Source organism: Pholis gunnellus, assembly GCF_910591455.1.
Source record: "Pholis gunnellus genome assembly, chromosome: 14".
Taxonomy (NCBI): domain Eukaryota; kingdom Metazoa; phylum Chordata; class Actinopteri; order Perciformes; family Pholidae; genus Pholis; species Pholis gunnellus.
The window spans coordinates 11,422,518-11,492,155 of record NC_136541.1 but is presented as its reverse complement, the minus strand read 5'-3'; the positions used below and the strand labels follow the sequence as shown (position 1 = coordinate 11,492,155).

The 69,638-nt window shown below is 42.3% G+C and overlaps 9 protein-coding genes across 12 annotated transcripts; 7 read left to right on the top strand and 2 right to left on the bottom strand.

Moving 5' to 3' along the window:
• The first annotated feature begins 6,146 nt into the window (after positions 1–6,146).
• rgs5b (regulator of G protein signaling 5b) lies at positions 6,147–7,606 on the top strand. Its single transcript, XM_079172645.1, has 5 exons — positions 6,147–6,276; positions 6,398–6,487; positions 6,588–6,649; positions 6,759–6,922; positions 7,040–7,606. The coding sequence occupies exons 1-5, from the start codon at positions 6,233–6,235 to the stop codon at positions 7,214–7,216; spliced, it is 537 nt and encodes a 178-aa protein (XP_079028771.1). The 5' UTR covers positions 6,147–6,232; the 3' UTR covers positions 7,217–7,606.
• A 6,992-nt stretch (positions 7,607–14,598) lies between these two features.
• LOC306705672 (carboxyl-terminal PDZ ligand of neuronal nitric oxide synthase protein-like) lies at positions 14,599–27,909 on the top strand (the record flags this gene model as incomplete). The annotated part of the gene is made up of 10 exons (XM_079172489.1): positions 14,599–14,703; positions 15,482–15,553; positions 17,907–17,999; positions 18,098–18,156; positions 18,245–18,353; positions 20,745–20,874; positions 21,359–21,486; positions 25,663–25,824; positions 26,802–26,970; positions 27,398–27,909. The coding sequence occupies 10 exons, from the start codon at positions 14,599–14,601 to the stop codon at positions 27,907–27,909; spliced, it is 1,539 nt and encodes a 512-aa protein (XP_079028615.1).
• A 6,921-nt stretch (positions 27,910–34,830) lies between these two features.
• On the top strand, positions 34,831–41,634 carry LOC306706268 (discoidin domain-containing receptor 2-like; the record flags this gene model as incomplete). The annotated part of the gene is made up of 14 exons (XM_079173268.1): positions 34,831–35,019; positions 35,790–35,937; positions 36,127–36,229; positions 36,468–36,651; positions 37,105–37,345; positions 37,508–37,573; positions 38,120–38,256; positions 39,017–39,227; positions 39,319–39,542; positions 39,746–39,873; positions 39,958–40,176; positions 40,392–40,626; positions 40,762–40,911; positions 41,105–41,634. The coding sequence occupies 14 exons, from the start codon at positions 34,831–34,833 to the stop codon at positions 41,240–41,242; spliced, it is 2,373 nt and encodes a 790-aa protein (XP_079029394.1). The 3' UTR covers positions 41,243–41,634.
• Positions 41,635–42,555: 921 nt separating this feature from the next.
• On the top strand, positions 42,556–45,811 carry LOC306705743 (3-keto-steroid reductase/17-beta-hydroxysteroid dehydrogenase 7-like). 2 transcript variants are annotated; one of them, XM_079172576.1, is made up of 9 exons: positions 42,556–42,684; positions 43,254–43,457; positions 43,572–43,664; positions 43,795–43,909; positions 44,261–44,455; positions 44,545–44,649; positions 44,747–44,803; positions 44,909–44,982; positions 45,220–45,811. In XM_079172576.1, exons 1-8 carry the CDS (start codon positions 42,650–42,652, stop codon positions 44,942–44,944), a joined length of 840 nt encoding a protein of 279 aa, XP_079028702.1. In that variant the 5' UTR covers positions 42,556–42,649; the 3' UTR covers positions 44,945–44,982; positions 45,220–45,811. The 2 variants fall into 2 exon arrangements, with proteins under 2 accessions (XP_079028702.1, XP_079028701.1); XM_079172575.1 differs by having other exon boundaries at positions 44,884–44,982.
• A 1,567-nt stretch (positions 45,812–47,378) lies between these two features.
• On the top strand, positions 47,379–54,067 carry serbp1b (SERPINE1 mRNA binding protein 1b). Of its 2 annotated transcripts, none has more exons than XM_079173718.1 (9): positions 47,379–47,725; positions 48,606–48,786; positions 49,057–49,197; positions 49,603–49,671; positions 50,098–50,172; positions 51,009–51,186; positions 51,492–51,557; positions 51,830–52,063; positions 52,548–54,067. In XM_079173718.1, exons 1-9 carry the CDS (start codon positions 47,470–47,472, stop codon positions 52,605–52,607), a joined length of 1,260 nt encoding a protein of 419 aa, XP_079029844.1. In that variant the 5' UTR covers positions 47,379–47,469; the 3' UTR covers positions 52,608–54,067. The 2 variants fall into 2 exon arrangements, with proteins under 2 accessions (XP_079029844.1, XP_079029843.1); XM_079173717.1 differs by having other exon boundaries at positions 49,600–49,671.
• Positions 54,068–54,771: 704 nt separating this feature from the next.
• LOC306706060 (nucleotide sugar transporter SLC35D1-like) lies at positions 54,772–58,513 on the top strand (the record flags this gene model as incomplete). The annotated part of the gene is made up of 13 exons (XM_079172971.1): positions 54,772–54,965; positions 56,062–56,095; positions 56,187–56,273; positions 56,379–56,446; positions 56,542–56,613; positions 56,700–56,768; positions 56,868–56,970; positions 57,086–57,178; positions 57,281–57,348; positions 57,435–57,513; positions 57,597–57,676; positions 57,763–57,815; positions 57,919–58,513. 13 exons carry the CDS (start codon positions 54,772–54,774, stop codon positions 57,927–57,929), a joined length of 1,011 nt encoding a protein of 336 aa, XP_079029097.1. The 3' UTR covers positions 57,930–58,513.
• Positions 58,514–58,537: 24 nt separating this feature from the next.
• On the bottom strand, positions 58,538–65,507 carry mier1b (mesoderm induction early response 1b, transcriptional regulator). Of its 2 annotated transcripts, none has more exons than XM_079172664.1 (12): positions 65,486–65,507; positions 64,567–64,715; positions 64,185–64,367; positions 63,929–64,058; positions 63,753–63,820; positions 63,274–63,346; positions 62,994–63,145; positions 62,358–62,439; positions 62,137–62,231; positions 61,682–61,809; positions 60,910–61,037; positions 58,538–60,447 (listed from the first exon to the last, which is right to left on the bottom strand). In XM_079172664.1, exons 2-12 carry the CDS (start codon positions 64,666–64,668, stop codon positions 60,119–60,121), a joined length of 1,470 nt encoding a protein of 489 aa, XP_079028790.1. In that variant the 5' UTR covers positions 64,669–64,715; positions 65,486–65,507; the 3' UTR covers positions 58,538–60,118. The 2 variants fall into 2 exon arrangements, with proteins under 2 accessions (XP_079028790.1, XP_079028791.1); XM_079172665.1 differs by having other exon boundaries at positions 61,682–61,728.
• Positions 65,508–67,581: 2,074 nt separating this feature from the next.
• On the top strand, positions 67,582–68,022 carry LOC306705682 (relaxin-like; the record flags this gene model as incomplete). Its single annotated transcript, XM_079172499.1, has 2 exons — positions 67,582–67,762; positions 67,858–68,022. The coding sequence occupies 2 exons, from the start codon at positions 67,582–67,584 to the stop codon at positions 67,989–67,991; spliced, it is 315 nt and encodes a 104-aa protein (XP_079028625.1). The 3' UTR covers positions 67,992–68,022.
• A 237-nt stretch (positions 68,023–68,259) lies between these two features.
• On the bottom strand, positions 68,260–69,173 carry dynlt5 (dynein light chain Tctex-type family member 5; the record flags this gene model as incomplete). Its single annotated transcript, XM_079172970.1, has 3 exons — positions 68,260–68,463; positions 68,548–68,672; positions 69,071–69,173. 3 exons carry the CDS (start codon positions 69,171–69,173, stop codon positions 68,260–68,262), a joined length of 432 nt encoding a protein of 143 aa, XP_079029096.1.
• Positions 69,174–69,638: the final 465 nt, after the last annotated feature.

Here is a 69,638-nt window from a genome sequence, read left to right as displayed (position 1 = left end):
CAGTGCCCTCATCACACCAATGTCACATGTCTGTCTTGTTTACTGGCACCTCATTAACCTTCTGTTCCCACTCACCCTTTTGTCTCCCAGGGCAGCCATATTACAGAATAAGTGAAGGCACATGAGTGGAGTATAGTTTCCCTGATTATTTCCTATATAACAGCTTTTTTTTCTTGCCTACTGCTGGATTGCTGGCAATGTACCCAATTATCCGCGTGTCCTGCGGAGGCATTGCTTGCCTTGCTGCCGGCGTATTTGTTTCAGTGCTAGCGAGTGCAAACTAATTAGCATCCTGCAGAGTATTCTTTGGAAAAATTATAACGCTTTTTTTTATCTGGCTGCCCTCTGTAATTATTCTAAGAAAGAGAAGCTCTAAATGTCTTACCAAACATGTTCACGGTGTGATAAAAGATACCCTGTGTGATCATGGAGGAGGATGCGGTTATAATTGAGCTAAAAGTAGCAGATTTAAGTGGGACTCTGTCAACATGCTATGCAGCTTTATAGCAGATGTTTGAAAAACAACTCGTGCATGTATTTATAAAAGCCAGTGTGTCTGAATAAAAAATACATTCGGCAATAGTAGCTGGCAGGTAGAGAAAGCTACTGAGACAGATGGTTGTATGCCAAAGCTTTTTTTTTCATGTCATTGATATTCCACTGAAACATTGATTTATCATCCTTGCTGCTGCATCTCCAGATGTTCTATGGCCAGTTGGCATTTGATATCACAGTACCCAGATGGGATCATGTGCACCACTGGTGGCCACTGGCAGGACTTCTTAGTTGGGATGCATTAGCTAAGCCTCCACCTGCTCCGTCAGATAGGTGAGTGAATATGCTGATCATGGCTTCTCTGTCTGTTGGCAGATGGTGCCACTCGAACTGTATCTGCAGCCTGAATACATCCAATATAAAGCTAGTATCTAATAATACAAAGCTAGGCTCGATCCGATAAATGCCCAGTTGTTTATGCTGTTCTGTTTTATGGCTTTGAATTACGCTGCATGCAGGCTGAAAAACTCAAATCTAAACATGTGAGCTTTGGTCGGGGTGGGGGAGGGAGGAGAAGTGGTGAAAAAAAAGGAGGAAACAGTATTGTTTTTGGAAGTCTTCCAGATAGAAGCTGGGGTCACGTCGGCTGGGAAATGGACAGACTAACTGGGAATTCCAGGCTGCTAGCTTCCGCATATGAAAGACCTTTCCTGAAAGCGAGCTCTGACTTCGGATGAAAATCATCAGCCTGAGAAGGCAGGAAGTGGTGACAGTCCCCACTGCGTCAATATAACGACTTTGACACAGTTTTGATTTTCGGTGGAATTAGAATGCTGCATTAATCAACTTTTAAGTTAAGTTTGTGTTGATCGTCATCAAAACAGTCATCAGTGAATATCAGGATTTATCACGGTTTTGTAGTTCTTTAACTGACTGAATGAAAATAGAGTTGACATCTTTAGGCTGGATCAAGTTGGTGCCTATACTCCTAAATGATGGAGCCACATTTGCCCTCTGGAAGCTCTCAGCTGATGTTTCCCTGCACAGCATTCAGTAAACATAGTCCTCTTTGCGCAGAAGCTTCAAACTGCATCTCTACAAAAACAGCTTGCCTCATTCTGTGTTTGTGCAGCATATATGGGCAAAAGCAACAACTACTAAATGACTCTCTGGATCTGCCATGTTCAACAAAGTGCCTTGAGTAAGATTTAACTTTTACTATGAATTAAAAAAGAAATACATTTAACTTTAGGTGTCAAATATGTATGTGTTGCTACACACTTGTTGGGAATTAATTCACCTTAATTCTGCAAATAAAACATGATTCCATGAGTCCAATCAGAACACGTACGTGTGTCCACACTTGACACTTCAATGCGACCTGCGTGATCGGATCGTGATTGGACACATTTTGTGGTCAAAGGAATGGCTGGATAAACACATTTCATTTCCTATTAATTCGTCACAACAAAACTCCAGCAGAAACCAGCTCTAAAAACAATACAATACATCTCATAGAGTTGATGTAGCTAACCTTATTCAACTTCCTTATTTACACATCCAGCAGATACAGCGCAACATTGCCGTTCATTTGTAGTCATGTTTGTGTCCACCTGATGAATCTAAGTACAATATTCAATCTCCTGTTAGCTCTGTTTTGGTCTCAACCAAATATCTGGATCCTGTTTTACCCATCTTGACTTGACTAAAATATCCTGCATTATTCTGTTTGTCAGAGACAGCAAAGCCATGATAAATGTGCCAAATTATATTTTATTAGACACTTATTCAGAAAAAAATAGACATTTCTGGGTTAAAGTTATAAGAGATGAATAGTGAGGAGCAAGACTGGACCAGAAAATAAATGTCAGCTTCATGTTGTTTGACCAGTTTTTGGACACCAGTTTATTTATGACCTAAATGTTAATAATGTCAACAGCGTTATCACACTGTGAGGCTGTTAGGAATTCTTTGTGCCATCTTCTATGAGCCTCAGAATATTTTCATGTTGTATCTGAAAAACGGAAGCCTTGTATCTCGTTTACTCATGCCTTTGTTGACTAACCCAGTTTTCATCCGCATAAATTATGACAACGCACATACAAAGGACGCACACTACAAGGCGACCAGTGTATCTGTATTAATGAGCACAATTACGTGGGAGTTCTCATCACTACCTATTCTGTTGTTGGATAACACAGAATTTCTGGTGAAATAATCTTAATTATATAATTACCTGTGTCATTGAAGGAGAATCACCCAAAAGCTAAGAGTGTAGTTAGTGTTTTAAAAATGTGTGTCAGCAACAAACATTAACAATTGAATGAGATAAAAGACAATATCTTTTTTAAATGCAAATGTCCTCATATTGCATTGTGGAAAAATATATATGTATTAATAAGGGGCTGAATATTAAATCTCACAACATGATCCAATCTCAAACGCTGCATCTGTAAATGGGAAGAACATGACTGCGATATGAAAGAGAATGTTTTGGTTGGCAGAAATCATGTTTTGTCCCGTATTGAAACTCGTAATGAGCAACTGCTAATGAAAACATGTCTGTCAAGTGTCTTCAAAAAGAAAGACTCCACTGGCTGAGGAAAGGAACATGTTCGAGCCACGGTATCCAAAAACACAGACAAGAGTGAAAACAGATCATCCGCTCTTCAGGGCTCTGAACCTCACCCTACTCACGGTGCAGAGACTCGTGAGTTTGTCTGACGAGTCATTAAACTGTGATTCAGTTTAATTATCTGCAATTTTCACATGACCTTCAGCTTTGATAAGACTCATTTGGGGATGTGGGGGAAAAACAAACGTTGCATACTTCACTCTCCTTTTTTACTTAAACCATATGATGTAAAATATGTTTTTACTGAAACACAACGTTGATAATTTGAGAACCAATATAAAAATAAAGACATAAAAAAAGAAAAACTAAATGTATTAATAATAACAATAACATTAATAATAACAACAATGATAATAATAATAATGGCTAAATTACATATTTTTCTATTTCAAAATCATTTAATTAAATTTATTGTCAAAAGGCCTTACAGTAAAATTACTCATTAAAAGAAAATAAATGTCATTGACGTCTTTACGGTGTAATCCGGTACACACCACACACATGTATGTTGTAACACGTATGTTCCTGTTACATACGATGCACCATCCAGGATTGTAGATAATAAATCCTGCAAGGGCTTTAAATATCTAATATACATTATATAATGATGTTTGGTGTTGACAGAAAGTGAACTGGTGCAGTGGAGTGTAGTCATAATGGTCATTTGTGTGGGTGTAGGTGCATGAAGGTTTTACTGTAATATAAAGTTAGACTGTAGACAAAGTAATACATTATGATATATTGAAATACTGACTCCTGCATTATTGCACATTTTTGACAGCATTATTAAAAAACAATCTTTTTTTAAATACAACAAGGATTAAAATTCAGAGAGGAAGATATGCTGTGCTAATGCTACGGTAAGTCACTGTGTGACGTATTACTGTACCGTATTTAATATAGATGTTGTGTATTCTGTGTGCATAGACTGAAGTGGACGTAGTCACTGCGGCATCACCCTTTGGTTTGTCGACAGCTGTTTTGAAGTCTCAAGTTCGGCATTTTCGACGTCACCATCTTGGCTTTTGGCCGTTTCCATTTTGTTTTTTTTGCAACCTGAAGTGACACCAAAGGGTGGAGCTAAGTACAACCAAGTATTGAACAAGACAATGTTACTTTCATGACCTGAAAACACTATGAAAGGGTTAAAGTCTTAAAGACAAAAACACGAATAACTCCCAGACCGGACAACGCCGTGGTATCGAGCTGTCAATCAGAAGGTAGTTACGCACTAAAGGAAACACTACTTTATCGTCTATTGTACTCTAAATTGGACCATCATTTACTGAACGAATATATTGAAGAAGACTTGAAGCTGGAAATTGAGACCATAAAGTCATGTTCACTGAGTTAATAAATCAAGTGAGAAGTAGGCTCATTTTCTCATAGAATTCTATACAATCAGACTTCTTTTAACAAACACAGGAGTCGCCTCCCTGCTGGCTTTTAGAAAGAATGCAAGTTTAAGGCACGTCAGCATTAGCTTCACTTTTGAGAACCAGAGGTTGCCTCCAGCCGCCTCTCTGTTGCTCTGAATAATCCTATTTTGTACTTAAAAAAGGTACTTAATTGTTGTGTTCTTGTAGTACTGGAAATATAGTTGCTTTCCCCATAATTGCAGTGTTAGGTTAAATAATATTGCATTAAATCAACACACTATACTGTGAGGAGAACTCTAAAAACTTAAATTATTTTTATCATTCCACTTGAAGTAATTACACTTCCCTAATACAAAACCACAGGATGACTCTCTCTTTTTTTTGCCCTCTTGTAATCCAGACTGCTTTTTTTTAACATTTTCCTTCTTGGAAGTTCCTTTCTCCATGTTCAGCCGTGTTTCAATAGAAGAAGCAGGTGGGCAGCTCATTATTTTGAAGTGACCGGCTGTTGACACGAAGAACTGTGTGTCGGACAAAGCAGCCAGTTAGAGGGGAAGTATTGTTCGGGGCAGCCGGCAGAGGAAGCTGGCTCAGACACTTTCAATCAGCACTCCACTGTCTCACCCAGCTATCGGATTTTCCCTTTCCTGAGCACTTCCCTCTGAACTTACTGAGAAATAACCCATCAGCAGAGTTCATTGTTAGCAGTCCTCTGTCCAGTATTAAAATAGATTTTCTTAGACAATAGTTTTCTCAACCCCAAGGCTATAAAAAGGCACAACTACCTTTGCTTGGTCACGCCTTGAAAGAGAAAGACAGGCAAGAATGAAAGCTCTTATAACACATATAATACAAACACACTTCTTTTATTACTGTACCCGTGAGGACCTTAATTCCTCCATAATTGAAAACATTTGAAGATAATGAGGTAAATAAAGAAATTAGGCCCTCAGAAAAATTGTTCGGCAATAAAAGTAAGTATTAAATTGTTTAAGCTGTTTGGAGAAATCTAATGAATAGTTTATGTTTTTTTGTCTTGTAATGAACACAAATATATACAAACAGATACATAGATAATTGTTATTACCATTATTATTTAGTTTATAGTTTTCGCGGTTTATTTTTGTATTTCACAATGTGGTATCGCTAATTTTACTAGTAAAGGACCTGATCGGCCAAATCATTCATTCAGGTCATTTGGGAATTTACCGACAGATATGGGGGCTTGTTGAACCAAGTCTAAACTTATTTTCTATTAAAAGGCAAGGTGTCCTCACTTATAGGGGATTATTCTGTCTGTGTGAGAACGTCTGGTTCTCTTCACAACTATTGAAAAAGAACACACACAAACACTCCCCAAAACCACACACACACTCACTCCTTCACACACCCTGATTGAGCACAAAGACATTTAAGATTTGTGAAGTTACTCAGTTGCTGTAACGATCACACATGTCGTTCAGTCAGAGAGGAAGTAGTCTGGAGGAAAATCAGTGTCGAGAAGTCTCCCCATCCTCCCACATGTCTTGTTTCATTGGCTGAGAGGCGTGATGTCACAGAGTGGACTACCCTATAAAAAGTCACTCTCCCACACAGACGGCAGACCAGCTGAGCGCTCACTCACTTACAGCAAGGAAGACAACTCTGTAACACATTACGTACTTTACAAGCAACTGTCAAACCCTTTGGGAATATCCACCGGCGAGCTGCAAAATATCTCATCATGTGCAGAGGACTTGAATCGCTGCCTACCACATGCCTGGAGAGGTGAGATCCATTTTCCTTTTCTTGGAGGAAAATGTATTATTTCTGTACTTCTAGGCTATGACAGCTGGATTTAAATATTCATACCAAGTCCTGTTGTAACAATCCTTCTTTATCTTTGCAGGGCAAAGGAGCTGAAAGCGTTGTTTGCAAGTTTACTCCAAAAGTCAGATCACAGCATCACTAGCCAGTCAAAGAAAAATGACAAACTGAGGTAAGACAAACATTCAAATTCCCTCTTTAAGCATGTCCGTTAAATCAAAGTGGACCTCTGTAATTTCTAGAAGTTAGCTAATGTTTTTCTGTTGCTGCAGGTTAAACGTGGACGAGCCTTTAAAATGGAAGGAGTCGTTTGACGTCTTGTTGTCCAGTCAAAGTAAGAGCAATTCTCAACCTCACACTTGATGCAAACGTTTCACTCATTCACGATGTTTCTGAGATGTTAACCTACCACTCTCTCCTCTCTCTCTCTCTCCTGTTTCTAGATGGACTTTGCCTCTTCAGAGCGTTCCTGCACTCACAGTTCAGTGAGGAAAACATTGCATTCTACTTGGCTTGTGAGGACTACCGGGAAACGAAACCTTCAAAACTGGCCGCCAAAGCCAAGAAAATTTACGACGAGTTCATCGGCTCTGATGCATCACGAGAGGTAAATATAAAAACAGCCTATAGAGACTATTTAGGATGCTCTGTTAATCTGCTGGCTTCCCTTGTCTTGCTGTGAGGATCTGATGATCACATCTCTACCTCCTCTGCTCCCCTACAGGTAAATCTTGACCATGTGACCAAAGCCATCACAAAGGAGAACATGGAGCATCCCAACCTGTCCTGTTTCAATCTGGCCCAAGCCAAAATCTACACCCTGATGGAGAAAGACTGCTACCCTCGCTTTTTAAAGTCCTCCACGTACCTGGAGCTCAGCAGAAAGGCCAAGACAGGCTAACTAACTGTACATGAAAAACTCTCCTGCGAGCAGCAGACAGAAAGGGACATAAGCGTACTGACGCACAGCAGAGTCTGGAAAAGTTCACACGGAACAAATACCTCAGTCCAAGGAGATTCACGCCAGGTTGTGGAGTTATTTTGGGGACCGGAGGTTGCATACAAATCTGCGTACAAGCTGGAAGCTGAAGGACACGTGAAGCTTTGAGGACAAGACTGACTCAGACTGTGCTGCAGACGATGTCTGACACCTGTACTGAACCATACAGGGCTGCATGAATTACAAAATGCAGCTAGACAGAAATGAGTTGCTTTCACACGACAAATCTACCACTGGGAGAGACTCAATGGCATTAGTGTTTATTTATTTATTATTTATATATTTATTATTATGTGGTGAAAATTGATCAGAATTTCCTTTGTTTTTTGTATCTGAAGTACTGTATGTAAAAATAAGTGCAATGAATAAAAGATGTCCAATTTCCAGAGACAAGAGAGTACCGTTTTGTACCATGGAAAATTCCCTACACATACACAGAAGGGGGATGTGGTTAGTGGGGTCAGAACAATGTAGGACAAAGGAAGAAGAAGAGTTGCTCATGTGTGCCGTTATAGCTGCTAACTAATCTGTGGCCTCAGCGGTTCCACTTCACATGTGGGTGTCTGGATGACTCTTTTTCTCTACAGTTACAGTGAATGGAAGACATGGAGGGACTGTGTGTCAGTTCTTGTGCTTTTATCAACAAAAGAATGTTCACGATGGCCCGTGGTGAGAAGGAAAGAGTCGGTCATATTGGCCGGTGTTCAATTAGGAGGTATTGAATTTAGAAAGAAGGACAGCTTCTGTGACAAATAGATTACTTTATTATTCAGCAGAGGGGAAACTAGTTTGGTAACCAATGCACAGTAATATATATATATACACATACATACATACATATATATATATATATATATATATATATATATATACATACATACATACATACACTAGAAAAGTAGAGATGTTCCCGATACATGAACTTGGATACCGGCCAATAGCAAGCATATTTGCCGGTATGTATATACGATAAATATGGTGCTACAGCTAGCAGCTGGCTAGCTTAGCACAAACACTGGAAACAGGGAGAAACAGCTAGCCTTAGATGTGCTGGTAGGTGGGTTTATCCGGGCTAGCTGTTTCCAGTTGTTGTGCTAAGCTAAGCTAAGCTAACCAACTGATTGCTGTTGCTAATTGTAGCTACACATTTACACACAAACAAGAGAGTGGTATAAATCGTTTTAAGATGATTAATTTGGGCTTTTTTTGCCTATATTTGAAAGTGCATCTGTAAAGGGGATGAGAGATGATGCCATGCAGCAAAGGGCCACGGGTTGGACTCGAACCTGGGCTGCTGCGGTTAGGACTTAGCCATAGTTAAGTTAGGGCAGAAGTGCAAGGCAATGAAATTCTATTTACGCGCATATCCAAAATACAAGATCATATTGCTGGGAAGCATCGGAGTGTGATGGCCGGTTTCCATGAAGACAGCAACCACCTGCACAGGCAGGTTTGTTTAGTACCATAGCCACAGCTCACAGCCTGTGAGTCACAGCAGCCTCCCCTCCTTTTTGTAAATCAGCCCCTTCCCTCCATTCTCCTGCCGTCTATTATGGCCACCTCCACGCCGCTCTCCCCCTCTTACGCTCTCCAGCCGACTTCTGTTCAAACACTCAGGCAAGGAGACCTTGTTCAGGCAAGGATGAAGTCATTAACACCGCTCATTACACTCTTGGATAATGACAGAGGTTATCTTTCCACTCCATCCGTCTTTCTCTCTGTCACTTTCGACCAGTAGTGATGTGTAATGAGGCCTTTACTGGACATACACTAATTGAAATTCATTGAAGAAACACTGATTTGTTTTTTTCGCTCAGCAGATGGACTTGACTTATAATCGTCACTTATACTCTTTGCTGTACCAGCTGAAGTTACACACATATTGTAGATACAAGTTTGCCTTTCACTTTGACTCCAGCAGTCTCTTTGGGCAGATGTTCATGATTCATGTCTAATTTAATCTCCCAAACATCAGAATATACTTTGGAAAAGAAAAGAGGCATGTGGAGACCTGATCAGGTGTGGCTGCAGGTGGGGGGCCAGGGCTTGTTTGGACCGTTTTTTTTCATGTAACTTTATATTGCATTATCATGAAGGCGTGTAGTCTAGACGTTTTTGAGATGAATGAAAAGACAAATAACATAAAAATCAGAGAGCGACAATTTGCTTAAAGTCAGAGGTATAATCTCCATTTTCAAGTTTTAAATAGTTATTCCAAATAGCCGTAATGTGTTTTACACTACAAAAAAAAAAAAAGATCTTTTGTAAACATTCAGGATCATCAGGTTTTACAGACCATAGTGTAAACACAGACACGTCTCACACCTGGATGAGCTGGCATGTTTTTCATACATGAGAGCTTCTGAAGCACGGATCGGTTACAGTGGACAGCTTTGAATGTCAGGAAGGTGGAAACTCTGTTGAGCGGTGGATCTGGGCACCTACTTCACTGGCAGAAATGAGTCAGCGTTCCTGATTTAAATACATATTTGTGGCGCGAGTGGTGATTAATAGTGTTGCCAACGGTGCTTGAACTTGGGAGAGCGGCGTAAAAACAAAGTGCTGCAGTCATGGTTACCGGGTTACCAAGGGAACAAACCCAGCACAGCTGAGTGGTCCCATCCACTCTATAAAAAAAAACTCAATTGTCAACAAGAGCTTGGACTCATTTTCATTTACTTTGGATGGTACATTTAAAAATAAAATAGGCTGTTACCACAAATACGCTCTTTTGTGTCCACTTGCTGAAAATAGCATCTTGTCAGGTCTCGAAAACACTTCAAAACACTGGAATGAGATATGAGAATAGAGCAACACCTGGTCTGCATTAACTCATGATGCCATATGAAGACAGCATGGAGTCGAGCCATGCACAGCAAATAATGATGACTCACCTCTGTGAGGTAAAGTCACATATGTTTGCTCTTAGTTTAAATGTCCAGGAAAAAATTATGAGGAGCCTGAGGAGACGTAGTTTGACTTTGCTCAGTCGACATCCTCTATTGGCGTTCTCTGGTTTCTACTACAGTTCAAAGACATGCGCATCAGATGGAACGAAACGGACTGCCAACTTAACCAAAGGTATGTAGGAGGATTGTTGTCTTTCCAGGGTGTTTCCCCCTCTTGAAGTACACTCATTGGCTGATTTAAAAGGTTATAAAGGCAGTTTTATACAAAAAACAAACAAAGCAAAGAAAGAAAGTGCACTAAGGATGAGTTGAAGCAGTGGCGGCTCGCCAATAGAGGGCCATGGGGCCTGGCCCCACCTTGAGCCACACAGAAATAAAAAACAGTAAAAAACAATTGTCAATATTTGTGTTTTTGAACTATGGAATGGACCCAGTAATATGTGTCAAATATGATATCTGCACACTAAACAATACACCTGCTAAATATCAGCATGTTAGCGTTGTCATTTTGAGCAAGTCTGATGCTGATGTTAGTCTTTAGCTCAAAGCACAAATAACACAGCCCTCATTCATTTGAATAGGGCCAGTCTGGCAGTGCAGCAGTGGTGCCAACGCAGAGGGCTCAATGTGATGCCCAATCAAATACATGCAAGCACACACTCCCTTCGGTAGATTACTTTGTAGCATAAACGCTGTATTTGCTGTTCAACTCTGTCGCCACGATAATAAACTTTTTTATTATGATGCCCGATAAGGCTCCAAACAACTAGGTCTGTTACTTACACTGGACTTTCTGAACCTTGTTCATAGACCATATATAAGAACTTGATCCATCCATTGGTTTGTAGACTGCCATTTTGAAGCCTCAAGTTCAGCATTTTGGTCGTCGCCATCGTGGTCTTTTGCAACCAGAAGTGACACGAGAGGGCGGAGCTAAGTACAACTGAACGCTTAATAACATATTTTTAGGGCCCAAGAATATTTCAATTAACTTTCATGAAGTGAAAACACAGTGTGAAAGGGATAAAGTTGTAAGACAAAAACACAGACAACTCCCAGACTGAACATCCTGAGGTATCGACCTGTAAATCACACGGCCCCTAAAGCATACCCTGCTTTATCATCTATTTTACTGTAATTGTTACCATAATTTACTAAATGAACATCACGCTGTTTTGAAGAAGACTAGCGATTGAGACCATAAAACATATGTTTACAATATTTACTGAGGTAATAAATCAAGTGAGGTGTAGGGTCATTTTCTCATAGACTTCCATACAATCAGGAGTCTCCCCCTGCTGGCTATTAGAACGAATGCAAATTTATGGCACTTAAGCATTGGCTTTGATTTTCAGACCCAAAGGTTGCTGCCTGATGTTATTTCATGTCTCACTGCTACATGAAGCCACTAAACTACAGCCTTACAGAGCCATAGTGTCTGTAGACTATTAGCCTTTTTAAAATAAAATCAACTCTTCAGATTTTAACAGAGGTTAATGTGACAAAAGACAATATTGTGAAGCACCAAAAATGTGATTTGTTCACTTTAGAATCAAATTTAATATGGAGTTCGGGACAGGAAAGGGCGTGTTGCAACATGACTGGGCTTGTATTGATGCTGTATTCCTGCATCCCACACATGGCGAGTGGGATGCTGAGAGAGAGACAAGAAGATGCACTGAGGCCCCACTTGACCTTCATTGGGCACTCACAACCAAATCAACAGCAGGTGAGTGATTTAAAACTCACTTGGACATAAGAAGCTACCACTCTTCTCCATAGAAGTGCTGCATCACAAATGAAACCAAATTAAGTGTCAACAAGTGATAGCCGAGTCACCAGCGATTGTAGCGGCATCGTAGATCGTACATCACTCAAGCTGCAGGAACTGGATGCAGCAAGAGAGACGTCAGTTACTTGAAAGGAGCCAAACACAGTGTTTCTGTTCTGTCAATGTGTGAATTCGGAGTACATTTTGTCCCAAGAAAAAAAGAAAGAGGCCATATGCTTTGTATCCCAAAATATACAAAGTGATGGAGGTGATTTTCTGAAGTGACAGAGCACTCTGTTCATTTGGACCTTAATGGAGTCTCTCTGGGCTCTACACTGAGGTGGAGAGTGCAACAATAACACTGAGCGGTGTCCTGAGACAGGACAACGAAAGAAAAGCAGCACAAAACAATAAAGAAGGACATGGAGAATGAAAAGGAGCACGCCGAGTACATACAAGTGTGTGTTTGACTTTGTCTCCTCTTGTTGGTATTTTGCTGTTGTCCTGTAAAATTCAAACAGCTCTGGTGCCACCTGCTGGAGAGATGATTGAAGCTTCAAAACAGGAAAAAAATGTGAGAGCAACAGGTGAGAGGAAAACAAAGGCGAAGGTTTCCTGAACTAAACTTATTTTCTACAGTCTGTGGGTGAAACACTCCTGTACCTCAACACAGAAAATGAAACGTACATGCCAAGTGTATACAGCTATAGTGATTATTAAAGAAGACACTGGTCAATGTGAAAGACTTTGTTAGACGTCTATAATCAAAATCATTTTCAAACCAACAACACTGGATCAAAGGACGTGAAAACCGTCACTTATTGTGACAATCCCGCAGATAAAAATCACCAGTTCTCCTCAGATCTACAGGGCTTTTTTAGCATCTTTCAATTCACCGTTTTGGTTTTAAGGTCCACAGCTTTACTGTTCTGCTTTTAACAGCCTCTTATCTAGCAGGCAGCTGTTTTAACCAATAAGACCTCAACACCTCACCTACGCTAACACCTAACAGCAGACAAATACTGTTAGGAACTAGCGGTTGAACATAGTGGAGCATTTAGCATCTACAGAGCCAGATATTTCCCTCAGGAGTTGACAGAGAGCTGCGAGGGGAGTAAATATTAGACTTAAATTCATCAGTGGAAGTAAACACAACTTCAAATTAATGCCAATGTTGCTCCATATCTGCTGGATTTGGGAACAGGCAACTCTTTGCTAATACGTTCACCATAATATCTTAAATATGCAATAGCTATTTTCTTTTCTGTCTATTTGGCCATTAGGGGGCAGCAGAAATCCCAGAGGGAAGTATCTGGCTCTTTAGCTGCTACATGCTCCACTATGTTCACCAGCTCCAACTGTGTCCGGCTGCTGTTTGGTGCTGAGCGGGTTTGGTGTATATTTGGGTTTATTTTCGGCTTTCCCTACTGCAAACAGCTGTCTGCTGTGCCTGAAAACAACACTTTGAAAGCAGGGAGGAGGAACCAAAGGCGTACATGTAGGTTGCGGGCCCGACAGCTAAACAATGAGCTGAAACTCACAAAAATGCACTGTACAGTTGAGGGAAGCTGCAGATCCTTGTGATAATTCTCATTGTCATGTGATACGTTTATTATTAGTAAAATGATGGTAAGGCCTATAGATGCTTTAAAATGTGATAACATGTCTTAAAATTCAACCTTCCCCTAAATCTATGCCCATTCTGCACATTAAATCTTATTTTTATCTGGGGTACTACCTGTAAGAAGTTGCTGCATTGTTTCACCCCTTATAATGGATCTGTGTGTGGCAACCAGAAGATTGATAAAGGCCAAAACTGCTGGTGTGTCAGCACTCTGAGAAGAATCCACTGACAGACTGTGCCTTCATATGGTGGAGCTTCACCAGGTCAACATCATGAGTTCCACTCTGTCAATTACAGCAGCATTCATGCTTCTTACATTATTTTGTCTGAAAAACATTTTCAGACTTCTGCCGAGTTTCTGTTAAACAAACGGCTACATTAAACCTCGTATTGCAGGAGAGAACCAGGAGCCCTTCAATGACCCCGGGGGGCTCCGGGAATCCACTGGGAGCGAGTGATTTGGGGAATTGTTTGTTCCCTGTGATGCCACTAGATGTCCTAAAACCAAACACCAGCTGTAGCTGCTGATAGAGTATTTGCAAGCAGAGTCCGTCTCCATCTGTTAGATCTCACACCCAGTTTAATGGATAACAAGAGCCTACCGCTTCTGAATATTGATGGTTCACTCTGATGAATTAGCGCTTATTGATGCCGCGGTGCTTCAAGGAAAAAACAATCATGTGTTGAGATCTGTGCGTCATCGGGACCCCCGGCGGCGGCGGCGTGTACAGCTTCTCCGTCGAGTCTCAGACCAGGAGGGAGCGGGTCAGTCTGCACCTAACGGTAAACGATCAGCGCGTTAATTGAACCCGTCGACCGACCCATCCGTGGCGACCCGGAGCGCCTCAACCCGGATGACCTCCGGTGTGACGGAGGGAGAGTGCAGAGGGAGCAGCGCCGGAGGAGATGCGCATATCTGCAGGTACTCTAGCGCGGTCGTAAAACGGGAGTCCGGAGCAAGTCAGCCAACATTAAAGCGATGCCAGGGGTAACCAAGTACAATTTAGTGGATGACGCGCACGATTTGAGGATCCCCATGCACAACGACGAGGTGTTTAAGCATGGGGTCTGCTTCGAGGCAAAGGTAAGGACCCTCTGCAACAGATACTTACTGGGTGGCAGTAAGGGAGCGGTGGGTTATTACTGTATGTGTCAAACGTTCAGATGAGGGCTGTTCATGTCACCGCTACTGTAACAACAACCACTATACATTGTATTCCATATAGGTTTATGTTGAGGGTGTGTATTGACCTTACAATACTTTTACATTTTTGTCCACTTTGCATGACTTTGAAATGTTTGAGATTAAATCATTTTACCTCACCTGCATAGAGAAGTGTTGCTTTAACTGATATCTTGATGAATGCTGATTAATTTGTTTCCGTTATATCGTTTTTGACAAACTTTTGATGAGTGTGGAAGAATCCTACATGTCATTTGGCTTCTGGCACCCAGCAGAATGTAATGTTATAGAGCTGCAACATTTTCTCAATTGATAATCGAGTAATTGTCTACAAAACATCAGAAAACTGTGGAAAATGCCCATCACATTAAGCCCAAGGTGATGGTATCAAAAACCAACAATTTTCAATTTTGAGAGGCTGACACCATCAAATATTTGATACTCTTCATGGAAAATTTATAAAAAAAAGTAAATTTTCTGTGGATTGGCTGATCGACTAATCGTTGCAGCTCTGGCGTGTATTGATTTCCTCATGGAGGAATATTTCCCAAAATGTCTGAAAAAGCCGTCAAAACTACAATAGCAATCAACACTCTGCCAGCCCAGCACTCCCCAAGTAATCCGTGGTATTCATTCCCTCAAACTGTCAATCTGTAAACCGTTCTCTTACATTTCGCAGTACATTGGCAGTTCGGAGGTTGGTCGCCCCAGCAGCCGAATGGAGATAGTCGCTGCAATGAGGAGAATCAGAGTAAGAAACTTTAAATGTGTGACCTCCCTGAACCAGACAGCTGAACTTGACTCTAGTGGCAACAGCAGTCTAAACACATTAACTGTCAGTCATTGATGCAGGTGCATGAACATTTCCTCTTCCTCTCCTGTGTGTCATGTCTCACCTTGTGCACGGTGCTCAGAGGGTCCTCACTCCCCTCAACATCCTTTATACACACAAATCACTAGTCTGCGTAACTACACACTCGACAGATTCAGTGGCTTGTCAGTAGCGGTTTAAATCACGGCAACGAGGACAGCTCAGATTTTATGGCTGAGGAGAGATACAACGTGCAGGTTTATATGTATGATACCATCTGAAAAACCGTCAGTTCTGGAGGCCGTCTTTAGACCAGACAAGGCCACAGGAAACACTGCGATGCCTTGTCATTTACACATCACTGCAGTGTTACAGTGAAGCATAGGGAGGAGAGGATTTAGCTGCTTGTCAGCTGTTGGATCTAATCTAAGGACCAAGTCACTGAGTCCGTCGGAGGTCGGCCACATCGCCAGTTACACCCATGAAGCACTTAATCCTGATCCCTCATGTGCAGTGCAGTATAATGGCCATTTGATTGTGCTGGCAAAGATTTAGTGATGCTGTTTGAATTTCCTCGCTTCACATATGCTTCAGGAATCTCAACGATTTCTGATTTTCAGTTTTTCTCATAATGCATTATGAAAGAGCTCTTGATACAGCAGCTCAAATGGGAAAATAAAATGTACCCACACAATGCACAAGGTAATCCAAGGGCTGCTGAAAACCTTGATGGGCAAAACTATGTAATGCACCTTTTTTCATCTGTCCCTAAACAAACAAATGTTAATTTAATGTGTTACGGTATCATTACTTTATCTGAACACAAAATGCTTTTCTGCAAAGCTTTAAAGTAAAAAATAATAAATGGAAGGAGAACAAAAAAATTGAAGAAAAGAAAATGCATTAAAAGACAAATAGGTAGTAAATGCAAAGTAAACAGCGTGGTATTAGACGTGGGCGAGATTAAAAATGATAGCGTAAAAGCAAGTGTGTAAAAGAGTCGGGGGCTCTTTGTGAGTGCGGTAATGGCACGGCAATTAAGAGCCTCTGCTTGTGGGGAGACGGGTTCTGAATATTCAAAAGCTGACTCGTCCATAAAGCACTCACAGTGGCTTAGAGATGAGGCAATATGAGGTGAGTTGGCACAACCTGTGGAGCATTAGTTATGCTTGGGGGCGGTGGCTGATGTGCATGCAAATTGTATCTACATAAACACTTCCTGTGTTCCACTTCATCTCCGTTTGACAGCAGTGCATGTGGAGATGGATGGTCCTCTCGTCCCAGTTTACATGTGGTTGCATTGGCCTGGATAACACACACACACACACACACACACACACACACACACACACACACATTGAGGGAGTTGTGTCCTTCACCTGAACCTCTACAGCAGAGGAAACCTCCCACACAACAATAAGACTGATGAACTAGATAAGAGCGTGTGACAAGGAATGGGGGCCCATTGAATCTTCTAATGAGGTGAATTTTCTGCAGGATGTGACACATGCAGGTCACACAGGCTTATAGATAAACTGCACCAGATTCATCAGGGCTTAAATCCCCACAGATACGACTTGCTATGTTGGCAACAACGATCCCTTTTCTTCACTTCCCGTGAGATTTCTTTTATTATGAAATGTCAATACAAGAGTGCGAGGACAGTTCCAATCCTGCTGAAAAATAAAAGACAGCGTCAGGTTGTTATTTTTACACAAACCCAAGAAAAGATGACAGAGAATATCCAAGTCTGTCAGGCAGAGCGGTTCGTTCGCCCAAAAAGATTTCACGGAACTCCATCTGATCAATTAATCATCTGATGCTGGATGTTGCGTTTTCAAAGCGAGGCGCGTTATTTCACATAAATCCTGGTTGTTCTTAGATCTCTGGGCCCTGATATTTGGAGTCTGAGCCTGCAGTGTCGGCGGAGGGTACAGGCTCTAGCATTAATCACGGAGAGGGATGAAAGTGTCCCACACACGTCTGCCTCCCTCTGGGAAGTCAGACTTTGAAAGCTTAAACAGCTCCCAGAAAAAGAAACTGACAGTGTTTTATTCAATCTCACATTTACCCTAAGAGGAAAATTGTCAGAAATATATTCCTGTCTGCATGATCCATTCCCTCTGTTCACACATGTAATGTATCTTGTGTAAAGGGCTCCATCTTAGCGGGCTCATATGGTATTTAACGCTAGTCACACCTCGCATAATAATCGGTTTGCTTTGAATGAACTTTAGAATTCGGTGGTTTCTTTCCAACCTTGAATGTTAATTTAAATATTTTTTTTTCACAGTATGAATTCAAACTGAAGAACATAAAGAAAAAGAAGGTCAACATTGTCGTATCTACTGATTGTGTCCAAGTGATTTTGCGCAAAAAGAGGAAGGTTAGTCCTGTAAAATGCAACTTTATTTGAATTACATCTTTTTGTCTTTTCACCACCTTTGTCACCGTTAACCGACATGTTTCTTTGTGTTGCAACAGAGAAAAGGATGGTCATTGGATGATAATACGATCTTAGTGACACAGGATCCCATCTACAGGTATTAAACCAAAAACAAAAGACACCAAATAACCTGGCAGCAAGTAACCAACTACATTAAAAATCGTGTATCGTCTTCTTTTTGACAGGATCTTCTATGTCTCACACGATGCCCAAGACTTGAAGATCTTCAGTTATATAGCGAGAGAAGGACAGAGCAACATTTTCCGCTGCAATGTGTTCAAGTCAAAGAGGAAAGTAAGTTTGCTCGTGCTTAAAAGATAAGTCTCGGGATATTCTATATTTGTATTACTGTCAACAGCACGTGTCACTCGCTACCCGATCCGTACTGTGCATGTGCAACTCTTGACAGCGATGATAAAGAAGCGGGACGGCCCACTCGTTAGCTTCTTATTAGCTCCGGGGAAAAAAAACATTGCTGCATCCGAAATCCTTGATGGAAGTAGATTGTGTTTTTAAAGGAGTTGGTATTTATTCTTTCCTAGATTTATTAATTTAAGTCAAACATAATAAAAGAAAGTTCTATGGCATTTATTCTTTATATGTATATTTGTTCATGTGTTACAAAGGGTTTAACCTGAGCCCAGCCATACGACAATGATAGCAATCATATCACATCCATACAGGGTTAGCATACAGTTGTTCAAAAATATATAGCTTAATATTTACCACACAGACACGTGGGGGGTATCGATCTTCTCATCTCACTCTCGGCAAGAAATCATAAGCATGTTTCCCATAAAAGAGAGGGCAACATGTCAGGCTGGGGAGGTTGCAAATTTTCAAGCGACGACAGACGCATTGTTGGTTTTGGTATTTTTGGGGATTTTGTTGGTATTTTACAAAAGTGCAGAAGATCTCGGGCTTTGTCCTTCCAGTAATCACCACCTGTCAATCAAATCATTTTGTTTTCAGCTGCATGCTCTGCGCACACAGCTTCTAATGATGGTATTATGTCCGTTGTCTCGGTAATGTATTGTCCTGTTGGCTCTCACATATGGCAAATTAATCTGAGAGTCAGATCCCTCGTGTGCGTTGAGCTAAAATGCTTATGAATCTCCACATATCTGCATACCAAGCAGGGACATTTTTTTTCCTCCATGACAAAGACAGAGCATCAGTGAGGTTGACTCCCATCCCTTCACCATGGATACCAGTCTGACAGTGACTTAGTGAAGCTGAATACTAATCATCTTGGTGGGAAGAGAAAAGAAGAGGGGCTATTTCACTCAGCGGTTTCAGACATTTTCACCACCGCTGAACCAACACCCACCACAACGTCAGGAACACGGCACAAGTTGTGCCCGAGTAGCTCCCCGGGGCCGCGGAGCCTTATCTCGGTGGTGCAGACCAAGCATGTGTGCTGAGTAGGAGGAGATGGACCAGCTGATAGGAGATTTGATTTATTTTCATCACGGCATGCTGCGGCCCAACGGGGCTTAGATGTCAGCTCAGTGCACAAACAGAGCCGTTTGTGTTTGGCCTTGGGACGGCTGGTAGTTTAACCTGACCATTTTAGGACAAAAAGAAATCCATGGAGGGAAATGTAATTTCATAAATCGTTTTCATCACTTTATTCCTGTTATTATTTTATTTTTTGCTATTTCACTTGATTGAACTGCTTTCAGGCTCAAGTTACCTTGACATATTGACTGAATGCCTCGAGGCAGGATCATCCTCCAGAGGCCGAGAACAACACATTCATTGCAACTCTCGCTTCACTATTCAATATAGAAAACACAAAAACTCATCTTCAGTGAGATTGGGGAAGGACATGGACTGAATATTACAGCTTTAGAAGTGCTGCTGTCTCAAAGGCCACATTGAATTTTCTTGCCTGTGTGCCTCATTTAAGCCAGTATAAAAAAAATATATATATTATATTATATACAATAAAGACGAGACAAGACTGACGATTATTTTCTTTATTGATTAATAGTCAAAATGCCCTAAACTCCAAGGTGACGTCTTCAAATCACTCTAACTAATGTTTGATGTTATTCAATCATCAAAGTAGTTAGCCGATTTATTTTCTGTTAATCGACCAATCGATTCAGCTCCACAACACAACAAGTAAAAATCAAAATACAGTGAGGAAAAAGCAATACATGTTGATGGGAAATGTGGCTTTTGTGTAATTTAAAGTAAGAGTTTACAATTTTTTAAAGTTATTGCCAGTTAAACTGTCCCTGATCGATGACCTGATGATGCTGACACACCTACTGAGCCTCCAGCAATAACAACAAACTCAATCTTCACTCCCTCTGCATTCAAAGTTACTTGCCTCTGAAATAGACCAATCCATCACTATGACAGCAGAATGTATGCAGAGCAGATAGACAAGGACAATATGCTCGTAATATCTTCTGACCTAAATTTGGTCCCAATCTCCCCTCCCTCCGTCTTCATTTTTCACCTGCCATTCTGCCCCCACATTACCCATTTCACACACACACACACACACACACACACACACACACACACACACACACACACACACACACACACACACTTCCTGTGCAGCGCTTCTGGCACTTCATTTTCTCCTCCCTCACTGTGCTCCTGCTGCTGCTTACCCTCCCTGCTCTCAACACCCCAACACACTTTTTCTCTGCCCTCCCTTTGCAGTCACAAGCCATGAGGATCGTGCGGACGGTGGGGCAGGCGTTCGATGTGTGTCACCAGCTGACCCTGCAGCAGAAAAGCGATGACCAGGAGGATGAGGAGGGGAAGGTGGAGGAATCGGAGGCAGTGCCAGGTGACGCACGACCACAAATTGCATCCACAAATCTCCTTCTCCCTCCCGTCTCCGCCTTTCTCCTTCTTGTTCTCCTTCTGTCTCAGGCACAATCACAAGCTCTTTTCATCTCCTCACGCAGCAACACACAAACTCCCAAGGCCTTCTCTTCGTCTCCATCTCTTGCTTTCTCTCCATCACAAACTAAAACCCTGAGCACCTGCACAAACATGCAGTGGCAACTGAGCACACCTAGAGAAAATATGTCATTATCCGCCACTGCCGATATTTTTCCAGCAGCTTGCCCTGCTGCAGCTGCAGCTGTGTGTCGGTGAGTCGGGCGATCCATTGATCAAAGACCTTGCTTGTGTGTGGGCTTCTGCCAGCTCTTCGCCCGCTGCTGTGGCTGTCGCTGCCTCTAGATATGTTGCAAACTACAAAGCCGGTCAAAGAAAAAAGGCTGTGAGCAAGTTCTTCTATATATGTATATCTGGTCTCTCTGCAGCAAAGAAGAGGTTTGCATTGTCAGAAGAGACCGACCTTGAAGCCACTACAGAGGAGAGCATTGAGTGCGTCTCCTCATCCGAGCCGGAGAAGAGCAAAAAGGACGAGGTCCTCGGTAACAATGAGAAGGTAGAGTACAGAAGTCCTTTGAAATCCTTTCAGTGTCGTCTCATACAAAGCCCCACTATTTTCTCACTCTATTAAAAACACATTTCTTTTGTAAAGAGATGAAAACCACCCTGCAATGTATAATGTATTGATCCTTATGGCTGCACACAGCCGCTAAAATACATGGCTGCAACAAACACATTCTTATTATCAATTATCATTATCAAGCTCCCATTTATACTCTCAATGAATCGTTAAGTCTAGACATGTAGAAAGATGACATCATAATACCATAACATAACTTTTTAAATTCACTTGTTTTGTGCGACCGACAGTCCACGAGCCAAAGTCTTTCATTTTTTTTATCATAAGGAATACTATACTATAAAATTCTAAATAAAAACATGTCCCATATGTAAATATGGGACATGTTTTAAATACTAAATAACTGGAGTCTCCCTTTAAATGATCAATCAATTACATATCTGAAGATTAAATAATTAATCGACTAGTTGTCTCAGCTGTCCTGCTACTGAACTGCCTAATTGAAGCCCCCTCTTCCACCCAGACACGACACAAACAAGTCAATAGATCCGTCTCTTAGTCCCTGCTGCATTTACATGAATTCATTCCTTCAGAGGAAACATCTGACAATAAAAAAGGGTGTATTTTTGACAGAGCATATCATCCAATATTCTGGAACATTTTTGATCTATAAAGTCAGAAATGTCCTGGTAATAAATAATTCTGGGGGGGTTGCAGCTCCCAGGGTGTCATGCTGAATGTTTGGCATCACAAGGAGTCGTATGAAGATGAGCAAATGCCACTGAGGGACGTACAGCGAGCAACGACGTCTTCAAGGCTTGTTTGTGAAGAAGTGCTGCAAGAAGCTCTCACTGATGTGATTGTATGGTTTATTAATTAAAACACAGCAAGGCTTTCTAGCGTTGCTCTGCTAACCCCGAGATGTTGAACAAGCCGCTATCTGCTCTCTGATAACTGTCGGCTCATTTTCAAACCGAGTCTCTGTGGCGCTGGCAGCTTTATAGTTTTGCGGTGGAGGTTTAGATTGATGGATATTACGACTAATTAAATGGTTACCCGAGAACAAGAAAAATTGCTTTATTATTTAATGATATAAATATTAAAGCCGTCATATAATTCTGCCACAGTCAAACAGCAGCATGTCATATGTCAAGATCTCATATGCATTTTAATCCGTCCCCCGTGTGTAATCTGAAGGTCAAGTGTCCTCACAGTCGAGCATTAATGACAACTGAATCCACCATATTGATCTCAGATAAAACAGAGACAGGTCGTGTCATTCAGGGCTGCTCTTCTCACAGCAGCACTCTAACATAATTGTGTGAGTCATGATACCTGTCCAGGCAGGAGCCCATCCAGTCAATCTGTAGATCTATTTATAGATGCAATCCTCATGAACACACCATCTCCACAATTAGATAAAATGATGCTACTCGAGACCAGAGATTACTTTGACACGATGAGAGCTAAATGTACAGTATGACTGATTTGTCATGCTTGTGTTGTGGATCCTCAATCAAAGTGCCCAGCTCTTAAAATGTAAGGACTAAGTAAATATTGTAGATATCAAAGTCAATATTAGACTTACACTCCTCAGATAGCCTAAATGCGAAATAAGGCAATGGTTTACAAACAGATTAGGCAAATCAACTTAAAGAAGTGTGACTTTTGTGCTTGTTTCCGCTGCCCTTCAGATTGTACAATGGCAGCAGAATGTATTTAAAGGTCTGAAACATCAGTAAATGTCATGCTTTGGTGTCAGCAGGGACGGGAAAGGTACTGGAATGCTTTACTCAAGTAAAAGTGACATCTCTTTAAAAGACATTGTATTCAAATAAAAGTAGAACAGTGGGTCAGTTCAAATGTATACAATGAGTAAACGTTACATGCTTTAAGGGGGGTAAGAATAAACTCCAGCTATATATTATACCTATTAAAGAAGGCAATTATGCTACATAATAGAGTGCGTCAACATTTCATTTGACATCGCACCACAGAGCCCTTAATGGCTTTAGTCCACAGACACATCGCAGCCTGTGCACACAATTGATTATCGATCATACAACCGCCTTCCTCAGTGTAGCCAGAGCCAGAAAAGAGACAAACCTCAGTTGAACGAAGTATGAACGACAATAAATAACAATGGACACCACGGCGGGTGCAAAAATAAATATTAGCCTGACCCACATAAATGAAACAATCTGACAATTCTTGCAGACAACAGCAGAGTAAAAACATCACCAAACCAAACCTGTCACTCAGCGCGTAATGCGCACACGGGCACACGCGCAACTGTATTGCCTAGCAACGTGGACGTTCTCCTGCTTCAAATATTTTATATCCATGGTAACCGATGTTACAGCGAGTTCGTTGTACTCGCTGGTCCTCCTCAATCTGCTGCAGGTTCGCCTTCTCTGCTCCTTCTTTCTCAATCCACAACACGTCCAGTCCACTCGGTCTCTCTGGTCCCACTGCGCGCCCTTAAAGTTTGTGAAACACGTGGAGCTTAATTAAGCTCCGCAGTCACTTAAACATGGTCAAAAACAGCAGAAAGCCCTCAAACCCCTGACCCCTTGCTCCGTGAACGCAGAAAGTAATCACGATGGACGAGGTACCAAGAGCGCGTTAGTGATTAGCATGTTCCCCAGCATGCACCTGTTCGATGTGTTTGACTTGGATAGCTCAGCTGCTGTTGACACAACCTTTTCTTTTTTGTTGAGGTACAGTAACGATAACTTAAACTCATAATCACGCAATTGTTTATTACATTGCATTTTTGTACAGTTCACAATCTGTTCGACCCGGCCCAGGTGCCACCCTACACTCAAAGACTCTCAGCAGGTGAAGGGGACACACCGAACAGGGGTAGTGTCACCTGAGCTCTGCCTTTTTGCGGCCGCAGAGCAACTTCTTCTTCTTCTTCTTTGATTTCATGGCGGACTACAAACCAACGGTGAAGGTGCCACCTACTGTACCAGAGTGTGCTACATCCATATACGTGGTTACATCGTGACTTAATGACAGTTTCCTCATTTAAAGACAATATGATTAATTACTCTGCTGCAGCTGCAGATGTACTTCATTTTTTGCCATTCCATTACTTTTTTAGAGACAGAAAGTAGTTGCAAAGTTAAAAAATAAATTAGGCCTACTAACTTTTTTTTAAACACTCAATTACAGAAGCCTACACACAAAAAGTGTGTAACAGTACCAAGAGTAAATTTTATCTACTTTATTCGTTACTTCCACTCCTGGGTGTCAGCCCCTCAAAACCAAAGATCAAGCTCTTATTTCTAAACGCGCCTCACAGTTCAAGTGGAAATCTATAAAGCAGACAACAATACAACATCCTATCAACAGCAGCCTCAATAGAGAAACCACAGCGTCTATATTGGTCTTAATTTGGTGTGAAAAACAGCTCATCCTTCATGTATTCAGTATTTATACAACTTGACATGGTGGATTTAACATTGATCTCTCTGCAGCTCTCTCCTTTGACTACAGCACAAAGAAACCACATTTTTGTTTTTGGAAAATGTTATAAATTAATTCACTAACTGATTTAGCACGGAGGGAATAGGTAGGTTTTAAGGCTTCATCACAGAACGTCGTCTGTACGGCCTTGAACATCAAGCAGTAATGCTGATATCTCATCTGTGGATTTTTCCATCAGAATGAAAGGAGACGGCATATCTTCACTGACTCTTCCTCCAAGGAGCTCAGGCTGGCAGAGAGAGAGAGTCCGCTTTTAAACCACCTCTTTAGATGTGTTACACACACAAGCTTTCATATGATGTTTTACTTTCCACTTTTACTTTGGATTGTTGGCTATCTTACCCTACACTTAACTGTTCTTTTCTTCCCATGCAGCCCAAACACAGCCACATGTACTTTTACTGTGATGTTGTTTGTTGTCCACTTTATTTAAAGTTATAATATGCAAGAATATTTTTCTTTTTTTTCTGCCACTGCAAATGACGTAGCAATCTTTTTTTGTATTTCTCATGATGAGTTGAATTCCTGTGGGTGGTGCTTATGTTTCTATGTGTTTGATCACTCCAGAGAAACCGACATTTCAAGGAAAGAAAACATCACAGCTACATTTTTGTTGCCATTAGAAGTAGAGACCCAATTTACTGTCGTCTGTGTTAGGTGTCCGATGACCCGTCTCTCCTGCTGGGCTCCCCCATCCTTGGGGCCTCTGTGTCGGGTCAGTCGGCAGAAGAGGCTCCCTGCTCTGCAGAGCACCAGGTCCAGCTCCTCCAGAAACAACTGCAGCAGCAGGAACAACAGAAACTGGCTGCTTCAGAGCAGGTACTGATGGCAATTATTGTATCCTGTGGTACCACACCTGTGATATATATATATATATTATTTATTTGTTATTGTTCCTGATGAAGCGCCTAACGGCCTCATTGTCTATACAGAGTTTAAGCCTTGTATCACCAAAAATATAATTGTTCCTCCCGTGTTCCAAATTTCATAGCAACGCATCCAACAGTTTTTAAAGGTTTTAAATCTCTGGAAATCAAACATCCATCCAGTAGTTGCTGAGATATTTAAGTCTGGACCAAAGTGGTGGACCAACCAATGACCGATAGACGGACATTGCTATCCCTAGAGACTTGCTGTTATTACGGCTAAAAACACATGACTCAATTTAAAATTCACTGAATTTTTAAGAGGATGTTTGTTTGATGAACGCCTGACAACCAAAGGAGCAATTATTTATTTCAGTGGTATTAAAATGCACATCAAAATCCCCTAAACAGGATTATTGGAAAACTCTGTGAAGCTTGACACAAAACGTTACAGCACATAATAGAGCGATGCGCTGTTTCCATTTTCAATCAGTGGTGGGTTTAATAGACTATGGTGAGGCATTTCAGGTTATTACATTCTCACCTCTTTCATTCCTCTAAACCGCTACTTTTGAAAAGTTTCACATAAAATGAAATTCGCTTGAGTTGTGGTTTCATGGCCTTTGAAGATTTGAAGCAAAGCGTCAGTGAGTTTTAGAGTTTTCAGCCTTCATTGGACAATCTCATTGACAGATGTTGATTCATAATGCTGACGTGTTGCCTGTCTCCTTTTATAGGGCCTCTGGGGAAATGAAAGCCTTTTTCTTTAACTCATTACTGTCTAAAGAGTGAAACTTTTGACCTTTTGAAATTTAGGGGCCGCTGAGGAATTTAATGAGCAGGTTGCCTCTTACTGGTGTGTGTGTGTGTGTGTGTGTGTGTGTGTGTGTGTGTGTGTGTGTGTGTGTGTGTGTGTGTTGGCCTGTGCAGGTCCATGTCCTCCAGGAGCAGCTGTCGGTGGAGGTGTGTGCGCGGACTGAAACTCAGGCCAGAGTGCAGAGGCTGCTGCAGCAGAACACCGACCTGCTGCAACACATTTCCCTGCTGGTGAAACAGATCCAGGAACTGGAGCTTAAAGCTGCCGGCCAATTAACATCTAGTGAGTGGAAATCTACTTTCTTTCTCATTTAGAATACATAATTTTGTTTTGTTTGGTTGCCACATATCATCATCTATTTCCTTGTTTTCTTATTTACTAATTTCTGTCATATAATCGTCTTTTTCTTCCTTCCTCTCGTCTCCCTTCATCGCTTTCTTTGTGCCTCCTTCCTGTCGTTATGGCTTCTTTTCTCATCCACTTCTGGCACGTAATTAATTATCCCATGGCAGCCCTCTCAGAGGATTCAGTAAGGCTCTCTGCTACCGTGTAGTCATGATTCATCAAATCCTGTCAGCACAGACGTCATATATTATCTCATCGTCTTTTCTCAGACCTCTCTTCTCATGTCTTGTATCTCTGTTTATATGTGATAACTCCCTGTGTTTTTATTTCATCTTAAACATTGATGTTTTCTCTCTGTCCTCAGTGGGCTCCCAGGACAGTCTTCTGGAGATCACTTTCCGCCCCAAGCCCCCCAGCTCTTCTTCATCTACGGGCCCTTTTGCAGCTCAATCCCAGGTCCAGATCAGTGACAGTCCCTGGGTCTCCGCCCTCCTCGGGCCCTGCTCTCCAGGCACCTTGGGCACCGACACCAGCCCTCTGGGGTTCAGCAGCAGTGGAGTTCGGCTCGAGTGCTTCCGCTTCTCCTCTCGGGGGCCGGACACCCAGGAGCAGGGCCAGGACATAGGGGAGACTCCCAGCGACGGGGCCCCGGATGAGAGCTCGCTGCTAGGGGAGCAGGTTTTGGGAGCCCTGGAGCTGCTCCGGTTTAGGGAGTCGGGGATCGGATCGGAGTACGAATCGAACACAGATGAGAGCGACGACCGGGACAGCTGGGGTCAGGGGGAGGGAGCGGGGTCTGACGGCGCAGCTCGACTCTTCAACGTGCTGAACACAGAGTGTCTGGCGGACTGCTTAGGGGATGAGGTGGCTGTGTAGTGGTGGTGCTCTTGAAGCTGCACACTGCACAATGGGAAACAGCTGAAATTCAGAAATCATGTATTGTGACACCAGTAAACTGCATCATCAACTGACTCACTCACCTCCTGTTTTGATTTCCTGTGCACTGAGAAAAAGAATGTCCCACACATATGAGCTGAGGGAGATTAGATAATAGAAACAGAGATTCAGAAAGTATAACTGAATGGATCCGATAATGTTTAAGTTCACTCTATTGTGGCTCCACTCCCCCCAAAAAAGAAATCGGTGCACTTCTAAATAGGGATTTGGCCCAGTGCAGACCGGTCAGAAAGTACCCTGTGGTGTTTCAGGCTCTGTCTCTCTGAAGATCTCTGCTGTCTGCTAGTATGTGCGTTACATACTGTGCGCGTGTCAGTTTGATGATTGTTGTACCTTACATCCGTTTGGTTTCCTGACTCGCCGGGCTTGTTACACTGTGGTTGTGTCTGTGTTTGTGGAGTTGTGACAAATCCGACTTGAACGTGGTTGTTTTTTTTGCTGTTTTCAAATGAAGATCTGTGAAGAAAAGACCTCTTTGCCAAGTCTGTCTGGTTATGCTAGCACATTTTTTGGAGTGTGAGGATTAAAACCTTACTGTGCTTACCTGTAATTACACGTGGGTTTAAAAATGAGCATGTTTCTCTCATAGTCAGTTTTTTTTCTCTTTTCAATACAGTGTATATAGTTTGATTAACTTATATGCGTTGCATAAAATACATGCCATGATTTGATTCATAATATTCTCCAGTGTTTCATATTATTCGAAGTGTTGTGGCAAAATGATGAGAAGAAACGATGAATTGGAGTTGCAACCCAGCGGGAAGTGTTTTAATGAGCACACGTTAACATTCAACAAAATCCAAAGTATGGTTTTCACAGCTTACTCTTATAGTCAAAGTTCACCCCCCTTATGTTACTTTCCACCAATCAAACTAGTCTGTTGAACCCCAAACAAAACACATCTGGTGTTTTCACTATGTCATGCTCTCATGTCCTCGTTTGGGTCAAGATAACCTTTAGGCAGAACACACGGTTTGTGTACGGCAAATGTTTGGACCCAAATTCGAGTGATAGATTACAATTTGTCTGGCGCGTCCAAATCACTTCCTGGGAATGTTGTTGAAATGTGTTCAACATAATAAGTTATTTAAACTGTCTTCTTATGTAACCAGTTGTGTTCAGTTCAATCCAAAGTCATATGATGATTTTCTTCAACAGAAGACCGCTCTCTGATTAGATGATGCTGCTCTCTCAGAGGCAAACATCTCACTGTGCGCAGGTGCTGCTACAACCTTGTCTCTGCTGCTTAAAAATGTAGCCACCACGGACTGTCAGTATTATTAGTTGCTGTACTGCGGCAACCATAAACTGCTTGGTCACTGTTGCTCCACCCTTCAGAGGACTTGCTTGGAAAGTCCTGAAGTACCATTTCAGAGAAAGATGGAGGCGTATGAGACTCCTGGACTCCTTCGTATTCTTCAGGCCAGCTGTCGCACCGGCTCCACCTTACTGACTGTGAGCCAGATCTCTAAATCACTGAATTGGGGACGTGTCTTTGAGCTCTTTCCAAAATCGATTAATCTCTTCCTGTCCCTCCCTCGCTCCCTCTTTCTCTCCCTCACTCACCTCTCCTCCCCTCTTTTCCCTGAAGCTCGTCACCTCATCCCGCTCTCCTGCACTCACAATCTGTCTGCTGCGTCCACATTCCTCTGTCATTTCTCGCCAAGTTGTGTCTGTTCCGATGAAGTGTGCTAAGAATTAAAGTGCACTTAAATCAATGTTTCTCCGTGTGGATTTGAATGCCCTTTCTCAAATGCCGTCTGCTGTCATGGGGTGTTCAGTGCATTTGGTGTGAGTTACTAATTGCTGAAATACACCTCTGGGGGATATAACCAGAAATATGTCTAAAGATAAGCAGCAATGGTTCCTGTGCTGACCTTTTCAAAGTGTTTTTCTCATTAATATTGATTACAGAGAAAATGTCTTTTGTGTGAATGAGGGCTCTTTCTCTATTATTGTGAGAGATACACCAGCTGTGGTTGGTAAATAGGGACATCTCTCAATAAGCTCACTGTGTGTGCAGCCCGCAGCGGCTTGATGTAACGCTGCAGACAAGCTGGAAAATATAAAGAATATCAGCCATTACCCACCCACATCCAGCCACAACACCCTGCAGCTCCGCTAGTGCAGCTGCTGCTGACACAGATAGTGGGCGGCCTCCAGGACGCGGCCTCTACTTACTTGATCATAATGAAACATGGTCTAGAGAGTGTCATTGTGCTCACCCTCTCTTGTATTCTGCAGGTAAAAAGGAATACAGAAAAAAAAACTTTGTTTCACAGAACATGCAGTGCAAAGGCCATCCCTTGGTTTGTAATTTTGAGCAGACTGGCACTGTGGCTGGAGAGACGGAAATGTCAGTCGGTTGGTCCACCACCACAGACGGAAACATCTGAACTACCGTGCGATGGATTGTCATGAAATGGTTTTCATTAATATAGTTAAATATCAAAGAATGAATTGGCACACAATTTGTACAGACATTCATGGTTCCCGATGATTCCTAATGTATTTGGCGATCCCATTTTTCTTCTAGCGCCACCATGAGGTGACACGTGTGGTTTTGAGTGAATGTCTCAGCAACCATTGGAAATGTAATGTTCCCTTCAACTGACTAATACCTGCAAAACTAATGGCATCCGATCAGAATCTGCTGTACTTTGCTTTGTGCTAATTAGCAGATGTTAGCATGCTAACACAAAACTAAGACGGTCAGAGTACACTATACCTGTAGCATTGTCACTGTGAGCTACTACCTGTAAACTCTTATAGGCTTGTCAACACTTCCCCAGTTCATCCTTATATATAAAGAGCAAGTCTGTTGTCAAATATGTCATATAGGCCTATCCATGAGAACATAAGGCAGGCACTCTAAATATGTAGGTGGAGCCAGCAACCTGTTAGTTAAAAGACTGGAAACAAAATCTGCATGTTAATTCCACTAATATACACTAAACATGAAGCTGCATCCAGCAGCAGGTTAGCTTAGTTTAGCACAAAGACTGGAAACATGGGCATGACCTTTTTTACAAGTGCTGGGCTTTTCCTTTTGCTGTGGAATATTTATATACTTGTGTTGCTGCTGCAGCAGCTTTTAATGACTGCGAGAAGAAAAGAAAAATGTTCACAGTTAAGTTCTGTGTTAAAACCAATGCCAGCTTTGGTTACTGAAAGTAATGAAAACATTAACATGATCTTTAAGTGTCTGTAAACGTGTTTGTATTGTACGTTCTGTATGAGAACTGTAAAAGTGAGAAATAAAATGTTACGAAACATCTGCACATCATTTTCAATGCATATTGTGTGCTTTTCGTGTACCAAACCATTTAGATTCACATATTGATTTATGATAATCAGCACAAGCGTTCGCCTCCTCTCTGCTTCAGCTGCTGTGTCCATTTTAATCCCAGCTGTGACTCATCTTGTTTCTGAAACATGATGTCTCCTTCACTAATTAGCAAGTTCTCCTCTGCAGGAAAAAAAAAGAACTCCAGTCTGTTTTTGTCAGTGGCTCTGTGTGGAAGCTGCCACATACTGTTGCTCTGTGGGCCATAATTGAAACCATTTGTGGATCAGGTGGAATTCTGGGATTTTGGCTTCCCCTCAAAATCCCAAAGGGTGTTATTTTCTCTGTTTCTTTCCTCCAGCCAGAGAGACTGTCACACCAGCCTCCGCTTCCTCTCTCTCTCTCTCGCTCCCTCTCTCTCGCTCTCTCACTTTTCCATTCCCAGTAAAACCTACCAAGGAATAAGAGGTCAGCGACTAACAGTGCTGCATGCAGCAAGTCACAGTAGATGTGGAATACTCCCACAGACAGATGGTTTGATAATAACAAGAGAAGAACTTGACAAAGTAAGTCAAATCCGTATTTTTCTCATATGTGGCTACTAACCCCAGTGTCCACGTTGACTCTGAAAGAAGTTTGTGTCAATTCAGCTCCGTATAGAAAGTGACATCATACAGGAAAATACATTACACAGGTTTGAAATAGGCTTAAATACAAGAAAAGGGTATATCTGTAAACATTAAGGGGAAGAAAGGCACAATAGTTGTGCTTTATTTGCCTTTCATTTGTCTAATTTTAATCTGTGCCTCAAAGACTGATGGCACAAAGTTATTCCACTGGAAAGTTAGTCAGCGATCATCATGTCAGCTCTCCAGAAATGGACTGAAAGATTCCTTACAGACATGGGTTTTTTAACTTCTAATGCGTTAAACTACATTCTATACACATCATACTGACACAGAACGACATTGTGTCAATAACCATGTGTAAGACTGTAGGTGCAGTTTGTGAACAGTGGGCTACGTTCTTGTAGACTGCACCAGAGTGTGTTAGAGGCACAAGTCGCTGAGACCTTCACCGGGCTGTTACAAGGTAAATAAAATGCAGTAGTGGTGGTGGGAGAGTGTGCAAGACTCTGAAATGAGGACTGTGTGTGCATTGTTACCACTGTGAGGAGCGGTTTATCTCTAGAACTATTTACAACGTCCTACTATCCTTACATCAAAGGTTTACTTTACACATATTCAAAAATGTTTTTAACCTTTATATGTCTGTTTTGTGTGTCAAATAAAACCTCTGAATCCTTAAAAATATCTACCAAATTTTCTGTGAGGAATTAGTTGACATGATATATGAAAACAAGTAAATGAATTATCTTGACAGTTATGGCTGAAAGTGTACTACTAATCTCATCCACTGATTTAAAAACTTTTAGGTGTGCAGATTCTTGAGAAGAGATGAGGGTCATGAAGGTTCAACAGATCTCACACCACGTCTTCATTTTCCTGATCCTGGCTGTCACTGTACGATCTCAAGTCAACCCAGGTAGTAGAAATGTGTGTTTTACATCCGTGTCTTTCTTTCTCAGAGCAGGAAGGGGTTAAATATCTTGCTCAAGGATGCTTTGGTAGGGCCTGTTGGTGTGTCGCAGGGCTCACACGAGTCAGACAATCAATGATATAATGAGTTTAATTTGATGTAGTTAGAAGTGTAGTGTTTTTCATGTGTGATTAAAGTATGAGCCAGTCAATATGTCATACATAAGCTGAAAATAACCTCATATTCCTGAGGGAGAAGCATGTTGACAAGATGGAGAAAGGAAGCAAATTTAGGTGGGTGGGCTTAGAATGCAAGAATGTAATGTGTGTGTGTGTGTGTGTGTGTGTGTGTGTGTGTGTGTGTGTGTGTGTGTGTGTGTGTGTGTGTGTGTGTGTGTGTGTGTGTGTGTGTGTGTGTGTGTGTGTGTGTGTGTGTGTGTGTGGTTTACTTAATGGTCAGACAGCAAACATCCTCAGAACAGGCAGACCTTTCACAAGCAGGGGGCATTCATGGAAAAAAAAAAGTTAGAAAATTTGTAGGCATAGGTGTAGGTAACACACACACACACACTCCCACTCACACATGCGCTCATTTGAGTTTCCCACTTGGAATATTTTCACAGTAAAAGGCTTATTTGTTCTGCTGCTCTGTCAAAGTACATGTCAGGCGTTCGGTGTGGGAAGGTGAATAAAACACAGACTTCCCTTAATTACCAGGTAGAGATGTTGAGGGTAAACAGTGACACTCTGGTAGATGCAGTGAGCAGATGTACAGTATGGGCACTGAATCATATTAACGCTATAACGTGGCATCTGTTGCTGCCAAATTTATCTTTATTACATAACTGATAAAGCCAGATGCGAGGGCTTTAAACATCTAAAATGCCTCTCACGTGGCTGGTAAAGATTATGAAAAAGGATGAAAATTGAAGAGCAGGCAGCTCAGAGGCCACTCCCAACTCATTTTGCTTAGACTGGTACCTACACAGTGATGCCTCTGTTTGGCTTTAGAGGCCTTGCAGGGCTGCAGGAAGGGGACTGGGGGGGGGGGAGGAGGGACAGGACCTGACCGCTTTACACTCAAACCCTCACATCCTGCAAACAGAAACGATTAAAACTTGTGTGGCATGTGAAAGAATACAGTTCTCACACTCACAAACATCATCATTGTGTGAGCAGCATGTGTATCATGGATGCTTCTTGTGTTTGTAGAAATCTGTCGATATCCTCTCGGTATGACCGGTGGGCAGATTCAGGACGAGGACATCTCTGCCTCCAGTCAGTGGTCTGAGTCAACTGCTGCAAGATTTGGCAGGCATGTCGCATGATGATTCTTTTCTTATATTTTACCTTCATTTCATTTTCTTTGGGCAACATATTTGTAACCTCTTCTTTCAATCCTGGTGGCTATTGCTTTTCATGCTAAATTCTTCTTCGATTTATCCCACACTGCTTTGTTTTTGTTTTTTTAAATGCCTAAGACTTGGTGTTGCAAACAGCATATGTGAAAGTTGACAAAACAATATCACTTCAAGGTCCATTTAGGCACTGTCCTGGAGCTTTTGATCAAATCAGGTGATCTTCATCAGCAGATGGATTTTGCTCCAGAAACCGCTACTAAATGGAGCTCAGGTTGAGATTGTTTGGTCATCCGCTGCGGCCAAGGTCAAGAATGAAATTTGAAGCTCAGCACACGTGAAAGTTTCATTAACTGGACCCATGCGGAATAATTATAGTGCTGTTTTAACAGCTGTTGTCCAGCAGCAATGTTGAGTCGTCAAATATGATCTCGTGCAAATATGAATTATGCATAGTGAATAACTCACTTTCAATTTTCTTCTTCCTCTATTCATATCATGCAACATTTATTTCCCCTTTTCATCCATCTCTCCCTCTGAATTGTCACGCTCCTCTCGTCTGTGCGCCTGAACTCTTATTCTCCGCTCTTATTTCTTCCACGTCTTCAGACTTGACTTAGACAACGGAGACGGTGACGGCGCCTGGTGTCCTGACATCATGTCAGAGCCCGACGGCCTCAAAGAGTATCTCCAGGTGGACCTGCGTTCACTGCACTTCATCACACTGGTGGGCACCCAAGGTCGCCACGCTGACGGTATGGGCAATGAGTTTGCCCAGCGATACAGGATCAAGTACAGCCGCGACGGCAGCAACTGGGTGGGCTGGCATGATAGGAAGGGAAGGCAGGTGAGCATGTCTGGATATTACCGTCTGTCATTGTTTCTCATTTCCACACGCGCATGCATAATTAAATTTCGGTCTACACATTAGCAGGACGTCTTAATTGCATCAGATGAAGGTGAAGAGAGGCGCAGAGGCGGCCATGACAGGGAGGCCTGAGGGACCGGGTTGACTTGTCACATTATTATACATGACAGTTTTCAAACAGGAAGCTACCGCATTTATTTAACAGCTTTACTTACTTAAATTTGACATATAAGAGATATGATGAGCTTATCAAATTCAGTTCAATTATATAAACTACCCAACAATATATGAAATAGTTCAAATTAACAGTAAAATACTACTTACGATACAAAAACAAAATAAGCAAAACCAATTAATGAATAGACTTATAGTGGACTATAACAATCAAATACTCAAGTTTTCTGAAATATGACGAAATAACCATAGACGAAGAAGAAGAAATATAACATTTGGCTATTAAAACTACTCTGAATCATATCATAGTTTTATAGTTTCACTAAATTAAATGATCTGATCTGAATACTTCCTCCAACACTGTTGAGATGACAAGGAGATAACATCTTCTCTGCAGCAGACAGTAGCCGAGTTCATGGGAAATTAAGACGCAGCAGAACTAGCAGCAGCATGAGATAGAGGACACCAATTCCTTTACAGATTTGTCCAGATTTCAGGAAAGATTTGACAATAACGTATATATGCTGACACGTTTCACTCAGTTTCATCTGTGTCATCCGCGTCTCCTCTGCCAGGTCATTGAGGGGAACAGGAATGCGTATGATGTGGTGCTGAAGGATCTGGAGCCCCCCATCATAGCTCGTTTTGTCCGCTTCATGCCTGTGACGGACCCCTCCATGATCGTGTGTATGAGAGTGGAGCTCTACGGCTGTGAATGGCTGGGTTAGTCATTGCTGTCCATTATACAGAGTGCAACACCTAGTTTACCTTTCTTTGTTTAAATAATTACCAAAGTCTGAACTGATTTTTTGCAACTTACCAGTTTTATTATGACTTCATTGTCATTCTATCCTATGAGCATGCAGTAAGTAAATCAATCACAATCTCTGACCTTTGACCTGCTCCCTGTAGATGGCCTGATGTCGTATAGCATTCCAGATGGGCACCAAATGATCTACAGAGGCCTGGATGTCTACTTTAATGACTCTGTGTATGATGGAGCATCAGCTGAAAGGTCTGGATTTTACTGCCACAATTAGGGGTTTATATTTCTTATATTATCATTTTTTGCTTACCCTGTGGGAGAACAGTCATATCTCCGAAACTGATTTAAGATGTGATTTTTTTTTCTTCTTCTTTTTTTTGCTGACATAGCAGTTGTGAATAAAAAAAAATCTCTGCACTCCTCAGTGAATAGAATTTGAAATGTTCGTGTTTTCTATCTTCATTTCTTCCATCCATCTCTGCACTAGACTGACAAAGGGCCTCGGCCAGCTGACAGATGGCACCTGGGGACTGGATGACTTCCTCCACAGCCACATATACGGCATGTGGCCTGGGTACGACTACGTGGGCTGGAACAACAAGAGCCTCCCCAAAGGTTACGTGGAGATGATCTTTGAGTTTGACCACGTCCGAAACTTCACTTCCATGAAGGTAAGAAGTCGGTGCAGGGGAGAACTTCACTCATCAGCTCAACAGTAAAAAAAGTGGAATTTTGCTGAGCCAACACTACACTGAACTACGCCAGACAAGCACCCATCTTACATATAGCTGCTGCAAATTCTGTTGAGGCATAAAATCCTGCAAAGTAGCCTCGCAGTGTGAAAATCACATTCTCTGTATAATTAGCCATGGGTACGTGCTGTGGCCTGAGATCAGAGATAACGTTTTTTTTTCAGCAGAGATTAGTCATCACTACACCTGCTCCTGTATCATCTTCCCCCTCGATTCTGACTGTTCGGAGCACTTTTGCTCCCATTTAGTCATCAATGTCATAGGTAGACAAACATATTCCCCTGTAGATATTAACAAGACAACTAGTTGCAAGACACAGTTTTCAGTGCTTTGATCATGCTTGTTTTTTTTTTACACATCCCACCTCCACAGGTTCACTGTAATAACATGTTTAGCCGCGGGGTGAGTATGTTCAGACAGGCCACCTGCTACTTCCGGTCAGGATCAGACTGGGAGGCTGACCCCGTGACCTTTAGGCCCACCGTCGACCGCGTGAGCCAAGGCGCCCGTTTCATCACCGTGTCCCTCGGCGACCGCACGGCCAGCGCCATCAAATGCCGTTTCCACTTCAGTGACCTTTGGATGTTGTTCAGTGAAGTCGCCTTCCAGTCAGGTAAGGTGGGATCTGGAGTGGAACTTTGATTTGATTATGTATCCTGTTTGAAGGGGCTTTTGTCCACCATTAAATGTAAATGTTGATGCATGTTTACTGCACCAAAGCTCCCTCTTGCCTGAACTTGTATCTTTTAGCTTTGTGTTTTTCTTTCTCACACAGGCTCAGCCGTGTACAACACTTCTCTGAGTCCTCGCAAACACGGACACCCCACAAACACACTGCCAGGTCAATAGCTAAACCCTATGTGATTGTTTTTTCTTAAAGTAGTGGTCGTAATTTTGTTGAATTTGCTCGTCAGGCAGTGGAAAAAATGCTGGCAAGAGAGTGTGCAAGCTGGTTTGATATACGGTTGCTGGGAAGCACTGTGGTTGTAAACAAAACACGGGCCGAGTATTACCTCCAGTCAACCAAAAATATAATCAAAAGAATTTATATTTAGATGATATATTTAAATCATTCATTTATGATTTTTCTCAATCAAGCTTGGATTGGTGTCGTACATCTTACTATAGTGTATAGTGATTTACAAGTGAAGGTAATTACTCAGTTTCAAAGGCAGTTGAACTAAAATATTTTCTGGTTACACAGTGCCCCCTGCTGGTAGCACCAGAAATGGCCGATCATTGAAATAAATGACACTTCTTACTGTCGTTGTAATGAAATATGAAGGGGATTATGCCATGGAAATATAATTGTTATGGGATTTATTGTAATATAAATTTGAGCTGTGATGGATTAAATCAAGTCTTAACTCTCATCTGGTTTTGTTAGGAGATGATCCTACTCATAAAGTGGATGACAGCAATACCAGGATCCTGATTGGCTGCTTGGTGGCTATTATTGCCATCCTATCGACGATCATAGTCATCATCCTCTGGAGGCAGGTCTGGCAAAAGATGCTTGAGAAGGTGAGGAGAGAGTTGTTGTTTTTTCAAGCCGTTTGTATCAGATCAAACAAGGTTGTAGTATATTCAGGGTTCAGAAGTGTATGAGGTCAATGATTACCAGGTAACGTGATGAACACTATGGTCAGTGACAATGAGAAGCAGGTGAGCCTTACACATTCAATGCTGGTTTTATCTAAACAGATAATATGTGCCATGAATTATCACCATACTCCAAATTGAATACGTAGGGAGCAAATATCTGGCATCCCTAACTGTCAACTATCAACACGTACTGCAAACATAAATCTACTAAGAGCAAGGATACTCAATTTTACACGCAGACAAACTATTGTTGCCAGTAGAGAGCCCATGAGTTCTGCTGCAGGTAATTCAAAGGGCTCACACCTGAACTCAATCCCAGATATAAAGACTCTGATCAAGGCAGGCTCCTCCCACGCCCTGCTCCATCTCAGGCAGCTTATATAGTTTGTCTGCATATAGAAATATATATATAGCCTGCTTCATGTTCACCAGGGAGTTTGCCTGATGAAGACCTTTTAGGTAGAAACGTTGCATGAATAAAACATTTCTGCACATTTCAGTGTGCAAACAACCTCTCCTCTTCCTCAGCGACAATCACTGCTTATATCCAAGTATTTCCTCTTTCCGTTTGATGAATCTGACATCCAAAAACTGACGGCGTGTAATGTGAGGTGAAAATTCTCTTGCAGACCAAAACAACAAATAACACACCTGCGCTCTCACCGACTTACTTCCACAGGCATCTCGTCGCCTGCTGGATAATGAACTCACAGCTCGTCTTGCGGTCCAGACCCAGGCCTTCTCCTCCCTCCACTCCTCTCTGTCCAGCGAGAGTGACTCCACCTCCAACTCCACCTATGAGAGAATCTTCCCCCTTTGCTCCGACTACCAGGAGCCTTCCCGCCTTATCCGGAAGCTGCCCGAGTTTGCTCAGTCCACTGAACACCTTGGTAAGACGGCAAAAGCACAATTCAATAAATGCTATTATTTCGGTCGACTTTAGCTATAGCTGCATGTGTATTTGTATGTGCACCACATCAGGGCCGAGCACCTCCTGCAGAGCGCTTGCAACCAGTGTTTCAGACGGTGCCCCCCACTACGCGGAGGCAGACATCATCAGCCTTCAGGAGTCTTCAGACAGCAGCACCTACACCATCACAGCTGTCAACATGAATCTGTTTGCTGGCACCGATTCATCCATGAGAGAGTTCCCCAGAGACAAGCTCACCTTTAAGGAGAAGCTGGGAGAGGGCCAGTTTGGAGAAGTATATTCTCTTTTGCACCTCTAATGTTTGTTGGCATTGATTTGGTATTTTAAATATATTAGATTCATCGAGCTGCTCGCTCCTTCCTCACTAAAATTATCTTGACGCATCTTCTTTAATGCTCTCGTTTTTAAGATTAAAAGATAGTTTTTGCTGTGTGGTAAAAGCATTAGTGTGACCAATAAAGTGCTTTTTAAAAACAGGTGCACTTGTGTGAGGCAGAGGGCATGCAGGACTTTTTGGATGAGGATTTGTCCATAGAGGGAAACAGGGACTCACCTCTGCTGGTTGCTGTGAAAACACTGCGTGAAGACGCCAACAAGAATGCAAGGTAAAAAAAAACAAGCTGTACAGTACATAAGTCAGCCGCCAATCAAGCGGTAAATTACAATGGTTTGTCCCTGCTGTGCTGAAGGAATGACTTCCTGAAGGAGATCCGAATCATGTCTCGCCTGAGGGACCCCAACATTGTCCGTCTGCTGGCCGTGTGTGTGGACACAGACCCACTGTGTATGATCACTGAGTATATGGAAAATGGAGACCTGAACCAGTTCCTCTGCAATCTCAGACTGAAAGAGGCCGCTGATGAAGACAAGATGGATCAGGAGGAGAAAGAGGGGGAGAGTATGGTCAGGTAGGCTCATATCTGGACAGCAAATTGTCATGATTATCTCGGATTCATACACAGAGCCAACTAGACAGCCGTAACTGTTTGGGCCCCAGTGTATTTCCTGTTGCTGTGTTTATTAGTGCAGTAGCTGAAGTAAACTTGGGCCAAAGCAGAATGGCAATGAAAAGGTCTATACTGTACTTGTAATCTCTTTCTTTGTGGTCTCCTCTGCTCTTTAGCTACAGTAAACTAATTGGCATGGCTGTGCAGATTTCCTCTGGCATGAAGTACTTGTCCTCTCTCAACTTTGTCCACCGGGATCTGGCGACCCGCAACTGCCTGGTGGGTAAGAACTACACCATAAAGATCGCTGATTTCGGCATGAGTCGGAACCTGTACAGAGGGGACTACTACAGGATCCAGGGCCGGGCCGTCCTGCCCATTCGCTGGATGTCCTGGGAGAGCATCCTACTGGTGAGTGCTGTGCGGAACCGGAGACACTTGAATTGTTTTCTGCGGGTCATTTCTAATATTGCAGCTGTGATAAACCAGCATGCACATGAAGTCTTTACTCGGTTGGATTTGGATCTAAGTTGTCTGTTCTCTCAGGGGAAGTTCACCATGGCCAGTGACGTGTGGGCCTTCGGCGTGACTCTGTGGGAGATTCTGACTCTGTGTAAGAAGCAGCCCTACTCCCAGCTCTCTGACGAGCAGGTCATTGAAAACACAGGCGAGTTCTTCAGGGACCAGGGCAAGCAGGTGAGCGTCACACAGGTTTAGGCTACCAATCCTCCAAAGTATAATCTCATTATGATCTCAGTTATGGTTTTATTAGTGACACTCATACAAAGTATCCTATATTTTCTCTGCATTTGTGTCTCACGGTGCCATATTCTAGTACTACTCACAGCCCTTTTTAATCCTATGTTATTATTTTGTCTCATGCTCCCAGGTGTACCTGCCAAAGCCTCTCTGTTGTCCTGACAGAGTCTACAATGATCTCATGCTGAGCTGCTGGAGGAGGAACGCCAAGCAGAGGCCGAGCTTTCAGGATATACACACTCAGCTGACGGAGAGCCTGGCGCAGTAAAAGGAACAGATGATTTCTCTCCGACATGAGCTGTCGGAGAGAAGTTCATGCTCCCTTCAGTCTGGATCTATTTGGAATTCATTTGGAGTCAGAAAAAAGAAAATCTGACTTTTTCCATTTGTTTGTAGCTGGCTTGCCACAATTGTGCTGTAAATAACAAGATATGAAGAGAAGGTATACACTTGAAAAGAGCCTTATATTGTAGATATACAAATTAGCACTATTCACACTTCTGTGTATTTATTCATTTCTTTTTAATCTCCTGTGCTATGTATATTTATAATATATATTTGAGTTCTATGGTAATAGGGTTTGAAACACAATTGTGAATATTTCTTTTCCATTCATACATCTAATTCTATTGCACATTAATTATAGGATGTCAATACTGTTGTGTGACTTATTTTGTTCATATTTTTGCTTTTTAATGATATTGTCTGTCGTCTAGATGAGGCAGGTGTTTTTACTCTGCAGCAGTTTCCTGACATGTTTTATAAACATGTGTATGTCCTTTTGCAGAAATAGATGAACTGTATATTGTTGAATAGCAGCGAAGAACAAACCAAGGATCCCTGTAAATAAAGAAAATGAAGGTTCACTACTGTGTGTTTTCTTCCCAGACTGGAGTTATTAGCTGTGGTGGAAAGTACATGTACTCAAGTATTGTACTTTGCCTATAATGTTGAGGTACTTGTACTTTGAGTATTTCCATTCTATGCTACTTTTACCCCACTACATATATTTGATAGCTTAAGTTACTAGTTACTTCACAGCTTTAGATTATTAAGACAAAACAGAAAGTAATAAAGTAAGTAAATAAATGATCACAGGTTAAGCTACCCAGCAGTGTAAGCAGTATAAAAGGTACTTAAAATTAGCTCAACCTTTATCAACATTAAAAGCATGTACATATTAATGCATCACTAGTCATAATCAAAATTATACAACATGCAATTCTGAAACAGGCCATTCTGCATGAGTACTTTTACTTTTGATACTTACAGTATATTTTAATATGAATACTTTTGTACTTAACATTTTGAACTCAGGAATTTGACTTTTAACACAGTATTTTGCAGTGTTTTAAAATACTTTGTTCACAATTCAAGAGACACAGCACCAGGCTACACGTCAACGTCAATCACAGCCTTTCTTAACACATAAGCAGCACTTTTAGTCGTTGCACTGCTCCTCCCGTTTTGGGCCTCGTCGCTCTCCGTAGTGGGAGCTGATTGGCCAGTTGTTTGTTGACATCCAATCGCACCACGTATCGGCCCGTGCACATAGGCTGATGTTTTTCCGGTGGAATCGGACGATGGGAGCCACGGTGAGAGGATATTCATAACTGGTTTTAGACTTCGTTCTGGTCCCGTCTTCACCTGCAGACGCTGCCAGCTCCGGTCAGACATGGAGAAAGTTGTTCTTGTAACCGGCGCGAACAGGTGAGTTACTTGAAACTGCGTTATAATGATGAATAGGCACTCGGTTTGTCTCACAAAGTGACACCTCTCACGAGCTATTAAACACTAAAGGCATTATGTGTTAACTTGACAGAAACATGCTGTAATAATGCCTACGAGTTTGAATTTTCTTTAATTCATTACGTTTTTGTATGAGCGTCATAAACACAAGAATAAATGCATATTAGAAAAGTCAAAAACATTTAATACAAAATATATTAAAAGAGAAGAAAAAGAAAAGAAAACTCATATTATAGGCTGTACATACTTGTAAGTATTAAAAACTTACAATGTTAAGAAGACTTCAGTTATCTTTTAATGTATTTTGATCAAATGATGTGACTTGCGTAGATATACAGTTATCTCTTATTATCCAGGTACATTAAAAAAAAAAAGTTTCTTATCTGCGTTTATAATTTCTTCTCCAGGTGTTACTCTAATCCCTCTATGTTTACCAGTTGGTATTATATAGTACATTTAAGTAATTACACAGTTCCTTAGAGAAGTTTGTTTTCACACATGTGTTTTCTGCCATCCGTCACTTTACCCAGCGGCATCGGTCTGGCCCTGTGCGAAAGGCTGCTGACCACGGACAGCCGCCTTCGGCTGTGTCTGGCCTGCAGAAACATGCAGCGGGCCGAGGCCGCCCGCTCCGCTCTCCTGACCTCTCACTCCACCGCACGCGTAGACTTGCTGCACCTGGACGTGGGCTCTGTGCAGTCAGTGCTCACTGCTGCTCAGGAGGTCAAGGCCAGGTACCGATACCAAGATATAGTGACGTCATGAGGCTGCGGTCATACCTGTCCTTACCTGAATTGTGATTATGGAGTTGAGATTGCTCTTTGATGCACATTTGTGTTTTTCCACAGATACAACAGAATTGACTTTCTGTATCTAAATGCAGGAATTATGCCCAATCCACAAATTGATGTCAAAGCTTTTTTCAAGGGTCTGTTCTCCAGGTAAAGCCCCCAAACCAGTTCCTGACTTTCTTTATGCCTTTTTGATTTTGATTTCACACAGGTTTAAAGCTTGATGGCTGTATACTAGTTCATGCTGTTGTGTAATAACGTACCCCCTCACTCACTGCAGGAATGTCATCGACATGTTTGCGACAGCAGAGGGTCTCTTGACTCAACAGGACCGGCTCAACTCAGACGGTCTGCAGGAGGTTTTTGCCACCAACCTCTTCGGTCATTTTCTCCTGGTACAGCACACACCGACTGCACACACACTGGACAAATTCCTTAATATGGCATAATATATGTGTAGTCCTCATCATTATACGTTGTAACATAGTGTAGTAGTATATGCATACAGGATGGATTTAGTTTGTGCCTCTGCATATAGAAAGAATCATTACAAATGAAATTGCTGGGATGGATGATGTGGATAAAATCTATCACTGTATGAAATATTGTGGTGTAGTATATGTTATAGAAAAACAGTTGAGAAACTTTGAAATCAGATGTCCGTTTTTGTCGTTGAATTGATGACGTGACGATTGAAAATGGTCCAAAAGTCAAAAGTACCTGATGTCCTTGTCTCTGTGGTCTAGATCAGGGAGCTGGAGCCTCTGCTGTGTCGGGCAGCTCACGCGTCCCGGATAGTGTGGACCTCCTCGAGTAACGCCCGCCGCTCGGCCTTCAGCATCGAGGACGTGCAGCACGCAAATGGGACGGAGCCCTACAGCTCCTCCAAGTACGCATCAGACATGCTCAGCCTGGCACTCAACAGACACAAGAACAGCCAGGTTTGACTACTAGTTGCAAAATCTCACATTAGGAGGAACTGAAACATGCATCTGTTATGTGGAATACATGTTTCCTCTCTCTGTGACAGGGGCTGTTCTCCTCCGTAATATGTCCAGGACTGGTGATGACTAATCTGACCTATGGTATTCTCCCCTCCTTCTTCTGGACCCTCATCATGCCCATCATGTGGCTGGTGAGTGACGTTTTTACTCCGCTCCTCCCCGTTTGAGGCGAGTTGCGTATGAACAGTCTCATTTTATTGTGACATATTTCTTTTTTGCGATGAACAGATTAGGATCTTCACCAACACATTCACGCTCACGCCATACAACGGAGCAGAGGCGCTGGTATGTTGTCGACCTGTCCTGTCAACTTCTCCTCAATGAATGCACCTTAAACACTAAGTGCTGCTCTGGCTTTTTCACAGCACTGGTTATTTGTACAAAACCCAGAGTCTCTGGATCCGAGAGCAAAGTATCACAGTTTAACATCGGGACTTGGAACGAACTACACTCAGCCTCGACAGGTGAGTAACCAGAGGCCGCTGCTCCACAGACTTTATACTGCTCAAGTCTGCTCTACGTGAACCTCAGATAACCTGAATCCTAGAATTGCAGTCATTCAAATATTTATGAGAGTGACTGGGATCAGTTGAGATGCTTTTTATGGAATACCGAGCAGGAAACCTTGAAAATGTGATTAACGTGATCTGCTTTACATGCAATGAATTCGGATTTTCTGTGTGTTTTTGTTCTTGTTTCAGATGGACATCGATGAAGAAATGTCTGAGGTCCTCTATTCAAAACTTCTTGAACTTGAGAAAGTAGTCAGAAAGAAAGAGTGAGAAAAATGCTGACAAGGACGCTCATGGACAGTACTTTAGTGAGATCGAGTAAATGTGAGTCTTCTATAAAGGGACGGTTTTGCTTTAGGGAAATGGACCATGTGCCCCTTCTGATGAAGAACAACAAACATGATGTTATTCTTTTCATTCCTGCTAGTTGTACCATTGAATTGCATTTCTTTTCTGTCTATTGTGTACACGTGAATCGTAAAACACGGAAAAGTGGCAGCCTTTATTTTACTCACGCTTACGAGACCGTTGTGTAGTTGATTTACAGCCAAACGTTTGCTTTTAACTTCAGGTGTTTGCATTCATGCTTCAAAAATCATAAAAGTGGTGTTCATTTGTGAAGATTATCTTGCTGAACAAAACATGAAAGTATCCTAAACTTGTGTTTTGTGTGCCTTTTTTCTGCAACAATCTTAAATCCATTGTAAAAGTCTCTTTGGCTTTTTGTCGAGGGAACCAGTGCGATGCTAACTTCCGGGATTGGCGTACTAAAATAAATCATCCCTGCACAACTCTACCAGCCTTCTTCATATTTTAAAATATAAATATCAGAAATATATGTTGTATCTTTATAACGGTTGGTCATTCACAAATCTAGCATGTCCTGACCTTCCACCCTCGTGAGATCAATAACCAGCAGGAGTCTAACCTGTTTCTTTCTGGTTGTAATGTAGAAACCACCGCCTGCTGCACCTTCACCTGATATCTGTATCATGTTTCTTCTGCAACAGGCGTCCAGCTTTAATTAGCGGGTTTGTGTGTGGTCTGGTTTACTGAGTCCACCAACCGACCACCAGCACCACCGTCAGCTGTCATCAGTGGCTTCCTTTTCCACAAATCATAAATTATGATGCACAGTTAGGTGAAAAGAATGTAATGGAGCAAACAAAGTGTCAGAATAACTCAGATGTTTGAAATGGCATAGTGTGATACAACTCGGCCTTCCACACCCTCTTATGCACAGGCTTTGTTTGACTAATATCCTCTCACTGACATGTTTAATTGAACTGCTTTGGCAAAAGGCTTTACTGGATAAACTGCTTACTGCATGAGTTCCTTTAGCGTTGGCTGTTCCCGACAGACATGCACAGCTGCCACACTAATTTGCAAGATATTTGCCTTTTTGCCTCCTCTGTTTGAGATTGACTTTTTTTTATCACAAAACAAATTGAAATAATTAAATATCTATTATTGCTTTATTATAGAGATAAAGAAAATGGGAAAGTAGAGACAATATACTCATAATTCCAGAGGCTTTATGAGGGAAATATTCCTCATTTGGCATTTATTATTAAATTGTTTCATTGCACCTTAGCATAGTAAGCTGAGGTGAAAATGAGCAATGGTCATAAACATCCACGCGTGCCCTTGGACCCTAAATGGGTTTTATTCTTCTATTTAAAATCAACTACATCCTCGACTTCAAAAACATGCCTCAAGGTACATAAAAAGGTTCCTGAATTCATGTCCTACCAGTGTGAACGCTTTTTCCGTGCGCTGAGAGTTGCATGTACAGAGGGCAGACTTGTCAGGCATGTTACCACCAGCTGTTACTCAGCATGCCCCTGCTGGCCCTCACCACAGTATTTGATACTTTTTATAAACTGACAAATTCCACTTAATCTTATGATGTGTGTGGCCATAGAATCAGCACAGAGCCTCAGCTGCACATACAAGGTGCCACTGGGTTTTGACCTCACCAAGGCAGTACAAAGAAATAGAGCTATGGTATGATTTTAGGAAATATATCAATATGCATTTCTTTAGGTAAACCATGGGATATGTAATAACGCATGCACATTGTTATTGTTTTGTTCTGTGCGTCATGCACTCTCACACAGCATGACCTGGTTTACTGCAGCCACATATTATCAGCCTAATGAGAGACGATTGAACGCTTCCCTTTGCATGTCATTTCCTCTAAGAAATTAAAACCCGGATTATTCTCCGAGGACACGAGAGCAAATAGTTACATAATGTAAATAAAAACATTGCACACCACCGTGCGTGGAGATTGGTGCGCGCTACGCGATGTCCCGGATGGTGCTCGCACCGGAAGAGAAGGGGCAGCTCTCCCAGCCATCTTGTGGCAGCATCCAGCGATTTGTTCGCATCAAGCCTCGTAGAATCGGAGGTGTATCCCGCTGAAGGGGCGCCATCATGCCCGGACACCTGCAAGAAGGCTTCGGCTGCGTCGTGACCAACCGGTTCGACCAGTTACTGGACGACGAGTCCGACCCGTTCGAGATCCTGAAAGCGGCTGAAAACAAGAAGAAGGAGGGGGCCGCCGCTGGTTCCGCCAAGTCCGCGGCGCAAGCCGCCAAGCAGCCGAAGAAGGAGTCACAGAAGGACAGAAAGAACCCGCTGCTGGACAAGAAGGACGAGTCCCAGGCTCCGGTCCCACTTAAGAAAGAAGGTTAATAAACCAAACCCCCCTGCTCTCTTGCTGCAGTGCATGTTTATTTTCATCTTTATTTCGTATCAACTGTCATATGCATCCCCCGTTTGCTGCGTTACATGATGCTGGTCTGAGCGTAACACAGCGGGAGGTCAAACCTGACAGACCGAGGTTAGCGAGACAAGCAGGGGGCCGTCCGCACCCGAGGAGCTGCACGGAGAGGCTCAGGTTGTAGCCCACCTGCAGAGCTCAGTGCAGAGCCTGCGTCGCAGCCACGGTCCCCACCAGCATCCTGCAGGAAGGTGCAGTGTAGGGTTACCGTCTGGCGGATGATGCTCCGCGCTCTTGGCTACGCAGCGGCGTTAGCGGCTGCAGGCTTTGCATCAGCGAATGCGCAAAAAAATATTCACCTGCGCACTGACAGACGGCTCTTTGTTTGAGTTGGAGACGTCTCACTTCAGTGAATACTTTAGACTTTTAAAAGCTTAGTCGTATAAAATTGAGCCCTAAAAGCAACAGCACCGAGTTAATGAGGAGAGAGGCCCTCTGGTAGCCAGTATTGTTAATAGTATGCACAGTGTCAGTGAGTACAGCGTGCTGTTGTTGGTGGGCGTATCACTAGGTAGAGGAGTAGTTTATAGGAGAAGGAGGTGGGTGTACTCTCCTACATATTCATGTGGCTTTTGGGCTGATAGGCGGTACGGTGTAAACTACCAGAAAAAGAGGTGGGTGTAGCCCATCTACCTGCATGTATGCTCCACTCTACTGTTCCTGCATATACATGGTTTTAAAGGGTGTTTACTACATAGCAGCCTCAAAACGGGACTACATCTAGGAGTTATTACGCTAACACAAATGACTTCTTTTGACCCCATTTCTATGGTCTTGTGATTGTCAGGTATCAGGCGAGTGGGCCGGAGACCAGACCAGCAGGGCCAGCCTGGTTCTGGGAACCAGGTTGGGCAGGGTGATGGGCGACCTGGAGACAAGCGGCCGGACCGGAGACCTCCTCGCGAGCGCCGTTTCGAGAAGCCGGCTGAGGACAAGCCCGAGGGAGGTGGAGAGTTCTCTGCAGACAAGTGGGTATTTGGGATGAATGACGGAAGAGCATATTTTAAACATGCTGATAAGCTCAAGGCTGTCTGGTGTGATCACAGGACCGTTTGTGTGGGGTGGATGCAAGAGTTTGATATAATCTTAGCTAACTTAACCTCAACATCACCGCACAGCCATCTGTACATTGTTGCCGCTGACATTATCATTGTCACATGATTGTCATAAGTGCCGATGGAGGTCCTATTTACACTTTTTATTTTTGGGGTTTCATTTAGTCTGTTTTTGTCCACCAGGCCTTCTGGAGACCGGCCCCCGAGAGGGCGTGGTGGCGGCCGAGGTGGGCGTGGTGGAAGAGGACGGGGCATGGGCCGAGGTGAAGGCTTCGACTCCCGTGGGAAACGAGACTTCGACAGACACAGCGGCAATGACAAATCGTGAGTCAGTCCTCAACTGAGACCGTAGAAGACCAGTGAATATATATATACATAGAAAGGACTACATACCAAAACACCCTGTTCTTGAATCTTCATTTTTTATCAAGAGGCCCCTTCTGGAGCCAGGACCAGGTGGCACTTCTAATGTTTTTATTTGAAACTTCAGTCTAACCGAGCTAAAATGTCTACAGGCAGTTACCACACAGTTGTACTTAACATTGAATAACAGTCCGACCCAGATGGCATCTCAAAGTGTTTCATAATGACGTCTCAGACTTGAGGTCAAAGGATGTTGTTGGTTTTCGAATCCGTTTTTGAGTCCGTTGTGGGCAGTGAGTTTTTTTTGTTGTTATTTTTAAGGCTGCTTATCATTGTGTACGCTTTCCTCTGTGTTTGCTCCAGCAGTCAGAAAAGCGAGGAAAAGCGCAGTGGCAGCGGCTCACACAACTGGGGCAACGTGAAGGAGGAAGTGAGGTGAGTTTTCCTGAACAGACACGTGGCCCGTTTATCCGAGCGTCACTGTCTGCAGGATAACGATGCACCGCTGACATTTGTACAGACTTTGTTGACTGCGTGTGGCCGATAGAAAGTGGCCCTATTGTTGTGTTTAAAAAAAATTCAAGTGCTCCAGTTTTAATGGAACATAGTGTTTGGTACGTATCGTGTTTGGGGGGTTAAACTACACGCACCAAGAGAAAAATGCTGCTAATTCAGCTCAGTTTAGCTTTTTGTTATTCTAGCAAGTGTGTAATAACATTAGATAGAATGGATGCAGCGCACACGATTGCGTGTATATGTGCATTTGTGAGCTAGCTTGGAAAGGTACCACTTAAGAGGTAATGTTTCAGCTGGAGGTAATATATTCGTATTGACATGGTGGCTGTGTGTCTTTGTTCCCAGTGAGGCTGAACAGACTGCTGCTCCAGAAACGACCCCAGAGGGAGAGGAAAACGCACCCGCCGGCTCCGAGAACAAGTGAGTATCCATTTCCTGTCAGATGTTCAGGTTCCAGGTTACAAGTAATCAAGGAGGCCGATAACTGATATTTGCAACAAATATACAATTGCAGTAAAAATGTAAATCTTTGATCACAACGTTACCGTACAATTCTGTGGTTTATCATTTAAGTGCAACTACACTGCATACTGGATACTCTACTGACAAACAGAGTGGCGACTGACTCGTATGAACAGGACACTTACTGAATTGAACATCTAATAATTACTATTTTTCTTTTATGATTTTTTAATAGCTGTGACAGTTTTTTGTTAACTTCAGCATAGTGGATTGTAATGTTTATTGCAACTAAAGTTAGATCTGCTGCCTTATGTTTGACACACGGGAGCAGCTTCGACCATCAGTGCAACACGATCTCTCAGAGGTGTTGATGGGCTATTACTCGTGACCTGAACCAATCATTTAGTGCTGAGGGTGGCACATTGAGTGAGACTAGAGTGGTGACTACAGACAGAGACGGGCGGCTCCATCAGAGTAGCGCACTTTAAAATGCAAATCTGATTTAAAATATGATTCCAATCATCTTAAAAATGCATTTGCAGCCGTTTATCGGTCGATCCCTAGTTTGAAACTGGAGTTATGTCATCGCACTGTGACGTTTTCCTTTGGATTCTGCACGTTGTGCTGTGTCACAAACTATTTCTCTGCATGTGCATTTTCGTCACAAAGCTTTAGCACAAACAGGATGAACATTGTCTCCGACCTTTTGGCTTCAGGATTAAAGAGCATGCATAGAGCTAAGAGGATTGGCAGTTTAAGGTCCTACATTGTTGCTGCTGCTGCTGGCTTTCCAGGGAGAACGAGGCTGAAGAAGTTAAAAACGAAGGCCCCAAAGAGATGACCCTGGACGAGTGGAAGGCCATGCAGGACAAGGAGCGCACCAAGGTGGAGTTCAACATCCGCAAGCCCAACGAGGGAGCCGACAGCCAGTGGAAGAAAGGATACGTGCTGCACAAGTCCAAGAGTGAAGATGTAAGTATGGTGATTTATTACGACATGGAGAACAGAAACCGTTTCTCCCCTCTAACAGAAACTTGAATGACTAGTCTGAACACTTCGTCATACATGTAAAGAGCTGCTGTCTATTGAAACATTATCACAAAGCTGACTGCCTTCCTCTGCTGATTGATGAGTTTCAAAAGAACATTGTCAACACCTAGTAAGGTGACTTCTGAGCCGCGTGCACAAACTTGGATTCAGATGCACGTTGTTGTTTGTCTCGCCAGCTCATCGGACATGCTTTTGATGAAAACGCCTCTGTTGTCTTTGACTCTCAGAGGCCTGTTGGAGCTGTGATCGACGTCGCAGAGACGGAAGCAGAGCCAGCCCCGGTGTTCAACAAGGTGCCTGCAGCGCTCACACTACAGTCCATGAAAACTATCAGTGTTAAGTCTTAATAAAACCCACCTGTTAGAAAACGGCGAGTGGTTTAATACGCCTTCAAATGTTGAAATTAGTTTCTTCATTATTATTTTGGGTGACTCCAGAGGAATTTGAGAATCTAAAGTGTGTTGGTGCTATGCAGCTAAGCAACACATTTCTTTACTGGTTTTAAAAACAAAGCTCAGTACAGAGCGAAGTTAATGTCTAACATACTTTCATCGTCTGTTTTTAGCCGCTGGGCGCCCCCGACGAGTCCAGTGACCACCACTTCCGCAAACCAGCCAACGACATCACATCTCAGCTGGAGATCAACTTTGGAGACCTGGGCCGCCCCGGACGCGGGCGTGGGGGAGCCCGCGGAGGCAGGGGAGGCCGCGGTGGCGGAGGTGGTGGTGGTGGCGGCGGCGGCGGCGGCGGCGGGGGGGGAGGCACCAGGCCGGCACGCGGGGGAGGACGGCCCGAAAAGGTAACAATGAAATCTGTTGCTTTCAACAACAACAACGGTTTAGTGTCTCTCACAAAGGGTTCAGCTCACCGACTGTGAAACCACTGACTTGGAAAACCTGCTGTGGAACCACTCAGGCCCTGAAATAACAGAGCAGTGACCACATGCGCCATGACGCAAAGCTCACCGACCGACCTCATGTCAGTGGTCAGGGGCTTAGTTGTGTTAATTACAGTTTAGTTTAAAGTAGTTAAAAATAAATATGAACTTTTTACGGCTCTGACGTGTTCTACAGATAGACAATGATGTCAAAATACTTTCAAAAGATTATTTTTGTCTGTTTTTGTTGAAACACTTCATTTGGTTGACGGGAACTATAAATTCACTGATTTATCTGTGGGTCTGTCACTATAGAAGTATTGATTATAGCACTCTCACCTTGTCCTGGTTTTTGTGTGTGTGTGTGTGTGTGTGTGTGTGTGTGTGTGTGTGTGTGTTGCTCCAGGCTAGTGGAGTGTCCGTCCCCAACGTGGACGATCCTGAGGCCTTTCCAGCTCTGGCCTAGAGGCTCCTTTTCCACCACCAGCCCACCGATCTGCCCTTCCGGGCCCCTCCTCTACGAGGCTTGCATGCTTACATCTTCAAGTATATAAGAAAAGAGAAAAAAAAAAAGATTTTAAATGACAAAAAAAAGACTCATTCCATACCACTCACACCACCAGAGGACTAAAAATGTTACCTATTTTAAAAGGAGACCAAAAGACAAAAAAAAAGGCGAGAAAAGGACCTCTTGTTACACTGAAGTTTTGTATTTAGGAACATGAAAGCAGGGATGTTTTCATACTTCTTTTTATTTTTATTTTTTCAGAGATTATGCATACTTCATTGATTATTTTTGTGCTGCTTGAATTAATGCATTTCTGCAATTAGGTTGAAGTGTGTGTATCTCTTCCCCTGAAGCTTTCTCCCCTCATGACTTCAGCTCAGTATTATGCGGTCATCTTAGAAAATACTTTCTACTGGAGTTTTTCCTCCCAGTAACACACACACTGATGTGGTAGCACTACACTACATAGGATACGTGTACTAGATATCTGAAGTATGGCTAAACATGCGTTTAAAGTGTAATTACTCTGATCCTGACTACCCATCCCTTTGCGAGGCACAAATTCAGGATGGGTAACCGGGCAAAGTAACTTCTGACTAAAGCTTGGTATTTTTCTGCTTGTTGTGCAGTGAAAGTAACTGCCTCGTTTCCATTTTTATTTAATTTTTTCTGATAGCTTGCCTTTTATTTGGTGGACCAGTGGTTAGTGATGCTTTGTATCCCCTGATCCAGATGTGCTACCTGTGTTTTCAGGGTGTCCCAAGGCCCAATGTGTATATCTTTAGGCTGGTCCTCGTAGGGCATACAGACTATGCTACTTTTACTTCAGGACCACTAAGCAAATATTGTATTTTTTGGTTAAGGAAGTGTGTGTGTGTGTGTGTGTGTGTGTGTGTGTGTGTGTGTGTGTGTGTGTGTGTGTGTGTGTGTGTGTGTGTGTGTGTGTGTGTGTGTGTGTGTGCGCGCGCAGCTAAGTGTGAGACAGACTGTGAATTTGACAGCTAGTTACTTAGGATTTAAGTATTCCTCTTTTCTGAACTTGCCACTCTGAAAATAGAAGACAAGTTATCACCTGAAGTAGTTTATACTGTCTATTGAGTGAGAATGATACACAAGGCTGGACATATCTTGCTCTTAAGAGTATCTCTAATGTTTTTCTCGGAGCACTAGGTTTTATCGGGCACCAGTCCTCTAAAGATTGTTTCCCCCTTCCGTAAACCATACTTGCTGTCTTTTATTTTAAATTTCATCAGTGCAGCAGCACCAGTGCATCATTTGTCTGAAATAAAAGTTGGCCGTCATTGCCAGCAATCACGAGCTACAGAATGTAATGTAAGCTTACGGTGCTTTTAGCCACCTGTGTCAGCATTTCCAGTGAGCATTTTCTTTTAATGAAGCGGGTATGTTTTACATTAGGTTTGGGGGGGGGGGGGGGGGGGGGGGGGGGGGGGGGTTATGAACATGATGGGGTGAATTTAAAGCTGTACATGCTGTTCTGCAAATACTTACTGGTGATGCACTGATACAGACGGCCGGAGCACTTTTTTCTCGTAGGACTGTTTGAGCCACATGACGGTGAAACGTTCTCTGCAAACATCCCTGTTCTAATAAATTGCTTTAGAGGTGTTACATGTATTCCGCCAATTGCTGTTTGGGTTGTTTAAAATCAATACTGTGATTTTAAAAAGTTGTAAAGAAATGTGCTGTGGATTCTTCATTGCTTAAAGCATACGGAAGCTGTGGTGTTTCATGTCAATGCTTTTCCATTTAAATCCCATATGAACATGAGGGTGACGTAAACAAACCAGAGGGGTTTGTTTACACTTAGTTGTACCTAATAAACTAGCAACTAACACATATTAATGCAGTTCAATACAATAATGATGCGCGACATAAATAATTGAGCCTGTCTCGAGTAAAAACCTTTTTAATTCAAATAGATTACTGGTATTTCTAGACGTCGGCTGTAGTTTTCTACACTCCCGAATGTTCAAAGGATGTTGTTGAATCAAGATGTTTCACTTCTTTCCGTTTCCGTCATCGCCGACAACATTCCCCGTCACTCCGGTTAGATCGTTTTACGCATGTGCGGAAGGACTTCGTCGATAATCACGTAATCAGTATGGCAGAGCTCCACAAACGTCGACGCGAGCTCGGCGACAGAAAGTTGCCAGTCGAGGAAGCATCCCGAACAAGCACGAGAGCCACATCCGGTGACGGCTCCACGGTGCATCTGAAGCTGTTGGCAGCGGGCTTTTACGGAGTCAGTTCATTCCTCATCGTTGTCGTCAACAAAAGCGTCCTCACGAGCTACAGGTAAAGAGGTGCAAAGTACGAGCAACCGTTGCAGGAAGCTTCGGTTCGGACACTTGACCACCTGCATGTGTGAGCAGTGACAGCAGGGGACAGATGTTTAAACGATGGAGATATTAAGTATGGAGTCAAACTGTGCAGGGTTAGATGCTGTCCATCTTTAGAGGATACTTGTCTTCTGTCTGTTTGAGGCTGACAGTTTGGTTACTACTGAATATTTAGACCACATGTCCCTCCAACACACCCCGCCCACCTGGAAGTTTCGACCAGCCACCAACCAAAAACATTTCTTAAAGCTTTTTTTTTGTATTCAGAAATAAAATGTTTCCTCTTACAAATTTAAAGTTGAATTCATATGCAATAAAACCTTTTAAAATACTCATGGATTTACACAATCTTATCAGTATAGTTGCTATTTCTGTGTAACTAACTTAACTTTATGACACACTGTTAAACTAAGTTGCATTATTACAATGAGTAAGCAGCTTTGTAACGTAGGTGGTCTAAGTGGAGCTAATTATATAACACTGGATAATTGTATTTACTATATAACAATGCATTTGTTTCTATATGCTTATTTTGGGTTTTTTAAAGTGTAATCTTTTGTAGGTTTTAGGGGAAAAATAGTAAACAAGACTTATGTTAATAGCCCCCAAAAAAGCCAAAATTCACATCCCATGAGGTCCACGATGTAGCTGAACCAGGCTCCATCCATCCCTCATGCTCCAGGGATCAGCACACCTCCAGCAGGGCCTTGATGTCCAAGAAAGTTTAACACATCCAGCCGGTTCTTGGATCACTTTAATATACAGCAACTGTTTTGTTTTTAGATTAAAGATGTCCAGAAACTGAGTTAAACTTGAAATGATCTCCTCCTTTAGCCACTCTCACTCCTCTCTGTTCTCCTCCATGCTGCTCTGCTTTTGTTAGTTGCTCACAGGTGTGTCTCATTTATCTCCTCACCTTCTATCTACTCCTCCCTGTCCTGTCGGAGAGGAAAAGCACAATTCTGTACTTTTTAATTTATTTTCCTCTTTCTGTCGTATTAGCACTTTTGAGTCATTTTCCTCATTCTTACCATCGTCTACATGTTTTACAGATTTCCATCGTCAACATGTGTTGGAATCGGCCAGGTAAGTTTGTCTTAAGTTGAGTCACAGTCACTTTCTGTTCACACACACACAGAGAGCCTGAAACCCTGTCTGCTTGCTCCGATAACTGCAGATGTTGGCTACAGTTGTAGTTCTGAGGACTGGGAAGATGTTTGGTGTTATCTCGTTTCCAGATGTGGATCTGAGTATACCACGCAAGGTCAGACCGTGAAGTAGTTCTCTCACATGATAATAAGACAAACCTCATATTAAATAAAAAATAAATACTGCTTATATTACTTCATGTATTTTTGTGTCTTTCCAGATGTTTCCACTGCCTCTTCTGTACGTCGGGAATCAAATATCAGGGCTGTTTGGGACACAGCGACTCAAGTTAGAGCTTCTATTCATTGGCTTATTATTATATGATATGAAACATCATTTCCTTCATACTAAACTAAATAGACCACGTTTTCCTTTTTTCCCAGTTTGCCCATGTTTACAGTTTTGAGGAGGTTCAGCATTTTCCTCACCATGGTGTTCGAGGGACTCTTGCTGAAGTAAGTTTAACACAGTTTGACAGGAATGTTCTTGCACCTGCAGACGACTGAGTTTAATCCCTGCGACCCGTTTGCTCTCCTCACAGGAAGACTTTCTCTGCATCGGTTAAGATCACAGTGTTCACGATGATCTTTGGTGCTTTTATTGCTGCCAGGTGAGGTGGCCACACACACAAGGGGACACCCTTATACCGACGTCATCCGGTTCACGTCTTCCTGTATCTCAGTCGTTGACACGTTTTGTTGTTTTGTAGCGCGGACTTAGCCTTCGACCTTGAAGGATACGGCTTCATAATGGTCAACAACGTCCTGACAGCGGCCAGCGGGGCGTACGTGAAGCAGAAACTCGACTCCAAGGTGAGCGGAGCTGCTACTCGTCCTGCCTCACTGTGTGTGTGTGTGAGTGTGTGAGAGATGCTTCTTTGCCGCATCGCGTCTTAAAGGATTGTTTTGTGTCCTGCTGTTCCGACAGGAGCTGGGCAAATATGGGCTTCTCTACTACAACGCTTTGCTCATGATTTTCCCCACTGCGGCTTACGCTTACTACTCAGGGGACTTGCAAGTGGTGAGTTGTTGTTTTTTTTAAACACAAATGTCTTCATGTTTATTAACAATTTAGTGTCCAACAACTTGAGAATGTCCTCTGTCTGTGTGTGTTTGAGCACAGGGGCTGGCGTATGATGGGTGGTCTGATCAGCTGTTTGTTGTGCAGTTTGTGCTCTCCTGTGTCATGGGGTAAACTCCAGATCCGTCTTTTGTCACTCCTCGATAATGTCCCACAGTGCTGCTCCTATCTAACTCCTCTTCAATGTGTTGTGCAGCTTTGTTTTAATGTACTCCATCATGCTGTGCACGCAGTACAACTCGGCGCTCACCACCTCCATTGTTGGCTGCATTAAGGTGCGTCATAACACGCCGGTCCTGCCCTCTGTGGGCCGATTCATGAACACAGATGTGTGCAGTGACTCTGTCCTCTTCTGCAGAATATCCTCGTGACCTACATTGGAATGTTTGGAGGAGACTACATATTCACCTGGACTAACTTCATCGGTCTAAACATCAGGTGAGACGCACAGTTTAGACTGTGCTGTTGTGGAGCTTGTGTTTTGTTCAGTTTATTTATTATTTGTTGTCCTCTGTGTCCCACAGCATTGCTGGCAGCCTGGTGTACTCCTACATCACCTTCACACAGGAGCAAACAAGTAAGAGCTCTTCAAATAATGTGCATCAAAGCCTCCCTAGAATTACAAAAAGCTGCAAATTAAACGTGCTGCAGGTGTTTTGTAATTATATCAAATTTAACAGAAAAGGCGTAAACCATGGAGACCCGACCGACATCGAAGACCTGCGAATGTCCACATCTCGTCTGTTTTTAAGCTGTCAAAATGTTTTACAAACATTTATGTATTTTCTGTATTTTGTCAGCACGTTGCTGCCATCAAGTAATTTAAAATGATCCAATTTTATGTCTTTAATTAAGACAAAGTTCCTTCATGTTTCACTGATTTAATACAAAGTCATGAGTAATTTTATATTTGACAAATCAATAGATTTAAAGGATTGATTACAATTTCTGTAATTCTATTTTAATACTCTTGATAACTAATCATTCCAATTTCTTCACTGGCTTTTAATTAATATTTTCCATTCCTACAGCGGATATGAGGCTTAGCTGAAAGTGGTTCTCTTCCTAACTTAAAGCCTTTGTTGCTCAGACAAAACAATGTTAAACTTTTTTGCACCTAATGATTTTATCCCCTTTTTCTTAAGAGTGTAATTATTTTAGGAAGGGTTTCTGATCAAGGCCAGTATGTTGTTTAACATATATAGATATATACACATGTTGCATTTGAGTATTGTAATAAAAAAAAAAAATCAAATAAAGTGTTTTTCTTGTATTCAAGCGTGCACAGTTTGAAAACTCACAATACAACTCAAGACTCATTAATACATTTATTAAATATAGCCAATGTTATTCCATTCATAGTCTTGGAATACACTTTTATTTATGTCGTCATTTACAGAGAAAAAAAAACAAAAAACAAGACGTCATTGTCAACGAAGGGAAAGAAAAGACTACATGGATCAACAATATTGAGACAAACTAATCTTAATCTGTGAGTTCAAAGCTGGAGTACAAAGTAGAACACGGAAGCATCAAGCCCAACAGCTACTGTACCAAAACAAATGAAGGTCTCGCAGGCCACATGTCGACCTGGTCTGTTTCACTGCTGGAGATCCACTCGCTGAGGAAAGACGGGAACATTGGTTGAAACGAAGCACTTTGAGTTCAAACCAAAGACGAGCAGCACACTCAACCACAACGTGCCGCCTTTTCTTTGCACAAGACGATGCTCTCTGCTACAAACATTTCCGATTGTGCGAGCTCACACAGGAATGGGAAGTGCTGAGAGGGAAAGCGGAATGGCTACTTTATTTATTTTTCTATTACATCCATCTCAGAGCAACACAGGCGAAAGATCTCTAAACAAAACGCACAGCAGCCTACAAGGAAGACCTGAACATACGGAGATGAACAGACGCGCTGTGTGTATATATATATATATAAAAAAAAAAAATGTACCAACTGCTCAAGGTAAGAAATCTATACAAACTTTACATTAAAAATCACGGACATTCTGTCTAGTAAAAACAAAGCGTTGAGCAAAGCACCGACTATGAAAATCCAAAAATACAGCGATCTCCTACATGATGAGTTATAATACAGGACATCACTGATGTCAGCTGCTTCACACAAACAAAACTGACTCGCCCGTCGCTTCATTTATCAGAATCAAACACAGCTGTGACGGAGGCTGGAGCGGCTTTTATGAAGAGGAGTGAAAACGTTAGTTCTGCTGGGTTTTATCGACACCGCTCCTCATCAGTAAAGATGAGAACCGTACAATCAAAGTGCAACTTAAAGAGCCGGCGACGGCACCGGCCTCGCTCACCTTGTGTTCGCCCACTTTTGACAGTTTAGGCATGTGATCGTTTTAAAAACGCGCGTCTCTCTCTCTCTCTCTCTTCCCCCGTTTCATCAAATGTAGGTTCTCAAATCGCTTGAAACAGCAGTTACTTATCATAGTTTTCCTTTTGTTAAAAAATATAAATATCTCTTGTGTAAAAAAATAATCACAGGTGATTTATTTTCTATGAGTACAAATAGAAAAAAGGAAATTCTTGGCAAAAAATGTTTTGTCAGTCAAGTCTCCAAAAAGTGAATCCTGACGATGTTTAGTAGGAGATGATGGAGCGGTGGGACTTTGGGAGGAGCTCTGCAGGCCGTCTGTTCATGGAGGGACGGGGAGACCCCCCCCCCCCTCCCAGAGGACCAGCTACAGTTTGGTTGGCTGTGTTGTGTGAGTCTTTGCTCTCAGGAGATCCTGCGCTCACGGGCCAAGCGGGGCTCATCTTCCCTCATCTCCTTCCCCTCTAGGTGGGAAGGAGGGGACAGTCCCCCCCCCATAATTCAGCGTCTATTAGTCCACGTCACTGAGCTCCTTCAGTCCTCCTGTGTTCTGGATGGTTCCACCTCACTTTGGCCCAACGGCTCAGCCTCCGTCCTGCACCTCTTGGCCGGCCGTTCATGTGCTGCTGCTGCTGCCTCCTCCTCCGTGTCTCTGTGGTCCAGCGAAGGCTCCAGAGAACCGTTTTGGTCGTGGCTGGGTGCGCTGGGTTGGCTGCAGCCGTTGGAGTTGTCTGAAACGGGAGCCGGAGCTTCCGCTAACGGATGGGAGGGACCGTTGGACTGAACCAACTCAGGTTTCACTTGATTTATTGGGGCCAACAGAGGGCCATCCACAGGGAGACTTGAAGTGTGGCTTACGATACCTGGCAATGAAAAGTGAAGAGTGAGGAGTGAGTGGTTTGAGACTTTAAATGTTGGATCACGCAAATTACAAAAACTAGTCTTATCCGGCCACGCAAAAGCTTTAGCATTTACTTCACCAATCTCAGATTTCATCCTTCGTCTGAATACAGTAGAGGTGAATGAGAGGAGGGCAGAAATCCTGAGTCGAACGATTTTGTCGACTAATTGATTAAATTGATTTAATCTCCTCAAACCAAAATGACCGATTAGTCAACTCAGAGGGGGGAGGCCTTAGTTTTATTTCATTTGTGCCACTTGACATTCACACTGTGTGTGTGTGTGTGTGTGTGTGTGTGTGTGTGTGTGTGTGTGTGTGTGTGTGTGTGTGTGTGTGTGTGTGTGTGTGTGTGTGTGTGTGTGTGTGTGTGTGTGTGTGTGTGTGTGTGTGTGTGTGTTCACATCAGTACTTTGCATCCGCTCACCGTTCTGGCTGCTGCTGTCCTCCCTCTCCGAGTGGCTGGCGCTGCTGCTGGAGGTGGTGGGAGGCGGTGACGCCGCCCTGCTGGACGTGGCGCTCTCCGTTTCGTCCAGTAATCTGTCCATGTAGTCTCTGAGGACACACAGCGGCACACACGCCGTTACACACAACCACCACTCTTGGTAAACACGTAACCATAATAATCTGGTCCTAGTTAGAGTCTAAACCTGCAGCTGTAGTGTTTAAAGCTGGTCGCAATAAACAAGAGTTTAACAGAGTTGTTCCATTCTGCAAAGTTAATTCATTAATTATCTCAGTCCGACAGACAGGCTGGGTTACTCTCTTCTTTACCGTTTGACCCTGGCAGGGCATTCAGGTTTTATTACACCCATAAATTGTAACAAGAGACAAATATACGATCTTTTCTAACTCATCAAAATTTGACATAAACTGCAAATACACCAGGTCTTGACGTCCCAGTGCTCAGGTTTGCCTTTGAGCACATTAGACTTCTCGTGCAATAGAAAGACATTTTATGGGCTTACTGGAGTATTTTAACAGAATAAGAACTGATGGATATTTAGATACATATTAAATATAATTTTTTGTTTGAACAAAGCTTAAAGTATAATTTGTGTGGGCAAAAAAGACCAACCAGCTGCTGAATTGAGAATATTATAAACAACCAACATGACCGAACACATCCACATGAAACAACCCCTCCCAGAAATAATTCACACAAAGCTGTAAATGCATTTATTTCTTTTTAAACTTACGTGACACCGGGGTGAAGGTTGTATTTCCTTTTCCCAAGTCTGGTTTGCTGTGCAAAGAAATCATAACGCTCAGACTTCTTCCACATGTAATAAAAGGCCACACATTCTCCTACAGACCTAGTTCTCACCTGAAAGATTTAATTCAGCAGACATGAAATAACCATTATTACCATCGCCTGAAGAGATTCAGCACAATATCAAATGAGAGACAAATCAAATCATTGTTGAGACTCTGACAAAAGGTCATGTGATCGATGAAAGCTTAAACACTGAAAGAAAATTTGATTTGTCTCAAAATGCAACACGGTTGATTCCAACCCTGAGCATCACACAGCAAACACATGGACATTTAAAATGAACGTCACGATTATCAGAATGCTTATAATGTTATCAATATATACTCATGACATCATAAGCGGTTCATTAATGTGGCTTTTTTAAAACGCGTCTCTTACCTTGTTGGCCTGTATTAAATGAAAGTCTTTTCCATAAGCTTTTAGTCCTTGTTCAAAATTTCTACATTCCTCTTCAGTCCAGACAGATAGCTCCTCTGTTGCAGAGAGAATACGTGTTAATCTTGCTTCTTAAGAAGATCCAAGAACAGAACATCATGTTAGCCCAAACACGCTGCAGCAGAGGAAAGTGGAGGTCAATGGGTTCTTGCTTGTCTGCTTACCTCTGGCTGCTTTTACATTAAACTTCAGTCGTCTTAAAGCTTCCTCTGTGTCAAAGTCACACTTCACTAGTTCATACAACGCCTAAAGGGGAACAAATCAGATCAGATCAAACATGTTCAGACTCCTTTCACTTAAAGCATGATGCTGGAGAAATTTGACTCTTTTCTTGTTGTCAACAAATTCATAAAAAGACCAAAATATGTGTTTGTGTCCGTCTATAGCACTCAACCCAAAGCCCATTCCTTCATACTCAAGATACAAATCTTCAGAAGTAGTTAGAAAATATATCGTTTAATCTTTTAAAAGGCTCAGCTGGGAACTGTAGTCTTTAGCCAACATCACAGGAGTAAATAAGTGCATTTCAGCCACGACATGACACAACTTTGGTGACTCAAAATAACCTACGGCGGCCTTAGTGAAGGAACACGTCACGCAGTGCAACAGTGTCACTCAATGGCGTGTTTAACAAGGCTTTTAGGACAACAATGGAGGTCTATGGTACAGAGATGTAAGACACAAACAATAGAAACAACTGACTGTCATGGTTTTGGTCTCGTCATGGGATTTGTCCACAGTAAGAAAACGTATTGGCCAACGTTCTCCTCCAGCACAAGTTGCTGATACTTAGCTGTCACCTGCTCATTGTCTTTGATGTGGGATCCCTCTGGGACGGCATCCACTCCCTTCTCCTCTCCCGTCCGCCTTGACGCCTCCGTCAAGAACTCCACCACTTTGCCTTCAGGAAGACACTCGGGGTTCCACAACAACTGGTCGTCGTTTTCATAAACTACAAGAGAAATTCACAGAAAACAGGCAATGCCGTGTCAACTTTCTGTACCAACGTTTTACCAACTTTTAGACCCAGAAAGGATAGGCAGTATTACAGCATAAAAACATGAGACCATGAACAGTTACCTTTCTCATTGTCTTGATATTTACACAGGCCAACAGGAGTTTCTGCCTGATACATTGAACCCACCATGATTTCCTGTTGGGAATCAACACATCATTTAGACTGGCTGATTACAATAATTTCTGCCTACATTTTCAGAACACGTTTGGATTTTTGTGAATATATTCTTCCATTGTAGATTTTTCTGATTGTCCCCTTTTGCAGTGGGCTCAGTGTATTTTCTGAAGCCATTTATCCATCATAGTGACAGCCAACTGTGATAGCTGAGTATTTATAAAATTGTAAATGATTAGACGAACGTGAAGAGACACTGCACATGCTGCAAAGCCCGACATGAATAGGAGGAAGTCTGTATGCAAATTCATCTGATAAAGGCATTTAGCATTTAAAAGAAACAATGGCTGACAAATGTCTCTGTCAGTGTAGTGTGAATCAAGCAGTACAAACGTCTGATACTCTGATTAATAAAGTTCTGACACACCTTTTTCCAGTCTTCCGATGGAACATAGTCCTCATCTTCATCCGACTCCTCCTCTGCATCATTATTACCTGAAATACAGTCATGTCCATTTAACCAGCTAAATATATAAAAACATTGTGCTTTTATGTGCATCAAGAAGAAAGAGGAGAATAACTATAAGATAAGATGACTCATACTTTCAAAGTACTTGAGCTTTTGGGGGCGAATGAGTTCCACTGTGCCAAGAGACCTGACTGAGCGCGTGCGGACGTCAGAGGTTGCCTGGGCCTCGTCCCCCGGTACCGACGAGATCTTAACACCCTCAACCTGAAGACACACAAACATACACAAAGAGTTGCAGACAATGCTGAAATTGCACATTCAACACAACAAAATACATTCGATTTTGGAAACCACATCACTGTCAAGAGACTCATAAAACCACAGACTTACCTCATTTCTTTTTAACTCGCCGGTGCTTCTGCTGCTTTCATCATGGTCGAGGTCCTCTTCCTCATCCTCGTCCTCATCATCCTCATCATCCTCGGGTTCCTCCTCCTCATCATCTTCATCTGCTGGTGAACCGCCCCCATAACCATACAGACTCAGCAGCTCATGGATGGGCATCTCCCCCTCCTGTTGAAACAAAAGCGACACGTTTTTCTAAACTGTAAAACAAACTAAACTAAGCTGATGATCTGATCTGATGACTAAAGGAATCATTTGGTCTAAACTCAAAACTGAGACCCATAATTATTCCCAAATGTATTAATAAGACAAAAATTCTGAGCTAGACAGCAGACAAAACCAAATGTGATCTAAGCCTGAAGCTCACCCGTGCAAGATCTTCGATCTCATTGGCGTTGGTCTCGTCTGATGCCTCCAACATTTCTTCTTCCTCCAGCGTGCGTTCATCGTCAAAGTCGTGGACAAGCATGTCTACCGACGGGTCGAAATCATGGTCAACGGAAGCTGCTGAACCTCCTACAAAAGTGACCCCAAAATGAAACATTTATTTAAGGAAGCTATGAACAAATCCAATAAAAGGTGCAGTTAGTATTTTTTGTTTAAAAACATATGTAGACTACAGATATATTAAGGTATAGGGGGGGGCATGATGGATCAAATCTTATATTCCAGCATATGTAATTGTATATCTGTAATATTAATATATTTATAAACAATCTGGATTGATAAATCGCACCACAGGTAAAAGGAAAAATATATATTTGGGGGGGGGGCAGTCCCTTTAAATAGTAAAGGGACTAATAGCAGGGTATAAACACGATGGCACAATCTCTGATGGTAAACATCATCTTATGGCCCAACCGTAGCCTGAACAGATAGGTTGTAGATATATTCATAGGTTTAATTTGAAGCTGCAAAATAAGCATATTCTTTTAATAACCATGATAATGTGTTTTACGGTTGTTTACCAACATTACAGGTGTAAACAAATCAGAAAACACATAATAACAAATAGTTAACTAGTATAATTCATCACTGTTGTGTTTGTCGGTGTTAATAACAATAGAATATGTTATATTAAACATGTAATTAAGTCTAAAAATATAAATTTCTATCACTTCTCTGTTTTGGGTTTTGGTTCAAGGTGCTTCTTCCCTTTCTTTCATTTTGGCTAAAATGGTTGCTTAACGAATCAAATTGAATATGTTTAATACATGTTTGAACAACAGATTTGAAACTTTTTCCATGCATCCAGACAACAACAACAAAACTCCAGCTTTACGTACCTGGGCTCGAATTCCCGAGGGAGGGCTGGCAAAGGAGAAAACATATAAATAAAGTTAAAGAGCAGCTTCAGGGGCAAACATCTCATCAGATGTACATTCACAGAGGGTTCACCTCTCTGCACAACATGACATAGAGAGTCACTGAGGCAGGGGGCAGAGAGGAGAGGAGAGGGAAAAAAGCGCGCTCGTCTCCTAAACGCTGACTGCAGTTCAGAAAAGAGAAGAAACAAAGAAGACTGTCTCCACTTCCTGTGGGGGAAACGTACGTTTCATCTCGATAGTCCCACAGGTACAGTGAGTTAACCTCCTGGGTGCAGACACAGTTAACGTTAGCGCCAACAGACCAGTGCTCACGAGGTGGATTTACTCAACTGGTTAAGTTAGTTACATACGAATACAAAGCTAAAGCTCCGTTATATATTTAGCTAACGCGTCCAAGTTACGCTTGGTATGAACTGCCTGCGAATAACAATAGAAAAACCACACACATAATATATCTAACTGTGAAACTACCGCTGCGTATGTAATTTAAAACGTCAAAATAGATAGTTCAGTATTCTTGAACAAAACCGCGAAGTTAACATCGCTAACGCCGCAGCTACCTTCCGTCAGAGCTAGCGCAGCTAGCGTTAGCTAAACCCGAAGTTTACTAAACATTCTTACGTAAAGAAGTGGATAATATCCAGCGACGCGAACATCCGGTTCTTAATTCCGTGTGGATAAAGCTACAACACACAAACGGTGTACACGTCGGACTGAACAAACTATTTTGCAGTATACATTTTATTTTCCCCCTAATATTTATTTCACTTTCTTACCTCCGCCATGTTTGCAATCCTGCAGGGTCACGTCAGGGGTTGCGGCGGTTCCCGGATGTAGAGCCCCGCCCACCTGCAGTATCCAGAACATAATGCTCCCAAAGCACGGACGATGCAGTTATCGTTATGTACGTTATGTAATATTGTATTTATAAAATCAATATCACTTGTGCATATAGGTCTGAATTGTTAAAAAAGCTTTAGGCTAATTTAAATTAATGAAATGCAATGTTCTGATATGCTCTAAAATCATTAGTAAGGCAAAGATACATGCAAAATGTGATGCTTTAGACATGTTGCCTTCTTATCCTGGGGAGTATTGACTCTTTTACTGGAAAAACAAGAGAACCAATCCCAAAAAGATCGAAGAAGAGGACAAATCTATTCAAAGATGTCAACAATATGGGATTCCAAGAAGACTTCCTACTTTGTTTTCATGATAACAAAGCTATTCAAAAGTCATGTTGTTTATAGTGTAACTTCACATGTCCAGGCTGTAATGCTGGTTACATGGGCAACAACACTGCCCAACAATGATGTGTATGAACATTTAACATGTAATATATTCAAACATCTAACACATTATGAGACTTCTAAACAGGACTTGACGAATATGTAATGTTATTAATTACACATATAGATTTCTCCACTTAAACTCCATCCCTGCTATGAAAATGGTCTATTTGTGCGTTGATAAAAACAGCTGCACTGCAAAGGTTAAGTCAATATATAGTTATATGACAAACCATATTTTTTTTGTTTGGGTTATGCTTGGCCCTGCTATTGTCTAAAAATGGGTTGTTAATGACTTTCAGTGTAGTGGTTAATGCAACTGTCTCTTCTGGGAATCACTGATTAATGCTCATGATAGTGGGCACACAATTCACTATGTTGCTATGTAGAGAGCCATCATCTCAGTTTGTTGCAGGATGGATATGTCAAGTGATCCATTAAGCAACACTTAGCCAAACCCATGGCTATAAAAACCCTGCAGTTCGGACATAAAAGAGCAATTCTTTCTCTTAAACATTCAATGAGTCAATCAGTGATCATCACAGTGGCCTAGATTCCCACACAAATCCTGAATGACCAGACTGACATCCGCTGCTAAAAGCCAGATGGTTATCAAAGATAATACACACCTATTGACACGGGTATTACCTGAGGAAGTCTTGGGGAAAGTCTGTGACATCACTGGAGACTCCACATAAAAGGGTTTGCCAGGACCACAGACTGTATAACATGGTCAGGACAGATGTTTCCTTGAGAATAAACAACATGAGATCCCAACTCCTGCTTGCGATGCTGCTGTGCATGCTGTGTGTAGTGCAGGTTCAGACAGAGGATAACACAAACACACTGAGGCTGTGTGGCCGGGCGTTCGTGCGAGCTGTGGTGTACACCTGCGGAGGATCCAGGTGGAGAAGACTGATGGGAGAAGAGGAGGCTTTGCCAGCCGGTGAGTAAACGGACACTTGAAATGGTCTTTGTAGCTTCGAGGTATAATTTCACAACTGATATATGAATAACCTATGGGCCGATGTCTCTACGCAGGTAGCAGGGAGCCAAAACTGAAGACGACAGATGAGCCAGCAATAGAGCGTCATTTGCGGGACCAGAACCAGGCGCTAATATCAGTGTGCTGTCAACTAGGCTGTCGAAGGAGTGACCTCTCCATGCTCTGCTAGAGGAGGACATACCAAGAGGGTCATCATCAATCTGCTCTTATTTTGAAATAAAATATTTAGAACATTGTTAGGATAATGTGATTTAATTTTCCATGTTACCAAAAATGAAATAAAACACCATGAATTTTGCTTTAAAAGAAAAAAATCTTGCTTTATCACTTCATACGTGGCAAAATATACAACGTAGATAGAGAACTCTTCAACAGCGGCAATCTTTTTGTATCGAGAAATACACAACCAACGTGAGTCTATTCAGTGTCTACTTCGGTCACTGATAGTAAACAGCGTAGACAGTTGCCAGACCAAACAGAGAGCTGTTCTTGAAGGAGTAGGAGGCAAAGGTGTCATTAGATGCATCCCACAGACAGCGGCTGCTGACTTGCATGCTCTGCCCGGTGAGCTGGCCGATGTGGACCAGGACGACAATCTTATATCGGGGAATCATGAGGTCCTTCACACGGGATCTTATCACCTGAGGAGGGTAAATCCAAAAGACTGAAACTCATAGAACAGAGATTAAAGGTATTCAGAAGGTGCTTTTTAAAGTTGTATTTACCTCACATATTGTTTTTGTCATTTTTTGAGACCATTCTACTTCATATTTCTCCTCCTGAAGATAATCGGTGAGTACATCCTTCAGTATGTCTGTGACAGCAGCAATGGGGATGCGACTGTAAGGTTCTGTTCTCCAAAAAAACCCAAAACAACAATAACATGACAAATGAGTTTTACTTGATGTGCAGTTGCTTTGGTTAGTAAAAATGATTGTGATGGATCAATCTGAAAGCAAACAATTGAAATCACAATTAATATTGCATTGACATTTCTGCTGCTTTGACATGTTACTCTTGTTCCCTCCTCCATAGCATGTATCACGTTTTTGTAGTAAGAGGCGGCTCAACCTTTACCTAAAAAATGTCATTTTTTAAGTGCCTTGGTGTAAAGCTTTAATGATGGCGGCTAAAGTACTGAATTCGCCGAATCAAATCAAATTAATCAAATCGAATTTTTGCCCAAATATTACACAGTATTAAACTGTTACTGCAGTAGTTGGTGATGATGCTGTGGTGTAATCTCACCCAACTGGTAGGTGTTCTCCATTGTTACGGCCAGCCGGGCGTTGTCATCATGGTGTGCTAGTTCATCTAAGTTCGACACAACACTTATAGAGCTGAAAGACATGATCAGGGTGAAGGAAAAGTCAGGAAAAGGGACCTTTGTATATGTACAAGATGTGGCTGACTGACCTCGTGTATATAGAACTTCTCAACCTATAGACATGTATTCGGTAAGCATACCTAACTGGCTTATGATTGATAAAGATGATGGTGGATATCGGGCCATATTACCAGCATATAGTCAACTCACTCTCTTATCTTGCCTCTGAATCCATGGCTTGACACTGAGGGCGCCCTGCTGTACCTCCTTGTGTCTCTTCTTTTTTGCAGGTCAGACATGACAGCTTTCCCTTGGCTTGAACGCTACCTTGTCTTTACACGACGACAACCTAAATATATTGACGTTTAAGTCAATTATTATCGAGGTAAACAACATATACAGTGGTGACGTCATACAGTAGCTAAGTCCAGCAGTTGAGCACGCGGACCAAACACAGCTTGCCGAAATAAAAACTCACGTTTATCGTTA

Bases quoted from the DNA above. Each gene is read 5' to 3' on its own strand.
- rgs5b (XM_079172645.1), top strand. From the start codon at position 6,233: ATGTGCAGAGGACTTGAATCGCTGCCTACCACATGCCTGGAGAG. The intron at 6,488-6,587 runs GTAAGACAAACA...CTGTTGCTGCAG, and splicing joins AAGAAAAATGACAAACTGAG to GTTAAACGTGGACGAGCCTT. The intron at 6,923-7,039 runs GTAAATATAAAA...GCTCCCCTACAG, and splicing joins GCTCTGATGCATCACGAGAG to GTAAATCTTGACCATGTGAC.
- LOC306705743 (XM_079172575.1), top strand. From the start codon at position 42,650: ATGGAGAAAGTTGTTCTTGTAACCGGCGCGAACAG. The intron at 43,910-44,260 runs GTACAGCACACA...TCTGTGGTCTAG, and splicing joins TCTTCGGTCATTTTCTCCTG to ATCAGGGAGCTGGAGCCTCT. The intron at 44,983-45,219 runs GTGAGTAACCAG...TTCTTGTTTCAG, and splicing joins ACTACACTCAGCCTCGACAG to ATGGACATCGATGAAGAAAT.
- serbp1b (XM_079173717.1), top strand. From the start codon at position 47,470: ATGCCCGGACACCTGCAAGAAGGCTTCGGCTGCGTCGTGACCAACCGG. The intron at 48,787-49,056 runs GTGGGTATTTGG...TTTGTCCACCAG, and splicing joins GGAGAGTTCTCTGCAGACAA to GCCTTCTGGAGACCGGCCCC. The intron at 49,672-50,097 runs GTGAGTTTTCCT...CTTTGTTCCCAG, and splicing joins AACGTGAAGGAGGAAGTGAG to TGAGGCTGAACAGACTGCTG.
- mier1b (XM_079172664.1), bottom strand. From the start codon at position 64,668: ATGCTTGTCCACGACTTTGACGATGAACGCACGCTGGAGGAAGAAGAA. The intron at 64,368-64,566 runs GTGAGCTTCAGG...TTGTTTCAACAG, and splicing joins AGATCGAAGATCTTGCACGG to GAGGGGGAGATGCCCATCCA. The intron at 63,146-63,273 runs GTAACTGTTCAT...TTTCTCTTGTAG, and splicing joins ATATCAAGACAATGAGAAAG to TTTATGAAAACGACGACCAG.